Here is a 72,089-nt window from a genome sequence, read left to right on the forward strand (position 1 = left end):
TACTAATTAATTGCAGCTAATTGATGGTAGAAATTGTGTCAAAATGGAACCATGTGGCCTCCAACCGACACACTGAACTGGCAGACCAGTTCTTGCATTGGTCATATTTGCGTGGTTTTGAGGACTCTATTATTCACTTAAAGCTGTGTGCCTCAAAGAGAAAACCGTAAACAGAGTGTCTAGATGGCAACATGCTCCAAACAATAAATGAAACAAAATAATAGAGGTATTTCAAATTAAGTAAGGGGGGGGAGGAAACACAAGAAAAAAAGTTGGAAAAATAAAAAGTTAAGTGTGCCTGGTAATGTAATAAAGTGTTGTATTTTTTTAAGGCATATATTGAACTATAAAAGAAAAAGGCATTGGAATCGTCAGAGTTGTGCTGTAGTCCCCATCACAGGCGCTCCCCTCCTAGAAAGCTTTCTAGACCTCTCTGAAACAGACATTGTGGGGTGTGAAACTGTCAAATGGAGACAAAAGGCTTCCAGGGGGCTAGTGTTGCATTAGAAGGCACTTGCTTTCCATCTCAAACTCGAGCTTGCATGTGATGAAGTCTGTTTTTTCTAAAACTTGGCAGCAGCTGACCAGTAAAATTTGGTCTTTGCCGGAAGTCTTAGCTACAGCGGTGGCAAGGGTTAATATTAAACCCACCACACCATTTTGCACAATCTCCCAGGAGATCTCTCAATGGATTTCCACTGCCACTGGAAATAATGGCTCACAGCTGCAGCAAGCCGTGGTAACACTTGATATCCCCGTCGCAAGCAGGCCAGTGCTTTCAGTGGAAATGAGAAAATCACTGACGCTGTGCTGTACATTGTGCCCAGGGTCAAGGTTCCAAAGCTACAACCTGCACTGACCTCTCAGCCCAACACCCACCGCCCAGGCTGCCGCTGGCGGACTTCGCCATCTCCCCGTCTTATGAAAAGGACACGTTGGCAGACATGAACCAAGGTAAAAAGCCATGAATGAAGAGCCATGGGGAAACGGAGAGCCCCAGTGTAAAGGGAATGATTTCTGTTGTGCACAGAGAAATTGTCATCTACTTAAGGAGAATCTAGGGTTATTCTCTCAAAGTTGAGAAATAAGAAGCCAAAGGTGTTTGGGGATGTCAGTGCAATAAAACGTTCCTGCATGCCCCAGACCTTCAAATGTCTCCAATCTGTGGGTCCCAGTGCTACACGTCCTCATCGTGAGAGATATTACTCTCTTGGGATAAAACTAGTTGTTTTTTTTTGTTTGTTTGTTTTGTTATTTTTAAGATTGTATTTATTAAAGAAAGAGAGAGCACAAGGAGGGGGAGCAAGAGAGGAAGAAACAGACTCCCCGCCAACTGGACAGCCTCCCGTGGGGCTCGATCTCAGGACCCTGAGATCATGACCTGAGCCAAAATCAGGTGCTTAACCGACTGAACCACCCAGGCGCCCCAGGATTAAGACTTTGAACGGCAGAAATGGTTGATAAAAATGGGACCACCACCCCCAGAGACATATGATAAGCCGTCCCGTACAGCAGTCCTCAGGAAGGGCAGACACTCATGGTCTGTGTACATCCCCCAGGCTCCCCATCATCTGAGAAGTCAACATTTACTCAGTCAGGCATTCGTTCACGTATCCACGCTTGTGTGCCAAACTTTTGCCAGGCACCGGACAAAACATGTGGCTGGTATCATTTCTAGGCTCAAGTTCCTCATTCAGAGTCTCCTCTTAGCCTCTCCAGATACAGCAGTGACTTCAAACTCTCCCAACCTTCATCTCACTGCCCTGGGAATTACAAAGAAATAGGCACGTTTTATTTTTACATGTTGCATGTCGTCTTTTTAAATACTCTACCTCGTACACGTATGGACGTACGTGCACACACGTGTGTGTATGCGAGGGAGCTTTGGGAGCCTTCCCAGGAATCCCACAACCCTCTGCAATGCTGAAAATTGGCTGTGACAGTATTTAAAAGTATCAGGAAGCTCGGGGGCTACTCAGTGATGTCATGGAGGTCCCTTGAGAAAATGTGGTCATTAAGCGAGTTGCATGTGGTGATAAGAAGCCATTAAAATAAACAGAACTTCTCTATAATTACTAAATTTCCCAGAAAAACAATTAGAGTGCTTGAGACATTTTGTGTCTGTCTTCCGCTGTGTTCAAAGTTTCCGCTCCCCCCATTTTCCAAAAAGTGCTCGCTGAAATTGTGCAGCATAACCAGAAGAGAAAAGAATTGGAGGCCCCTCCAATTGGAGGGCTTGACAGAGACTTTTTTGCTGTGTTTAATTTTCTTTTAAACAATTGGGAGCTCTGAAAGAAAATGAAAGAAATGGGCTTTTTCCTATGTGAAAAGCAATCACTTTCAAGTCATTTTGCATGATGTTCGGCTCTGAGGGTTGTAATATTAAAACAGCAACCTTCTATTACAGTCAGTCATATATACCACTGTGTTAAATACCTTATAAAGGTATTACACCGCAGAATAGTTTCATCATGTGTGTGTGCACACGCGCAAACACAAACACTGATCGTAAGTAAATCATCATGACAATTTTTTTTTTATTAACAGATAATGTAATATTTGCCCCAGCGGTACAGTCCTCATGACAATTTATTCTCTTACTTCTTTCCTCAAAAGCCAAGTGAATAGCGCTTGGAAATCCAGGATTGGGACTACGTTCCCAGGCCATCCAATGCTTATGAAAATATTGAAGTAAGAAATGGGAAAATTCACTGGGGCAATATTTCCATGCCAACTAAATATAAAGGAAGATAGCTCTGTGGGTTGAATTTGCATCTTTACATGTAAGACTAAGATGGAAACAGAAGAAGGAGAAGGAGCACATTAGGAAGGAGAAAGAGACCGAAGGGGGTTGCATACTGCAGGCACACAAGCCAAGGACGCTCTCCGTGGACGGCACACGTTTGCGCTGGTCCTGCCTAAGTGACTGATGGCATCCTGTGTAAGGAAATAATGCATCCCTGGACTTTAAGCTAATGTGTGTGTGTGTGTGTGTGTGTGTGTGTGTGTGTGTGTGTGTGTGATTTCAATCTACTTCACAGAGGCTTTATTTTCCCTTTAAAGTATAACAAAATATTAAATTATGTCCACTTAGGTGGCAGGACAGGCTCTCACTTATCCAATGTCTTGGCTCTTTTATTTTAATTTTTTTAGGATTTATTTATTTATGAGAGGGAGAGAGGATCTCAAGCAGACTCCTGGCTGAGCGTCGAGGGCAGGTGGGACTCGATCTCACGGCCCCGAGATCACCACCTGAGCCGAAACCAGGAGTCAGAAGCTTAAGGGAGTGCACTACCCAGGCTTTCCTGGCCATTTCTTATTACTTCCGAAAGATCTCCTCAGGAACCCTCAGCAGACAACTGCAGCCCTCCCCACCTCCCTAAAACATTTAGCTTCTCTTTCTCTGCACTTGAATTGCTTCTTGTCCTTACTGTCATCACAGCAGACGTTTCCATGTATGTTAATTTTTATTGACATGAGTTTTGCCTTTGCCTCTCGAGTAGAGGCCTCTGGAAGACAGGGGTGAGGCCGTAGTCCTCAAAAGAGCATGAAGTTCCCCTGGCACAGTGAGGACACTCAATAAAATTTTGTGGCATGAATGAGCAAAAGAATGAATAAATGGGTCATTTTACTGTGATGTGTGGAATGCGTGGGTTTGCAGGACGCCTGGCTAGAAAGGAGATTTGCTCATGCTTTCCCCAGCGTACATGGCATTTAAGAGACACGCTTCTAGCACATTATACATCTCTTAGAATACAGAAGATGGAAGAGATGACCATTCTCCTAGGATGTCAGAGAGGAATGTCTATAAAACTCTCATTTTATAAATAATCTACCAAATTTAAACCTTGTTCAAATGTTTATAACAGAGAACATGTTTTTAGTGGTTGCAAGAGAGCAGTGACCTCCAGAATCCATTACTGTTCTGCCAACTTTTGGTTACTAAATTTATCATTAGGGATAAATGTTATTTTCTGCACCATATAGAATTTTCTGTTAGAACTGAAGCTAAATTTAGAGAAAGAACATACGGAATTATGTGTAGGCTTCCCTCATATGTGTGTAAAAATAAATAGCTTGCGTGCATATACTCACGTACTTAATGCTGGGTAGCTTTTCATGTGGCTAGACCTCTAATATCTTCACTGATGGAGCAGAAGCAGAGATAATTTTAAAACGGTCCATGATGTTCTTTGGAATGCCTTTGTAAGCCTTGGTTTTTAGATGTTTGTGTTACTTCTGAAACCAGCTTTACACAAAGTGATAAAGTCACGCTGAGGACCTAATTCCAAGTAGAGCCAATAATTGCGAAGGTCTCCACACCTTGCCTCTAAATATCTCAACCTGTTCTAAGTTGGGAACAGGGAGAATCTTTTTCCCCCTCAGAAATATTACACGGCACCCAATTAGGACTCAAATTCTTCTTAGGATTAGGAAGTTAATAAAAAGGTCTGTGTTTTATGGGAACGCCGTAGTTAGTTAAACTAGGACTAAGTGACATATAAAGAGATGTTGACAAAATCAAGTCAGAGAGAAGGTACATTATTACGTGTATTCTCTGTCCCTCGCTAATCTCCTTGGTCTGAAAGCAGCTGCGGACCTCCCCTGGGAACAAGCAAGGCTGACGGGCAGCTGGTAAGCACCTGTTGGGTTGTGCTGGCGGTTATGGCTGGTGTTCCTTTTGATTGGACAGGGCATCTGTTTCTGATTGGTCATTGCCTATGTTCTCCCCATCATTAAATATTTTCAACATCAGCCCTGGGAATAGGTCACCATGCTGTACTCTCGATAGTTACACATTTCGCTCATGTACCGAAGACGATTACCTTGGCCAGAATTGGATTGAGTAGAAGGTATGTTTAGTCAATTCAAGGATGGAGGGGAAAAGGGTTCAAAGCACTGCAGAATAGGTTAGAGGTGTAAGTTTCAGAAGACTTTAAAGGAAAATAGTTGGAGGGGCAAGCCCCCCAAATTACTGATTAACAATTTTATCTGTAGCTCAGGTAGGGAATCCATGCGTATGACTCATTGGCGGATTGATCCTGGTCATGACTCGGGCAAGTAATGATCCCAACAGGAGGCTAATATACTTATTTAACTATGGATGTTGATTTGTAAAATGCATCCTTTTTTCCACAGGTAGTGTAAGAGAAACTTTACTCTTGCCTATATTGTCAAAGAGTGAATGAATGCAGTAAGAATTCATGAGTCTTCATTCTATTTTCACTTCCTACTCTTGTTCAGAAATAGAAAATCAGGAAAAACAGAGAGGCATGAAGTTCCAGGGGAAAGCGTGGAGATAGCTCTCGCTAGAACTGAATCCACCTCTACCCAACGTTAGATATTCGCTTGAACAAATAAACGAATAATGGCACTTCACAACTATTTAAAAAAAAAAAAGAAAGTCAGACTGTGAAGGTACGCTTAGTGGCTAGACACAGCTGGAAATAATTGGGAAACAGAGTCCAGTGCAAAAGAGTTTAAAAACCACATGGTCTCAATGATATTTTCATAGTGCTCCAAGCAATTTTCTTCCACAAGTCAAATGGTTTCAAGACTCTCCAGCTCAAAATTACCTACAAAACATAAATGCCAAAAAAGGTAAACTGCAATGCATTAGGGACAAAACAACCGGTAACCCCTGAGGAAATTCCTTGTCAAAATTGTGAATGGGACACTTCGTGGCACAGACAGCCTTTGCACCGCCTTTAATCCAAACTGTCGGTGTCCCTCGTCCACTCTGGGGAAGAGAATAAGTCATGATTCCCACACGCTCCCGAAAATACCCCGGAGTCACCTGCGTCTGTTTATTTCGGTGGGTGGTGGTGAGGAAGGGTTCTGGAACGAGCCTACCGGAGTGTACGTGTAAGTAAGGAACTGTTTACTGTGAGAGCACTTCACCTCCGTAGGCAAAGCTTTCCTTTTGGGTGACTTTGTGAGTTAACTGACAGGTGACTCACAGCCGGGTTTGGAACACCTTCCCCAATATTACAGTCAAAGTCACCGTCAACAGAGAACGATCATGAACTACCTACAATACCAGAAGTCAAAAGTCTTATACTTCATTTGTGTCTCTAATTTTGCTCACAATTGATAGGGACTGAAGTTCTCTTTAATCAGATTCTTTAGCGGCACGAAGCCACAAATTTCTGACTTTTTAAATGTTCTAATCCCCAAACAGGATGCTGTCACATGATAATGTCACTCGATGAGATATCAACTTTTCTTTAGCCCATTAAACATATCAGTAGGGATGTATTTAATATGCTGCATGCAAAGAACTTTTCTAAGCACATTACATATAAAACTCATTTGTACTTTGTAAAAATAATTTGTTATCCTCATGGGCCAACTAAGAACACTGTTTAGAAACAATAAGCACATAGCACAACACAGTGAAATTTGTCATGGCTGGGCTAGGATTTCCATTCTCTTTTCCAATGAGTGAAAAACAGACACATCAGAGAAGAGTAAAACTAGTATAGAGTTAATTATTTCTCAAGTGAAAGCAACCGAAAAGTTGCATTGTTGCAAGCCCTTTTGAAGGCCAAATACAAAAAACCCTGAATATTACCCAAATTAAAATGTCTGCGGATTTTGCCACGATGGAAACAGGTTTGGGATTTGGAACTCGACCCAAAAATACCGATAACTGGTACTATCAGGGGAGATAAAAATCCAAGACACCCAGAAACTTCTAGCGGACATTTCAAATGTTTAAGATGGTGGCAAAGCTTAACAGCGGTACAAACACACACACCCAGGAAGATTTCCAACATTTCTTCTACTATGCAGATGCTACTTGAAGAACATTCTTAGGTCTCTTCTTATATGTTTCTATGTAGTCAAAATCCATTATTTTAGTTTTCAAAGATAATTAAAAGAGGTTTTAGGGGCACCTGGGTGGCTCAGTGGGTTAAGCCTCTGCCTTAGGCTCAGTTCATGATCTCGGGGTCCTGGGATCAAGTCCCACATCGGGTTCTCTGCTCAGCGGGGAACGGCTTCTCCCTCTCCTCCCTACCATTTCGCTCTGTTGCACACTATCTCTGTCTCTCTCTCAAATGAATAAATAAAATCTTTAAAAATTAATTAATTAATTAATTAATTAAAAGAAGTTTTTGACTTCACACAATGAAAGTTGTTTCTCGACATCCTCAATACTTCAGATAAGAATGACCTTGGACCAGGAATTGGCCACTGCAGACCGCAGGCCAGAATGGCGCTTTGCCTGTTTTTGTGAATAAAGTTTTATTGGAAAACAACTAGGCTCCTTCATTTAGCAATTACTCTGTGGCTGCTTTCACTCGGCAACAGCAGCATTGAGTAGTTTCAACAGAGACTGGCTGCAGAGCCAAAAATATTTACTGTCTGGCGCTATCCAGAAAACGTTTGCCACCTCCTGACCTAGACGATCATGGCATATGTTAAAAAAAAAAAAAAAAAAAGAAGGAGGAGGAGGAGGAGGAGGAAAGTCAAGACTACTGAGGCCTTAGCAGACAAAGGGAGACTGAGTTGAAATTTCATGCTCCTTTCCAGACAGTGCCTTCGGTCCCAGTGGTGTGCCATCTGTCATTGTACCTTTCTGATCATTATTGCAGAGGACACCTATTTGGCCTAATTGCAGTAATGCCACAGACAGAATTTGCAGAAAGAAAAGAAAAGTTGCCAGAGTCTGTTAGTTTGAGATAACATTTTATTGAATCCTCACCCTATTACAGAATTTCAGTCTCTCACTTCATCTCTGCCCCAAAGCCAAACTCCTCCAGTGTTTTTAATAAGAGGTAATTATTTTTGTAGGGTTTTAAACAAGTCTCGGTGGAATTCAAATATTTTCCAAAACTGTCATAGAAGGTATATTTTGGTGTAGAATCAGTGTTAACTATTTCGCACATGCACAAAAGATGTTGAACTGATTGAAATTGTGAGAGAAAAATCACTAGTAGACACATATAAGCAGTTCACGCAGGTACCGTCTTTCCCTAGAAATGCAGCGTAGAAGAGTTAAATGATATGAGGATTTGGGATGCTTTATCTCTAGCTGTAGATAACAGATTAGCACTCCATGATCTAGGAATTGAAATAGACTGGAAAGTGTTGAAATCAAAGTGAAAAGCATGATCCAGCATCCCATAGACTCTTCCTACTCAACCCCAGCACGTAGCTAGCTCAATGTTCTAATATTTTAACTACAACGCAGCTCAGAAAAATTCTTGGGGAATGGTAAAATTATATTGGTACCTAATGACGTAACCAATTTTGTTTCTACATACATTAAAACTTTGTATGGCTCAAATCACATTCCTCAAAGCAGAGACAATATAAATATTTGATATAACACAGCTTGGTCTATTAAAAAGGTATTAACCTGTCTCTAATAGAAGTAAGAGAAATCCTGCATCATACTGGTAAAATAATGGGTTGGTATACCTACCTTAAGGGCTTTCCCGTGAGTAATCACTGTCTTTATGTAACTTGGCTACAGCAAGGTTGACTTTTTTATTTTTTTTAACCAGGGGACTGCACTGAAAGTGATACATTGTATATCACTCAAGACATCCAGCAGAAAAATAACATACTTTCAGAATGTCTTCTGAACTATTAATTATTTCCTTCACATATTAGGCAATAAAGCTATCCAAGCATCTATAGAACACACCGAATAATTGTGGCCTATATTTTTTAAACTTAGTTTTACTAACATGAAATTGAACTCTTTATTTTTCTGATAATATTAAAATTATTCCATTCATTCTTAAGTATGAATTAACTAGTTTTGGGGGGGTGAGTGGGGGTGGGGGTCATAGAAAAAGAGATTCTGCCAACATTTTGTCGACATTTTGAAGACACACTTGAAAACTCAACAAAAAGTTTCAAATCTTGGTGTGAATGAGCACGATTTTTAAAGTATGTCCATTTTCCAGAAACAAATATGATGAGTTTTGTGAGTCTTGGGTTAAATGTTTCATTGACCACCCAGACCAAAGGCATTTATACAGATCTTCTGAGATACACCCATCCATTAAAAGGCCACAAAGCAAAATGCCAAACGGCACATCCCAGTCAGAGGACAGCCATGTCCTAGAAATTATTAGATGAATCGTCTATTTCTGGTTTTGTGAATGAGCTATTCTATGTCTCAGATGCTCTGATTCTTAAAATAGGGAGAGAATTTCCACACCCACAACCTGGTTACTGTGCTGGTTTTGCTCTCTGTGCCTAGATTCCGTTCTCTGTCCTTTCCTCCTTTTTGCTTTGGATACCTTTCCTGCAACACTGCTTTACCTGAGCTCCTTGGATCTTTAGTTTCCAGTTGGGTTTGGTCGATGGGTAGCAGCACAGACAGAAGAGAGGGCAGACAGGGAGACAGGGAGGTTTATTTCTCTGGCTCTTCACAGCTGGGCTGCAATATTGGCGGTGCCTCTGCCCTTTACGATGGCCGCAGCTTCTGAGAGGCGACCCTTCGCTATGGCTACAGCTCTCGAAGTATAGGTAAAGCCCTGCTCGAGTGTCTGGATGGCCACAGCTGCATAGTGTTGCTTGTCAATGAGCATTTAATCCATTCCTTGAGGACTCCTCTAAGTCTACCCACGTCTCTGTAAATAGATGCTTCTTTTTTCCCCCCAGATTTATTGAGGTGTAATTGACAAATTAAAATTGTACATATTTAAGATGGACAACATGACTATGTGATATATGTACCCTTTGTAAAATGGGGTTACCTCCATCAGTTCTATGAACACATTATCATCTCACATAACTACCTTTTTTTCCTTTAATGGTGAGAACTCAAAGCAAATTTCAAGTATATGATACCGTCATTAACTATGGTCACCATGGTATACATGAGGTCCCTAGAACATATGCATCTTATAACTGAAAATGTGCACCTTTTGAGCAACATGCCTCCATTTCCCTCACCTCTCAGCCCCTGACAACCACTGTCATACTCTCTGCCTAGGAGACTTTGATGTTTTTAGATCTTTGATCTTTTTAGATCTTTTTAGATATTTTTAGAACTTTGATGTTTTTAAATCTCACTTATAAAAGTGAGATTATACTGTATTTGTCTTTCTGTGTGTGGTTTATTTCATATATATATATATATATATATATATATATATTCCATTCATCCACTGATGGACACCTAGGTTTCTTTCCCAGATCTTAGCTATTATGAATACTGCAGCAGTGACTATGACAGTGAGGGCAGATGTCTTTTTGAGACACTGATGTCATTTCCTTTTTATACACACTCCGGAAGTGGGATCGCTGGATCCTATGGCAGTGTTGCTGAGGGTGTGGAGAAAAGATAATCCTTGTGTACTGTCGGTAGGAATGTAAATTGCTACAGCCACCATGGGGAACAGTATGGTGAATCCTCAAAAAAAACTAAAAAATACAAACACCCTCCCACCCAGTAATAGATATTTCTTCACTTCTTCACCTAATCATTTGACTGTCTTCCCTTCCTGTGAGGATCTGCCTGAAAGAGTCATCGCCCCTTGATAATATCTTACTTCTGATTTACAAATATACACAAAACAAATTTGTTTTCAACAATTTATCACCGGGGCACCTGGGTAGGCTCAGTTGGTTAAGCATCGGGCTCCTGGTTTCAGCTCAGGTCCCTATCTCAGGATCACAGGATTGAGGCCCACATCAGCATGGAGCCTGTTTAAGATTCTCTTCCTCCCCCTCTGCCCCTCCCCCTGATTCACACACAGGTGCTCTCTCTTTCTCTCTCTTAATAAAAACAAACAAAAAAAATATATAATTTATCACTAAGGAGTAAATGTAAAATAAATAAATAAACAGAAGAAATGTTTCAGGTAAGCTTTTATGGGAAATTAGTTAATAAAGGAAACTTATTAGTTAATAACAGAAATAATGGAAACAAATAATGGAAGTTGGTGGGCTCTTTGGTATAGGGTGGTGGAGACTGGAGCACGTCTTAAAGGCTTCCCCGGGGGTTTCAGTATCTCAATTTCTAGTAAATCTATTGAAAAGCGAAGAGCCACAAACAGTGGTACCACAACACTATAATCATGTTTTCGAGTACTACACACATGCAAGAATGAAAAGGAAGAACTGACAGTCAGTGACAGTTCCCACAGCTTCCCACATGACAACCACTGCAGGAGTCACGTAAGCATTATGTAATTTATGTAAATTTATGTAATTTTTCCTCAACTCGATCAAGTATTTATTATCAGGTTCACAGTACAAAGGAGAAAGTTGAACCTCACAAAAATGAAGCTATTGATGGCTGTTGCCCATCAGAGCACCAGCTGATTCCTTTGTCATCAGCTGGTACCAGCTGCCAATGTTCCAGATTACCTGTCACCTCAGGTGGTCAACATGTTTACTGTGTCCTCCTCATCCTAGCCTCACACACACTTTATTATTATTTTTTTTATTTTTTAAAAAGATTTTATTTATTTATTTGTCAGAGAGAGAGAGAGAGAGAGAGCTCAAGCAGGGCAAGTGGCAGACAGAGGGAGAAGCAGACGCTGTGCTGGGCAGGGAGCCCGATGTGGGACTCGATCCCAGGGCACTGGTATCATGACCTGAGAGGAAGGCAGACGTTTAACCGACTGATCCACCCAGTGGTCCCCCTCACACAACTTTTATATCTGTTGGCATTCTCAGATCTGTCTGTGATCCTTCAATCTGTAGGAATCTTAACGAGGAGTTTCCCTTACCACATCCACTAGATGTTCACTGTTCAACTCAGGCCAGATTACAAATTTTGCTCCACAGTAAAAGGTCTCTTCAGAAAGATCTTAGAATGCAAGGCCATTGTTCCATTTATTTTCAACCATAAAATTTCAATCTGGGTTTCAACCCAAGAAGATTGAGGGTGATGGGACACTTTTCAGAGCATCATTGCATGGAAACCAACCATATTCTCTTAGATCCTCTTCAAGGCATGATCGAAGAGTTTTCTTTTGTAGGGATATGCTGACATACTTTTTTTTTAATGTAAGGACAACACAAGCTTTTTTAATATTATTATTAAAGATTTTGTTCACTTATTTGAGAGAGAGAGAGAGAGAATGAGAGGGGAGAAGGTCATAGGGAGAAGCAGACTCCCCATGGAGCTGGGAGCCTAATGCAGGACTCAATCCTGGGACTCCAGGATCATGACCTGAGCAGTCGCTTAACCAACTGAGCCACCCAGGCACCCGACAACACTAGCTTTTGCTCTCAAAGTTTAGAGAATAACTAGAAGATGTTTTACTCTGTCAAGATCCATATAAGTCAATAGCTTTTTTTTTTTTTTTTTTTTTTTTTTTTTTTTTTTTTTTACCTTCTGGACACTGCTAAAATTATATGTTAAAATTTAAAACTGAGACAGAATTTTTATTCTGAGTATTATTTTCCTTTTTCTTAAAGCAATTAAAGTGAATCATGAGTAACTGAGAACCATTAAGAATTACCTGGAACAAATGCATTAGTTATTAATCAAGATATCTTCTCTATGCCTACGTAACTCTGTGACTGCGTCTACTTCACATATGTCTACACTTATGTTAACATAACATCCACATGTGCATAAATTACGTATGTGTATTTATCTAATATTGTACAACTAGTGAAGGGATTGTTAATTTATTAAGAGCAGTAGTATAATAATAGACTTGTTCTATTAAGAACAGTAGTATAATAATAAACTTGTTGGTGGAAATGTAGCCCATACAAGTACATCTGTGTTTTCAGCTTTAGAAGACCCTGGGAGAATCATGCAGTGATGCATGTCAATGTTTTAAATACTACAAATTTTCAGATGATAACCATACAAACTAGTTTCGCTAAAAACTATGTCATTTGGGTAGTTTAGTTATAAATCTATTCTTCCATTTGTGCATAAAATAAACATGGTGAAACACTGTTAGAGGTATTTTGCCAGCCAGAGGTACACATTGAATGTGATTTGAATTCTTAGAAATCAATGGAAATGAGATGCATAAAAACTAGAGGTTCAAGAGTTGATAGTTTGGTAGCATAACATTTGTCATCGTGGTAAGATTATAGAAAACCCATTCCTCTATTTTGCATTTATTACATTAGTCACCCATCCCACTGCTAAAACGAAATGGTTGCAAATGGGCTTCATCAAATATTATACCTCCTGTTACCCTTAGTCCCAACCTTATAAAAGACTGACTTAACCAATCAATTTGCAATTTTTGCATTATTAAGAACATATTCTCTTCATACCATTGAAAAAAAAGCATCTGTATATCATGTTCTCATTCCAGAACATTGCCTCTGGCCAAAGCTTTCTTCTTAACAACATAAAAAGTAAAAAATGCAGAAAACAGCTAGTCCCAGAAAATTCAGTTTAAATGCTCAGCATTCCTTTAACAGAAATTGCAGGTAGAATTTCATCTGTATTAGTCAGGGTTTTAGAATAGCAGGTAGTATGTGGATATAACTGTCAAATTTCTATGAGTAATTTAATTGGCATGGAATAAATTTGGTTATATTTTTCACTGCTTGGTATTTCAAGGGTTGGTTTTTTGGTTTTTTTTTTTTTTTTTTTTTTTTTTGTTTCCCTCCTCCTCCTATTGTGGAGATGGCTCTGCATCCAAGAACCATTTAGTGTGGCAGTTTTCCCCCACCGATGACCTAAGCCCCGTGTCTCCTTCAAGTCTTGCTTTTAAAACTACAACCTATTTCTGGTTACCTATGGTGAACTGAACACCCACATTTATGTTTTCTTCTCCAAAACTCCACAGATAAAATAAATGAATAAAAAAGACATAAACTGTGGAGGTCACCCTCTCTAGTTTACAATGATTGCTGCCTTTTGGTATTCATAATCTGGGTAATCTCCACATATAGTACCGAGGTCAGTCCGTTTGACCAATATCAGAGGGCAGAATTGTTACTTCTGGTATTAGGTTGTAAAAGAACAAGGGTTCTCTCTGTCCCTTTCTCTGTCTCATCGCTCACCACAGGGGAAACAAACTATCATATTACAAACATCCCAGTGGAAAGATCCATATCCACATGGTAGAATCTGAAACTTATGGGCAACAACCAGGGAAGAAAGAGGTCTGCCACCAACCATATGAGTGATTTTGGAACGGATTTTTCAGCCCTGTGTGAGCCTTTAGATGGTGGCAGCCCTAGTAGAAAGCTTGATAGCAATCCCATGAAAGCCCCTGACCTAATACCATCCAACGAATACACCCTAACACCACCCAACAAATACACCCTAATACCATCCACCTATACCCAGATTCCTGAGCCTCAGTTCCCTGTGAGGTATAATAAATGTTTCTTGTTTTCATCAGCTGATCATAGGGTCCTTTGTTACCCAGCACTAGGTAACTGACGCATACCTCTGTAATGAGAAAGAGATCAAGAGTATAGTCACCAGATGGTTGATTAAAAAAAAAAAATTAAGGAGAATGTGGATGTTTGTGGGATGAGATGCCAATGAAGATCAACCAATTCATGCCACGGGACTTCGTAAGACTTGGGAATTGGGCACAGGGTAGCAAAGCAACATTAGGGCAAGGGAGTAAAAACAGAAGAACTGGGGTACCTGGGTGGCTCAGTGGGTTAAAGCCTCTGCCTTCAGCTCAGGTCGTGATCTCAGGGTCCTGGGACCGAGCCCCACATTGGACTCTCTGCTCAGCGGGGAGCCTGCTTCCTCCCCTCTCTCTCTCTGCCTGCCTCTCTGCCTACTTGTGATCTCTTGTCAAATAAATAAATAAAATAAAATAAAAAAAAACTAACTAAAAACAGAAGGACTTGCACCTATACAAGTCTGTATAAGAAACAGATCCCAATATTATATCTGCTCCCTAAATGAGGGAAGGAAGATCTGTTCTTTGGAGATAGGAAACCAAGAAAGCTTCAGATTGGGGGAGCAGCCCTGGTAGATGGTCAGTGGGGGGTGCTGATCTGAAAACAGGGGGATTAGATGAAAATTCATGCATCAGCTCAGAAGACTATCAGCCTCTTTCTGACTCTCTACTCAAGCATATGTTGTTCAGGGCTATCTATTTGCAAACATAGGCAAGAGGCTCTTTGATTCTTTCCAGGAAAACACACACACACACACACACACACACACACACACACACACACACAGAAAAAGAGAAGGAGAAATACATAAGATTCTATTGTTTGGAGTCCTCCAACAAAACAGCAAAAACCATACCAGTTACCACAAAATAAAACCCACCAATTGATAAGGCCCTGTCAAACATTGAACTTCCAATCAGCTTTTTGATGTTTCACCCTTAAACATAATGGGAAGTCATCTTTCATCAGACACTGGAAGAAAGCCTGGACACCTGAGACAGAGAGATAATAGCTGGAAAAAGGGAAGTGAGAGTGGGGAGGGATGAAAGAGGTGATGGGGATGAAGGAGGGCACCTGTGATGAGCACCGGGTGATGTATGGAAGTGATGAATCACTGTACTGTACACCTGAAGCTAACATACACTGTATGTTAACTAACTGGAATTAAAGCAAACCCCAAAAAGGAAAAGAAATAACTGGAAAAGAACTCAAGGAGATTAGAAGAAAACTTGAAAACATAACTTAGGAACTTAAATTGATTAAGAGACTATAAAACACTGAATCTCTATACAAGAACAGGATGTAAGAAATAGAGAAAAACCAAGAGGTTTTGCAACTAAAAAGATGAGAACTACACTTCTTAAAAACATGTGGCCGGATGGGGAGATAATTTTGAGTCAAGTGTCAGTAGAACAAAATTAAAAATGATCGGCAATAACAGAGGAAAAATAAGGAAATTAGAGAGCGGGTACATGAGGCCCACCATCTAGCTAATGGGTCTTACGAAAAAAAGAAAGAAAGAAAGAAAGAAAGAGAGAAAGAAAGAAAGAAAGAAAGCAATTTCAGGGAAATAAATTATCAAAGATACATTACCAAAAATGTTTGCTAGGACAGAACTTTGAAATTTTATATTAAAAGTGACCATCCTGTGACAAGCACAAAATGAGGCAAAAGGTACAATAAAAAGTCAACGTGGTTGACAAATGCTTTCAAAAGGAAATTCAGATAAAGGGTTCATTGATACCTGATCATGTTCTTATTTTTTTTTTTCAAAATGGTAAACCTTCTATTTATAGTAAATTACCTATTTCCTTACATAATTATGTTTAATTATTATTTACATTTTCATTTTGTTTTAAATCATGTTCCTGACTTAGTCAACATGCCACTTTTCTTTAAAACTTAAGTGGCCACTATTTGTTTTGTTTCGTTTGCTTCTGGTTTTGCCACCCATGTGTTGAGTACAACTGTTCAGGGTCTAGCCATATTTACTTAGGTCCAGTTTTTCATCAGCCAAGTGGTAAAAGTTATTTTCATATTGGGGGAAAATCTTGGAATATACAACATTTGATGCAAAACATCCCTTCCCACGCATTTATGTATTTATGTATTTTTTTCTTCCCTAAAGTATAGTGCATGCCTAATTGCCTTCTCCCATGTATTAATTTAATGAAATGCCTCTTCATAAGAATTGCTTGCTAATGATAGGATTTGACTTGTGGCAAGCAATACGTAGGGTATTTATTTTTAAATAGGGACGATATGTGTATTTATGGGCAAATGGTCCCATTTCCCTTGGAGAGTCATAGATATTTTTTGAAGCTTTTTTTCTTACAAGTATAAACTTCTTCCTGGGTATAGAGCCATTAAAAGTGAATCTAATTTCAACTCATATTTAACATACCAAATATTTGTACTTATAGTAACCTATTTTTTGCCAAAGATTGGTAGTCAGTGTGGTCAGAATTCTATAAGCTGTGAATGAGGTAGAGGGGGAGAAAAAAAAATCTATGTATTTATTTATTTACATATATAAATTTTGATATGTTTATATGAAAAGTTTAATAATTTAAAAAGCCAACATAGTCAGTTTATACTTTTTTAAAATAGTATAAAGACCAGTGACAGTGACAAAGTGTCTGTTTCTGCCTTGCCTCAAAAGAAAGCACAATTAATCTTGCAGAAGACATTTATTAACCCAGATGATGATTTCACAATGTGGATTCCACCTGATGTACTTTTCAGTTAATATGTGTTTAATTCTAACCTTGGAGACACTACCTCATAAGAGGTAGACCAACAGCGTGAACATGACAAAAGACTCTCTGAATATTTTTACTGGGGATGACCGCCATGGGCAGGGCAAAGCCATAATGGTAAGGTCAGTGGTGAGACACTGACTTGGCCAAACTTCACCAACTTAACCAAGCGTGAAAGTGGGTCTCCAGCCAAGTCTGTCGTGGTGGGCAAAGGAAATTTGGAGAAGGCTTCACTCTACAGTTGGCTTTGACTGAGCAACAGTTGGTTAGCGCATTGTGTTTATGAGAATAAGACCATGGGCATAATCCCAGACCCATCCAGTTAACATCATTTATTTCCATGACCACCAACTGCACCATTAGCCCTGCCAACAATATTAGAAATGCTCACATTTGGTTACCAGGACAATTGGGCAAGAAGCAGTTCAGTACAACTGCACTACTGGATAAAGAGCCTTAGAAGACATGGTCAACACGAACATATTTGCGTTTATCTACTTATTTCCATTTTTTCACATGGACTAGATTTACTCATTTTAACTAGAATGTGGATGGGGATGGGCATATAAATGGACAAGGCAACATTAGAGGTCAATAAATTGATTTTACCGCAGGGACTCAGGGGGAGGGTTCCTGGAATTTAGCAGATGAAATCCCCACATTCTTCCTGCCTAGCTTTTCTAGTTAATGTACAGCTGAGCTAGGGTGTGGGGGAGGATCTAAGTTATCTAGTCAGAGTTAACATTTCCACAATCATGATTTTCAGAAGTGAAACAGTATGAGTTATGAGAGTAGATACTCCAAATATTTCTTTTACTCTATTTCCCTGATATTTAAACCATAAAAGAAAGGTAACTGGAGAAGCTTGATATTAGGCTCATTTCCTTTATTTTTTTAATTGAAATTCAATTAGCCAACATACAGTACATCATTAGTTTCAGATGTAGTATTCAATCATTTATCAGTTGCATATACATCCAGGGCTCATCACATCATGTGCCCTCCTTAATGCCCATCACCCAGTTACCCCATTCCCCCACTCACCTCTCCTCTGGCATCCCTCAGTTTGTTTCCTATAGTTAAGAGTCTCTCATGGCTTTTCTCTATCTTTGATGACTTCCCATTCAGCTTTCCCTCCCTTCCCCTATGATCTTCTGTGCTGTTTCCTATATTCCACACATGAGTGAAACCATATGATAATTGTCGTTCTCTGATTGACTTATTTCACTCAGCATAATACTCTCTATGTCTATCCATGTTGATGCAAATGGTAAATATTCATCCTTTCTGATGGCTGAGTAATATTCCATTGTGTACATGGACCACATCTTCTTTATCCACTCATCTGTTGATGGACATTTTGGCTCCTTCCACAGTTTGACTATTGTGGCCATCACTGCTGTGAACATGGAGGCTCCTTTGCAATCAAATTATAAAACAGCAACTTGCAAGCTATGAAATTATTTGGGGAGCCATGTGGAGGTGCACGTGAGTTGGGGACAAGAGCTCTTCTCCACTGAACCGTGGTGGTGGTAGAGGTGGTATGGAGGGAGTTGTTGCCATGGTGATTAGAGATGGCAGTGGAAATGAGGGTGGTAGGGGTGTTGGTGCTAGAATGGGTGGTGGAGGTGACAATAGAGATGAGGATGAGAGAGAGGATTTGGAGACTTATGTAAAGAAGAGGCAGAGGTGGTGAGTGCAATGATAGCGTGGACATCAACAGTCTCCTTAGTTCCAGTTACATGACAATAGAGTCATCAGTCTCCCCCAACTTTTATTCACCTGGTATTCCAGGCTTGTGACCGTAAACCCTCTCAATCCTTCTCTCTCCTCCTTCTCTGACTCCCTGAAAGACTTGTCTATCTCATTCATTTTGAGACAAGAATATACTTCTTTGTCTTAGTAATTATTTATCTCTCATATTTTTGTCACACTGTGTAGATTCTAATTTCCTAGAAATTAGTGTCACATATTAAATATTTAAATGCTGTTTTAAATATTTAAATATTGTTTTCACTAGAGAGGAGATGGGAGGAGCTATTGTCTTAATAGCATCCTAAATATGATATTAAGGGCACTGTATGTCATTGAAAATTCTGTTATTACAACAACCAGTGGTGATCATAAGATCTGTAGATGCTCTGGGAGAAAGAGACTGAGCAATAAATAAGACTGGGTTCACAGCAAGCAAACAAATAAAGCGATAACTGGGAAAAACAAAAACAAAAACCTAAAAGCCCTTCCAGTTCCCCTGTGTCTTGTCATGACTTCTCCATGGCTAGACTGCTGGGTTAAGGCTTTGCATCCTTAGGTCTTCTCCGTAGGGCCAATGCCCTTCAGACAAAGCCATCCAGAAACACAGCAGTAGTTCCACAAGGTGGGTTTATTGGAGGAAGGGAGAAGACAGAGCATGGGGAAACATGGGGGTGTTTCAGGAAAAGTCTGTTAGAAAGAACTTATTACAGGATTTAGTTGGGTGATTCACAGAAGGGCTGAAGAAGCAAAACTTTCTAGAAGGCAGGACAACTCCATGTGATTATTTCAATAAATCTACCTCTAAAGAGGGGAGACACGAGCAAAAATAAAGCCCTGGTTGGTGAGGGATTGCTCTATCATTTTAGCCAAGAGAGGGTGGTGTTTGGTATTTTGTGGGTATTTTGTGGGTGGCACCGGGAATTTTTAAAGATCTGCACTGATACAAAAATACGAGGTGTGATGTGGCCTTGTATTATCTCTCTTGTCAGGGCCTCGGCATGCCCTGGGCTAAGTCTGGCATTCTGTGAGATCGCAAGGTTCGATAGAACGATGTGGCCTAGGTGTGCGTGCCAGGCCAGCTTCTGAAGGTGAAGAAGGTTGCTCCTTTTCGTTCTTTCTCTACGACGCACTGGGATTCAGCAGCGGTTTGTATTTCTGCGCACAAGAAAAAGTTATTAATTGCCATCATGATCCATCTTCATTCCAAAGTACGATTTTTGACTCTAACGATGATACTGATGGTAATTGAAGGCAATAATACTAAAAATACCAACAAAAGAAAGGAGAGGGTTTGAGATCAAAGCAGAGGAGAGAGGCAGGAGAGCACCTCAGTGAGTGCTGACCGAGCCCCAGGAGTGGTCTTACCATGTCTCATAGGCAGGCTCGAAACCATTTGAGGTACCCAGTGATGGTGTTACCTGTATTCTCAGCTCAGAACCCCGGCACCAAAGGTGGAGTAATTTGAGGGGACAGCATACTATAATAAGCAAGTGTCTTCAGTTGGAGTCCCCAAAAGCAAAGGATTCCTATAAAAGTATTTTTTTTTAAATTGAGGTATGATTAACATATAACACTATACTAGTTTCATGGACCTTTTGGAGTTTTGTTTTTGTTTTTGTTTTTGTTGTGTACTTAAGGAGTATTCCCCTGGAAACACCAGTAGGGAACTAAGGAAGTGAGACGGGGAAAGAAAATACCTAAGGGTCAGGGGGCGCCTGGGTGGCTCAGTGGGTTAAGCCTCTGCCTTTGGCCCAGGTCATTGATCTCAGGGTCCTGAGATCGAGCCCCACATCGGGGTCTCCACTCAGCGGGGAGCCTGCTTCCCCCTCTCTCTCTGCCTGCCTCTCTGCCTACTTGTCATCTCTCTCTCTCAAATAAATAAATAAATAAATAAAATTAAAAAAAAAAAAAAAAGAAAATACCTAAGAGTCGGGTATTCGGTTAAGTCCCACAGAGACCCACCAATAAATAAGCAAGTAAGTAAGTAAGGGGGAGAGGGAGTAAATAAATAAACAAAATTCAAGATCATTAAAAAAAAAAAAAAAAAAGTTGTCAGGAGGACAAGAGGGTCCACGAAATCCTAAGTAAGGAGGCTCTCCTTGTCCACAGAGTAAGAGCATGTCTGTGTCCAGTGGCTCTCAGATGTCAGCAACAGCAGCAGAAGCACCATGAAGTCTTGTTCAACTGTGGTTTCTCATTCAGTAGGTGTGGGGTGGGACTCAAGACTTTTTATCATCTCTAACACGTTCCCAAGAAAGCTCCTACGCCAAGGGCACCGCACTTTATAAAAGGCTGACGGAGCCTGAGGACCGACCTTTGGCCAAGAGAGGCAGATGCTGGCTCCTGGGAGAGCAACAACGGTTGTTGGCACAGATGTAAACAGAGCGGCAAGCCCTGGGTGTGTGCGAGGAACTCTCCAGCGTCTGCTCTCGTCCGGGCCCAGGTCTGTCTGCATCCAGATCTGGTATTGTCAGCACTTGCAGTGTACCCCTTCTCGGTAGTGGGTGTCAGGAAGCCACAGGATAAACCCATAGGAACTTGTCAATGTTAACTGGAGATAGGCAGACTGAATGGACAGGGCATCAGAACGCAGAGCTCATTTACATGAGGAGTTGGAGGTATGTGTTAAGTAAAATTTAAAAAATTATCTCTTTGGCTGGTACTTTGTGTTTTGCTTTGTGTTAAAACCCTAGGACTGTAGCTGCACATTTTCACTCTAACCAACTAGTTTTAGCTGCGAAATGTCAAAAGTACTACAGATCACTATAGTATTCTCTATGCTATGGGTCTCATGCCTTAGTTTTAATTTCACATAATCTTCTTTATTCAGTCAAGGTGATTAATTTTCAAATAGATAACCAAACTTAATTTCCCATTTATGACTTTATAAGACGTATCCTATCACTAAATTCGCAATTCAGAGAAGATGAGTCTATGAATAATTTGTTCTACCTTTTGGGTTTAAGGAATAGGTCACTGTACTCTAGGACCATAAAAATCTCCATTTGTCCCATCCAGTTTTAAGCCAACAAGAGGGTTCCTTGTCACCCTGGGCAGAAGCACAGGTAAGCAGGAATGTTCTGGAAAGAGTTTAAGACGAAAGTGGATGCCAGTGCAAAGTTTATCTATGTTACCCTTTTTTCCTATGGGCAGTAAGAATAATTCTTGTTCTATGCTTGACTCAGACAGTACAAGGGCTTTCCATATGTTTACACACAAATCTTCACTGCACCCAGTGAGGCAAATACATGAGGGTTTGGCAAAAGTGGAGCCTTTTCCATGCATTTTTCATGAGAGAAATTTCAATAAAGTGAAATAACTCGGTGTCCCAAACACTATGCCAGCAAATGACAAGGAAGGCTGTTTACATTTGGATGGTGCAACCAGAACAGCTTGGTTTTCCTACATTCCAAGGCTTCCAGCCAGCCCTTTCAGTTAATCCATTAAAAAAAAAAAAAATAGGTCAATTAAAAAAAAAAAAAACCTGTTTCAGGAACTACCTGGAAAACACATACCATTAGAAATTTGTATTTAAATGGGATTCCTTGAGAAACAATTACCATCATACATTAAAATTTCAGTTTATACGTGCAAAGTTAGTTGGGACTTGGAGCCATATTATGTCATTTATTTATTATGTCTCGAACACCGGAACCATCCATAGAGTGAAAGCAAATTTTTTTGTTCTTGAATTTTCTGAACAACGTCTGTTCTTGCATACTTACTGAACATTCGTGTATCATCCCGTAAACCTCCAAATGTACTCAGTGGGCATGGTAAACACTTAAATATAACTGGAAATAGAAGAGATAAGAGGAGCGTACAGTATCTTCCAATGGCAGCTATTAATCTTCTGAAAAGAGTGGTGGTTCTCAAAACATGGCCCCAGTCAGCAATATCCACACCCCCATGAGAGCCTGTTAGAATGAAATGCTAGGGGTCCCGCCCCAGACCCACTACATCTGCAGCTCTGGGTTTGGAGCCCAGTATCATGTGCCTCTAACGAGGCCTCCAAGTGGTTGTAGGACGTGCCAGATTGGAGAACCAGAGACTTGGCAGCTAATAAGAAATGGCTGACGAACAATAGAACGGACAATGGTGTATAACACAGTATGACACCACAGCAGAGATCAGTTTATTTTTGTTTTGTTTTGTTTGTGAAGTGTATGAATAAATAGAAAAGAAAGGAGGGAGAGAGAGCGAGGTGGAGAGAGAGCGCGAGAAAAGGTAAGATGGTAACAGTGCGTTACAGGGGATTCATTTTTGCTACGCGCTTTTTAACATTTTCCAAGATTCATCACTGATTAGGTATTAGCTGTGATTAGAACTGTTATTGAAGAGGATAACTATGTTATGGAAGAGAGAAACAATTTTTCCTTATATTATTGTGGTGCCTTTAGAAACTGTGCCCAGCTCCATTGTAACAATGTACAAAGCGAAAATCATCCCCCATGCAACACATGGGCAGGAGCGGCTCTGCTCTCTTCACAAAGTAGGAAAAACTGTCAGCACAGAGCTTATAACCACATTTTCACCTGCTCTCGTGGTCGGCGCTTTCAACTGCTGGAACACAGGAGACTGAAACGTGGGGAAGCCTTGCCCGAAAGGTACCTCTGGTGCGGGACCTTTCACATTCATCTTCCAGATGGGAGTCCCAGGTCTCCTTTGCATTGGTTGCAAATGTGGGTATTCATGGCTTCTTTGTTATACCATTTGATCACTGAAACTGTCTTCTTTTTTTTTTTTTTTTTTTAATGACTGAAATGGTGAATGCTTACTTTTAGGGGACTTTGTGAAGCCACTCTTGGAGAGCGAAAGAGAAAGAAGCCAGAGAGGACTTTCTGAATGTCCGACCTGGTTTTACTCTGGAATTGCCAAGCAATTCAGCGGCAAATGCTGTCCTGCAAAGGGTAAGAGCTTCTTGTTGGTGCTCTAACAAGTAAGGGCCGTAAACTTAGTGACTTACAACAACACAAATTTATTCTCTGACATTTCTGGAGACCGAAAGTCCTCAAATCAGGAAGGTGGTAAGGCTGCATTCCTTTTGGAGGTTCCAGGGGAAAATCCGTTACCTTGTCTTTTCTAGCTTTGGAGGCTGTCTACAGTCTTTGGTTTATGGCCTCTTTCAGACATTCTGACCTCTGTCTCCATCGTCGTTACTCCTTCTTTGACTTCTTGCCTCCCTTCCAAGGATTCCTGTGATAACACGGCACCCACCCAGATAATCCAGGAGAGCCTCCCCATCCCATCCTTAATCACGTGTGTGAAATCCCTTTTACCACGGAAGGTAACATATTCACAGGCTCTAGGGGCAGGAGGAGGTATCATTCTGCCTATCATACAAAAGAAGAAGGTTTTCAATATTGACCTCTATTATTCTTCATCCAAATATCTCTATTTGCAAGAGATAGACAGAATTCAAGAGTCATGTAAATATTTATCCCTGACAATGACAGGGTCCATGCAATGTGCTGATGACGTAAACCAAGTTTATGTGGCAAGGTTAAGTTGAATTTCCAATTCACTATGTTTAAAGTAAAACAAACAAACAAAAAACACTTCTGTTTTAGTTATTAGAAAAGTTATGCATTGTGATTGAACATAATATTAAAATACAGATAAAAGGAAAACAAAACAAAGAAATTGGCAGTCTCTTGGATTTATATACGTATTCTTTCCTATTTTAACAAAATCGGACCACAACGCACAGTCCTGTTTTACAACTCCTATTTTATTACTCCCTCATGAAATCTTTTTTGATAGCATTATTCATTTACGAAGTTCTGCAAAATCATAAATTATTGCTCAATTTCTCTAATGTTCTTAGAGACATAGGTTGCCTTTAATCTGTTAATTTCATGAACAATTTTATGTTGAGCATTCTGGCAGGTCAATGTCTGTGCACTTGTCCATGGTTATTTCCACATGGCTGGATATTTTTAAATACTTACCTCCATAATTGATGATGCCAGGCCCTAAAATCACACAAAGGCAATAATATAAATACAACATTTGGGACATTCTACTTGTTTTTGAAAGACTTTTCTCCATTCCCTCTTTGGAGACAGAAAGCTCAGAGTCAAGTGTGTTAGGTATAGAACAGAACATCTAGACTTTATTTAAAGAAATGGCAAGTAAGCATATTTGGGATCTAGGTAATTAAACAACCTTCATTTAAAATGTATGGCATGTAATTCTATCTCTGCAGAGAGGGACTTACCTTGCCATGGGCAGAGACAGCTCTCAGTGGTGAATGTAATTGGACAAGGAAAGGTGGACAAATCCAGGGCAGTAACTGGAGAACTAGGGAAAAGAGTGGGCTGGCTGAAGGCCAAATGCAACTTTGTTAAAAGAAAATATCTGCAGGTTGATTTTTTCAAAATTGAAGTAGATGCTCATCAGTGTAGTCCAATCATCAGATGCTCCTACTGCCCTGCTGATTTTACATACGTGGAAGAAAGAACATGTTTTCTTTGACACCAGAGTTTGTTACCAAATGCTGAGACCTTAGAGACCCCGTGGATGACACTGAGAAGTTTTGCTATACAATCAGTAAGGGCTAATTTTATCGAATAACCACTGCATTCCAGATACGATGTTCAATGCTTGTATATAATATTACAAGGACTCCTCACAACATTTTAAAAAAGGAGATATCCCCGTTCTGCAAATGTGAAACTGAGGCTGGAAAATTCAGTCAAGATTTAGAACTTGACAATGATCATAGAGTTAATTAGAGATAGAGATCATACGGTTGGCTCAGGTCTGAAAAACACCAAAATCTATCATCTCAACATGCTCATTTGGCTTCAGGAAAATAAAAGGGAAAAGCGCCTAGAAGGGAGGATTTCAAAATTAAGTTAATGTTGAAGTAATTTTTAAAAAATGTTTAAGTAATGACAATATACTCATGATACAACATTAAAGGAAACAAGCCAATGTCTACATTTTTACATAATGTGAAATCAGTTTTTAAATCAAGATGAAATTCTGCTAAAGATAAATTCACGTGTGTGTATGTATGTGTGTGTGTGTGTGTGTATATATATATATATATAGTCTTAAATTTATTATAAAATAAAGTCTTAAATTACTTAAATTTAACTCATCATCCTATTTCTATTTTCTATAAAGAAGATAGTATATTTTATAAATTGTTTTTATGACAGAATGTATAAACATTTATTATTAAAAAAAAGAAGAAGAAGAGAAAGAAAATAGAAAGGATAGGCCCCCTCAAAGCTTTCTTGGCTCTTCCATAAAACAGGATATGCAAAAGAGAGTGATATTTTTTTCTTATCAATATTACAGGTATGGTGTTACACAAAAACGCATTCTGTGCTTTATTTCATTTGTGAGACCAATATAATTTGCAATCTGTTCTAAGGAAAAATTGTGAGAAGTTAGTCCAGGATACACGTTTTTCTCCTGAAAACCATAGTAAATACGCACATGCAAGAATTAACATATCCCGACATATCGCAGAAGTCAGACAAAGCTTTCGAATCCTGCTACCAGTGAGTTAAATGACCAAATATTTCACAATAGTAAACAGATATCAAGACCTGATTCTTCCCACTTTCATCATTATACATAGTGCAATTGCTAATGCCTGAAAACATGGTAGTTTGAATCAAACCATAACAGACTGTGGGGTCTAGAAAATGTCTGGGGGCACTAGAAATAGTACGATAATTTGAAGTCCTGGGCTTTCCTTGAGACGGAGACTGCCTCTGAACATTATATTGGTCTCAGCTTGGGGACTGAAAATCACCTGTAATGAATTCAATTACAATTAATCTGTGAACTCATAGAGTGAATGCAGGTGAGGTTATTTGTTTTCAATGAGCCATTTAATATAATGAAGGAGGGTTTTTGTAATCCCTAATTAATTCTTACCCCTCAGCCCACCAATTGATTAATAACCCAAGGGAGCCAACAGTCAGCCACCTCCCCTTCCACATAATTGCTACTCTAGTAGGAATGTCACATTCAAAATCACCATCATTAAAATAATAACAAATCTGAGTAGATGATGGTGGCATTCATGAGTCAAACGAGTTTCAATTCTTATTGATTAATGGGCGAAAGGACCATCATAAGGGCTGAAAATCTACCTGGAATAAATGCAGGAGTGGAGAAGGGAGCTGTGGTTTTTAGTGAGATTCCTTCAACGATCCAAACAAGTGTTTCTTTTTTTAGTGAACAGAATATAATACAGGACTGTGCAAGATGACTGCCTACTATATTTAACTCAGACAAATGCATAACAAATCACTATTCTATAGTGCGAAGGCACACCTCATAGACTCCTGTTTCTTTCTTTCCTTTTTTTTTTTTTTCTTTCCTTGGGGCCTGGATATAAGACCACAGTCATCTAAATAATCCTCCAGAAATAAACCAATGAAATTGTGAGTCTGACAACAGACAGAGCATTATACCTGCAGCTGGTAAATGTTTCCATAGTCCAACCACCTTTCCAGTAAAAATTTTATCCCGGGGGAAAGTCAGCAACTAAGATTTTAACTACTTTTCTGCAATAGAAAAGTTTGGAGCAATGGAGACTTCATAAATTTCATTATTTATGGCCTTTATTTTTCTTAGAGAACTACCCACCCATCAAGTATATTGTGAAAATACTACTACTGTATTACTCTATTCCCATATAAATAATTTTAAAAAAAATTTTTAGGTGATTAAACTATGAGACTACCTCATAAGAAGGTGCATAATTCCAAAACCATTTTATTGTTTTCTGTATTATTTGGTATGTTCGTAATTGTTGAATGAGCATTTCACTTACATGAATATCGGGAGACTAAGAACGTTCGTAAATGTCTTGGCCAATTACTTGGACTGTGACCCTCCACTGACTGGCCCGCTCTGTTTTTGTGGGGTTCCTTAAAGTTAGAATGCTTGACTCTCGCATCCTACCTGTTCTTTCCATAGAAATAGTATTTGTTTTTGCACAACCTTTGAACTCATGAACATGTTTCTAATAGATACTGGGCTAATACAAGGGTATGACCTAGTGAATTTAGTCTCTGCTACCAGGCGATCGGCCATGGTGTTGGAAAGAAAGGACATTTCCAATAAAGAGTGACTCCCAGAACTCTGGTGAGAAGGTAGTACCAATCATCAAAAGAAAATTTGCATTACTTATTAAAACTTGCAATATGTGAACCCTTTTACCTAACATACTGGTTCCAGGAATCCATCCGTATATATTTTTGTATGGTAAAGATAATGTGTATATTGATGCTTGCCACAGTATTAACAACATTATTGGAAATAAGAAGGGCAATATATGAAAGGATTAACAAAAGGAAAACATTTGTAATTTTTTTCTTACCCTGAATTCTTCCAAGAAACACAGCCCTGGAAATGGCTTGCCTGTAGGTTTGTTTGGGAAATCGATCCGAATGTATGGAAGGGGAAACACAGGAATAATGTGATGGAAAAGGAGAGGGGACATACCAATTGTAAAGCATGTTATTGATCCTGCATTTCCAGATGGCAATAATTTGCCACTGCGTATCAATCTTGTTTGTGGACCTTTGGAAGAAATGTGTCGGGTTTACCTTGCTGTTATTTCCTGAGGGTTAGAACCTGATATTTGTTGCTTCCAGACCTCGTGAGTCTCTCTGTGGAGTCCCAGCTTCCTTGCACCTTCACATTTTTCTCATCTTAAGAATTTCTGAGCAATTGCCACAGATATCCCAAATCGGGGCAGGGAAATCAAAGACCAGAAAGGGAAGGTCATACGGTGTGACTGAGCCAAAGGAATGCCAGATTCAGCCTGTGAACCACAAGGGGAGATGAAACACTGTATCAGCTGCATCGCAGAAATTGCATACGGCCATTCTCCTTAAGGTGGGCACATCATATGATGAGCACTTGGTGTTCTACGAAACTGATGAATTATGGAATGCTACCCGTGAAACTAGCGATGTACTCTATGTTGGCTAATTGGGTTTAAATTAAAAAAAAAAAATGTATTGGCCTTTCAATTTTGTCTTTGACCTTTCAGTTCCCCAGATGTGTATTATTTTATTTCCAAACATTTGGGATTTCCCAGATATCTTTCCGTTGTTGATGTTTAGTTTAATTGTGCTGTGGACAGAAAACATGATTCGCATGATTTTAACGCCTTGTTTAGTGGCCAAAAATATGGCCTGTCCTGGTGAAATATCCATATGCACTGGAATGTGTATTCTGTGTTGTATTGGGTGGAGTGGTCTCAGATGTCAGTGAGGTCAAGCTGGCTGATGCTGCTATTCAGGACCTCTATGTCCTAATAGGTCATCTGACTAATTTGTCATTAAATCCTGAAAGGGGACGCTAAAGTTTCCAACATAATTGTGGATATACCTCTTTCTCCTGTTCTATCAGTTTCTTGCGTTATGTGTTTTGAAAACCTGTTTTGAGAAATACACATGTTTAAATTATGTCCTTGATGAATAAACATCCTTACCAATTTGTAATGTTCCCTTATTATTTCTGGTAATGTTCCTTTTATGAAACCTGATTTATCTGATAGGAGGAGCCATTCCGGCTTTGTTTTGATTATGGTGTGATTCCTTTTACTTTAGACCATCCGTGATTTCTACTTACAGTGGATTTCTCATGGGCGATATAGGGTTGGGTCTTACTTTTTTCCCACTTAGATTATCTCTGCCTTTTAATCCATAATCTCTGAATAATTCTCGGTTGTTATCTCTTCACATCCTGCCTTCTCTCCCTGTGGATCTTTACTTGCGCGTGTGTTAGGCCATCTGATCGTGTCCCACAGTTCTTGAATGACCTACATAGCTTTTCCCTTTCTACGTTTTGCATTTCTGTTTGTTTAGTATCTATCTACCCATCTTCAGGTTCACTAATGCTTTCCCTGGAGGTGTCAGGTTGGTTATAAAGGAATGCGCAGCTATGACAATCCTGTAAATAAAACACGTCCTCAATGCTTTAAGGCAAAACAAGGTTTGGGTATCTTCCCTATTCACTTCTGTTAAGATCCCCGAAATATGGAATCACTAACACAGTCCTCGGAGGCATCTGGAGTGTCCCTGCAAATAGGAATTACTTTACAAGCAAAGATACTTTGTGAATTGTTAAGGGTATTTGCCAATAAATATTGTAAGCTTTGGTATTAAGATTTACTTTGCTTTTGTTATGGGAACACAGCCTCTGTTTGACATGTCCTAAATAAGAGCGGCCCACATCCTTATAAATGTTGATATGGCATAGATGAGAGGCAGCTGAAGACTTTCAGACTGCTTCCGTGAGGTTGAGCCATTAGTATGGATACACGAAAAGGAAAGTATTCAAAATGCTGCCCCAGAGGCTTATTTTTTTCACATGCCTTGATTGTATTATAACTTTGTTTCTACCTGTACCTCATAGTTACATATCTGTTGATGTTATTCATTTTTGACATTCTTTTCTTTTAATGAATTAAATATCACCAGTCTGATGGCTATTATTTTGGGGTAAAGTAAAAACACACCCATTATGAACACACTTGATTTATTATAGCCCACAAAACAATTATGATAAAAGATGGCCTTCGTTACCGTAATCCTCACCTTCAGCAGCTTCAAATGCCTTTTGGGGGGAAAAAATCCCCCCAAAACTAGGAGTAAATAAATAATGAAGTAATTTTCCTTTGGGTTTTGAAAAAAGATATGCTTTCATTAAGTTCACATTTCACACTTTCTCATGTTTCTTCTTATACCTGTTTACATGTTTGTGAGAAGGCAGTCTAGGGCTTTGGGGTAGAATACTTAGCTATGGAAAATTTTTCTCTGTGCAAATCCATATGGCCTAGTTAATATAATTATTGAGCTAAATCTGTGTACTTACTCTAGGAAATTCAAGGCTTTCTTAGGAATTCCATTTGCAAGGGTGTTTCTGTGTCCTGTGGACATAAAAGAATTTAGAAGTGTCACCAAGCCTGTTAAATAACCCAGTTTGGACACAACTATACCTTGAAACCTATGTGTTCTGAGCCAAGTAGATGTAGGTACGGACTCTGAGCTACGTTGGCAACAACTTGTGAAATCTAAAATTCCATTATAGGTAGAAAGATGTGAAAGGGCTTTCTTGAGTTATCTCAGAAAAGATAATGAAAATTATTCTGAGGGGATTATTTTTATGATATTAATATATCATCCTGATGGCACTGGGTGTTAGTGTAAGGACACTCAAATTGTTCTTTATAAACATGAGAGGAGAAAGGCTATACACAAAAATAAAATCTTCAGGATCCAGTGACATGGCTTTGTAACACCTGATGGTGCCCCAGGTAGGGCGCCATTTGCATTTGAAGCTTTGCAACATGATATTCTTCCTTTATTCTAGTTTTTGAGTAGCAAATAACTCCAAATGTTAGTGGCTGAAAACAATAATCATTTATTTGTACATGTGCTGGGGGAGAGAGGATGCTGGCATCTCTCTCTTTTTTAAATGACATCAGACCTCATGAACCAAACTTCATAACCCAATGAGCCTACATCTAATTACCTCTCAAATGCCCCATTTCGCCATGCAATCCCACGGGAGTTAGTGCTTCAGTGTGAATTTTGGGGTGACACAAGGAGGTCTGTCTATAAGAGATATTGATCTGTTATTTTCTTATAATTATCTTTATTTGGCTTGAGTATCAAGACAGCTGCCGGGCTCATAAAATGTGGTGAAGTCTCATAAAGTGTGAGGTATGGTCTCCCTTTTATTTATTTTCATGTATAATATATATTCTTTCTTTCTTTCTTTTTTAAAGATTTTATTTATTTATTTGAGAACGAGAGAGAGAGCACAAGCAGGGGAGAGGGCAGAAGGAGAGGGAGAAGCTGACTCCCCACTGAGCAGGGACCCAGGGGCAGGACTTGGCCCCAGGACCTTGGATCAGACCTGAGTGGAAGGCAAACACTTGACAAACTGAGCCACTCAGGTGCCCTATATTATTTCTTTCTTAAGGGTTCTGCAGAATTTACCAATTAACCCGTCTACGACTTTCTCTCCCTCTCCATATATATATAATTTTTGAATGTTTTAAACTACAAATTCCACTTGTCCTTTTCTGAAATTTGACCTTAGTTTTGGGCAATTCTAATTCAATAGACAGAGTTTTATGTTCCTGAGTTTCAACTGGGACCAGTTTCCAAAGTCCTCTTGCTTCCCATCCTCCACCATCTCTCACGCTAAATAGACCCTATGAAAATTGGTATTTGCAAACAATGTGTAAGACTCAATGGAATTCATTGATCAGGGCCATCTATACTGTAACCCAAACAATGCACATACACAGTGGAGAGGGAGTGACTGTTGTACTGGGATGACAGGACCTTCTCTCCATCACTTCCATCAGAAACAGGAATCAAGGACTCTTCCTGGGACTTGGCCCCACATTTGATGAGCAGAATACACTTAATGTCATCATTGTTTGCTGGATCCCTGAGAGATTTACTCAAAGGAGGCTCAGAGAAAGAAAGAATAGGGAATTTTCCGGAAGCTAATTAGCTTTAAGAACCTCAGCTTTCCCCTTCAATTGACCTTGCCACACGCGATCAGACCGGCAGAATATCTGCATAAACTTTATTTGCTGGGATGGATTCGAGACACATAGCATATTTTCTGCTGGAGTATGTGTGAGTATAGGTATAAATGGATGCACTTTTCCCTAACACTTTGTGTTCCAAGGCTTCAAAATGCCTGAATAAAATGTGGTCTTTCTTTCTAAAGAAATTGATTTATATGGATGCCGTTTACGATACCCTACAGGATTCGCAAAGTGAAATATGTTCTAAATCCTGCAGCTCTAACTGTGTGATCCCTCCTGCCATTATTTTAGTCTACAGAAATTAGACTGGTAATTAACTATTTGACTGCGCAGTCATGAGGCACGTACTTTCATACTTGACCCTGTATACATTTGTGTTGATTTTGTCTTTTGAAGATATATTTAAGGCTGACAGTAAGATTCTTCTAGACCATGTGAACACACATAGATAACAAATAAATTCTTTAACTGAATAGTTTCTATTTCTTTTGTCTTTATTATTCCCAATAACTAACTTAGCAGTTTTTCTGCTTTTCCTTCCCTGAATAGATGTGGTCTTTCCGTCTTATAAGATATGGTCATTCTGGTAACGTTCTGGGATGATGTAGAGAATGGGAAGGCATCCAAGTGTAGCTCTTAAGTTATTCGAATGCATAAAGACAACAATTTAATCATTTTGAACTAGATTTTGGAGTATTCTTAATTGAAAGGCTTTCCTCACCATTGGAAACTTCACGGTCAGTGGGGGGCGAAAATATGAAATAAAGAAAGGAAAAAAACAAGCAGCCAAACTATCTAGTTAAACATCAGATTGGTCCTTTTTCACACACTTTAATTGAAGACTTCTTATTGTTATAATTAATAAATACGTTCTTTTTATCTGTTTTAAATGGTAATTGAATGGGCTTTTTTATTTTGAGAAAGTAACACATTAGAATCTTGAGTAAAATTTAAGCAGAAATAAGCAGACATAATTTTATCTTTCCCAGCAGTATTCTAAGGACTGCATTAACTCCCAGAGAGTGTGAATACCTATAGTACACACAAAAAATTATGGATAATCAAAAGGTAATATTATAATGTAGCAGACACTTAGAGGGCTGAGTCTTCAAATTCCCTTTTCTCTCCCCTCTTCCTTAGTAATTTGAATATGGTTTCCAGGGCGGCTGGGTGGCTCAGTCGGTGAAGCATCTGCCTTCAGCTCATATCATGATCTCAGGGTCCTGGAATCAAGCCCCATATCAGGCTCCCTGCTCAGCTGGGGGTCTGCTTCTCCCTCTGCCCTTCCCCCTCACTCATGCTCTCTCTCTCTCTTTCTGTCTCTCAAAACAAATTTTAAAAAACCTTGAATTTGGTTTCCACAACAACAACAATAGTCATAATTACACCATTTATAAGAGACACAGGCTAGAATTCAATCCCTGCCTTCGGACTCTAAAGCTTTTTCAACACTCACGTATGATACTTATATGAACTGATAGTAATTTAAAGCCCCATATTTTACACATTGTCTCTGGCTTTTTATACATAGCAAAACAGTGTATTGTCCCAATAATTATTCAAATGTAAGTAGATATCTCAGTACCATATTTACACAGAGAAATATAAATTATATAAACCCACATGCCCTTTAAAATATGCTTTCACTTTAAAATTACATTTGGGGGTTGCTTTGTGAAAATAAAATAACTGTTGATTTATGGGTCTTAATAAGGGTCCGATCCTTTCTTATAATAGAAGTGTTATTTATGTTGTTCCAGTTAAGACAGGAAAGTTTCTCCATGGGGGAGGAAGCCATTGATTTCCCTTTGGGGGTCCTAAAAGTGATTTTCTATTTCACAAGCTAGAAAGGAGACCCCTGTGTACTCTGCTTTATGCAGCCAAAGCTTATCTTTTCTTCAAAACCCACTCAATCCCTTTATGATTTGTGCCCATGAATCTTTCCCTGACCTCTTCAACTCGTGATCTCATGCTGCTCTAAGCTAACAGCACCAATTCTCCTTTCTACAATGGTATCGGGGAACACATGATGGAAGCAGGTAGACATTCTCCCAAAACAGGGAAACTGAGGCACATGCAGTGAAAGAATTGAGAAAGTCTTAAAGGTTAAGCATTGCTTGCTCACAGATTTAGAGTGTTTTTTTTTTTAAAGGGGACAAGAACTGATTCAAGCAAAAGACGCTGTCTCGTGGATAAGTCTAGACTCTTGGAGGACAGTGATCCAACATGGAACTCATGCTAAGTCAGTTGTGCTTCTTGAGAATAGAAAAATAGATTTTAGGGCTATCATCATGGAGTAAACAGGTAGGCATATGATGACATTAGCAGACAAAGAGGAATTCCAGTGTATGTTATCTGAACTTTCCACTGAGTTCCTCTTTGTTATTACTTTTGTTTTTAATTAGTTTAAAAAATGTTTTTTTTTAAATTTATTCGAGTGTACGTACTATTAATGTTGAGAATTCGTTAACTTTTGATAACTCAGCAACCTCAAAGTTCGAGGTGACGTATACCACTAATTGCATTTCTTCGGGGCTTGGACAGAATACCACCCATCTCCCTGCTCATGGGTTGGCTGTGGGTCCGCAGAACCTGACCTAGAGCAGCTGGACTTGCCTTCATGGTTCGAGTTGTGTTCAAGTTGACCCCACAGGTTTCTTTCCTGTTCTATTCCTGGTGGACTTCGGGCACGCTTGGGAAAACCAAATCACAGACGTGTGTTCTAAGTGTCTGTGTGTGTTTGATGTTGGCTGCGGCTCCATCGCCAAAAGCAAGTCAGACAGTCATAGGTCCAAGCCCCATAGCAGAGGCTGAGGTAAGTGTCTCTGTGGGAGGCTTTGCAGTCCTAGCTGTGGTTACTCTAGAGAAGTGAAGAACTGACAACAAGAATCGAATCCATCACACAAAGTTAACCATCGCTCTCCTTCTGAGCACCTAATTCTGCTTTCCAAAAGATAAATATTTTCTATTGTTTTTGGTGTTCACCTTTATCCCTCTACCCTATCTATCTATCTGTTGATCTACCATCCAACCAGTACATTCAGTAAATGATTTTAAGTTTATGTGTAGTTTAATTTGGTATTAGTAGATAGTTATCAATGTGAAACATTCTCCAATTCCTGTAACAGTAAATAAGAGCTTGGCCTTGTTGGACACTCATCCGTGTTTTCCCTTCTCCCATGATATCAATATAATTCATCATAATTTGGGGGTTTAATCCATTACCAGTGTTCATGTGATGCTATTGATGTAATTCGCTGCTTACATAATACTTTTTTATTTCCTATGGTCCCTTTGTACCTATTTCTATTTTTTAATGTTCCAGAAGACATTGACAAGTGTTTTGACCCCATCACTAATTTTTCCTGGTGTTCAAGCAAAGATCCCAGCACTCTACTATTTACACCCCCTGCCCCCAACAAAGCACCTCAGAGTCATCCTCCCTTCCTCTCCCCCAGAAAACCACAGTTTTGTATCCTTCTTTCTAGACTGATGCTCTCTACTCCTCATGCAAACCTGTTAACCTTTCTTTACTTCTCCACTTGAAATACTACTAGTAATCAATATTCTATTCATATTCACAGTTTCTGTTGAAAAATCAAATTTTAGATTCTTAGCCAGTGGTCTGGTTTATTTCTCATGCAAGTGTTTAGTGTATCCATTTTATTCTTTTATATTTGAATCTCACAACAATATATCTATTGCTGATCACTGTTTTAATTAGTGCCTTTTTCAAAGTGAAGACTAATTTTCAAGTCTGGGAAATTGTCTTTTTATTATTATTATTACTATTCATTTATTTTATCCCTGCCCTGAATCTTCCAGAGTTCCTTATTTTCATTACCTCTTCTCTCCTACTTTTCATCTTTTTTCTTTCTTTGCTCTCTGGACAAAATGCTCTGTATTACTCTGGCTGAAGTCACCATCACCTCTTGCCTAAATTAATATAATGCTCTCTCAACAAATTTTCCTGCCTTTACCCTTGTTTCATTGTTGTCCCAGGCTCAACATAGCAACCTTTTAAAAATTGTCAGGATATTCTCCACCCCAGACTTTGCAGTGCTTTTTATTCTGAATTTCAGAGGTAGGAGTTAACATCTTTACAACACCTATAGAGCCCTTCTTGCTCTAGAACGTCATTAACCCTCTGTCTGGCTTTCTTACTTTTCTCTCTTGCGCTCATTCCATCCTAGACATACCAATTGCTTTGCTAGTTCTCTGACCGAGAGCTTGTCTTAATGGAAAGAAAAAATGAGCTCCCCCCTCAAAAAAAAAAAAAAAAAGTGAGCCACAGATGAAAGCCACATGTGTGGCTTTAAATTTTTTAGTACCCAATTAAAAAAATAATAATGAAAAGTAAGTGACATGAATTTTAATAATATATTTAACTGAGCCTAATGTGTTTAGAATTTATCATTTTAATATGGGGTCAAACATTTTTAAATTATTAATGAGAAAATTTTACATTCGGTCCCCCAGGACGGATGCATATTTTACATTTATAGCACCATTCAATCAGATCAGCACTTGATCTATAACTGTCCTTCAGAGATGTCCCAAACGGAGGCAAGAGGTCAGGTTCCGCATTAGGCCAGTCCTTGGACCACCCCTGAAGGAAGTCTAGAGGAGCTCCCTTCCACGGAGGACAATGCCCGAGAGAGAGAGAGACCTAGCTGTGAGTTTTCAGCAGACAACAGCACTGAACCATTAAAGTCCTTGAGTCTGGAGGGAGCGTCTGAGCCACACACCAGAGGATATAAAATAAAAAGTAAGATGTACTAAAAATTAAAAATAAAGATGCAGCAGGCAGGCCTTTTAAAAACACACATTTATTTGCAAGTGTCTCTCTCTTTTTTTTTTCAAGATTTTTTATTTATTTATTTGACAGAGATCACAAGTAGGCAGAGAGGCGAGCAGAGAGAGAAGGAGAAGCAGATTCCCTGCCAAGCAGAGAGCCCAATGTGGGGCTCCATCCCAGGACCCTGAGATCCTGACCTGAGCTGAAGGCAGAGGCTTTAACCCACTGAGCCACCCAGGCGCCCCACAAGTGTCTCTTTTTAAAAAAATCTCAGACACATTATTAATTGAAAAACAAGGATTGCTCATTACTATTAGGGGTCAAGAGTTTTAGTAGGTCGGTAATTTGAGCACAAGTATCTAAATAATTCCAAGTTAAAACCTAGATCAAAACATCCAAAGAAAGAAATATATATAAAGTTATATTACTATATATGGGACAACACCAATTTATGGTAAGAGATAAATTCTATCCATATGCTAAAAATCTCCTCCAACATTTTTTATTAAGTTATGATGAGATTAAAGGAACGTCCTAGCTCTTCTTTCTGATAGAGCTGTTTAGGAGAAATTAAATTGAAGAAGTATTGCTAAAATTCCTGCTAATGTACCAAAGTCAGGAAGAATGAGTCTGAGACTTACAGCCAAGATATGACTCAGGATTGATACTGAATGCTTCAAATGGGTTTCCTTTTGTGTCCTGGACCAGAAGCATTTGCAACAATCTGTGAAAGAGATACACCAGGCAGAAAGTCCAGTGGACAGTGAGGTTTTTTCTTGATCAGGCAGAGGTTGTCAGTGATATTTCAGGCAGCGGCCCCAGAAAGGGTATCAGGCATAGACATATTGTGCCCAGGGACTGAAGGCAGGCAGAACAGAACAGACCTTATTGATAGCTGTCCCCAGCAAGGCAGCTTCCCCAAGCACACAGAGATAAAATGGCACTGCTGGAAATGCTAACTTGTCCACACTTTGTATTGCTGAAGTGGTAATGAAAATGCCTATCTCTTCTATCTGTTCCTATTAGCTTTGGCTGCCCAGCAGAAGATCCAAGTAAGTGTGGCTTAAAGGAGGTGTGCTAAGGAAAAATTACTGAAAGTCAAGAAGGAGAGATAGAATTAGACTTGACTTGATTTTGAGAAGACACTGGGGAATCGGGAGCACAAATAATAATCAAAATAGAATAATATCCTTGAGTAATGAAACTGGGTCTGCAGAATGCATTGGTGAACTCAACACCAGGGAAAATCAATAGAAATAGACCAGTATATGCCAACCACCTTAAAAAAAATAAAGAACTTGAAAGTGTCAAGTAAGCAATAGAAATAAAACAAAATTTGTTACCAGCAAAGGAAGAAGAAATCAGACTGCCTTCAGATGCCTCCTCAGCATTAAACACAAGAATGCAATGGGAGATTTGAAGGAAATGAATTATTATTAATGATTTCCATTTCCAAAGAGGTATTTTAATCATGAAGTAGGAGTCAAACACGAAGAGAAAGAATGCTCATGTCCTTTCTCTAAAAGTGTTCATTGAGGTGTTCTTCAGCTAACTGGATCCAAAAAAAAAAAAAAAAAAAAAAAAACCCAAAATACAAAAAACAAAACAAAACAAAAAGCTCAAAAGTGAGCGTTTCTAAAATAACTTAGTAGAAAACACAAAAAAACATGTAAACTAGTTATGAGAAATCAAGTACAAAAAGTATGATTATTTTTAAAAAGGCAACTAGTTGGGGAGCCCAGGTGGCTCAGTCAATTCGGTGTTTGACACTTGATCTCAGCTCAGGTCTTGATCTGAGGGTGATGTCCTGTGTTGGGCTCGTCCCTGGACATGGAGCCAATTAAAAAAAGTGCAACTAATTATCATAAGAACAGATATATGATGTTAAATGGTGATCATAAGCAGGTTCTAAGAACCCAGATCATATCCCCAAAAGTGAGGGTCTGAGATTTATAGAAGTAAATAAAATATGCTAATTTGTAAAATATGCTAAATATGCTAGTATTAAATAGGGCGGGGCCAACAAATACAATTTTATCACTGACATTGGTAAAGAGAAAATACTAAGTTCGTGTGTGTGTGTGTGTGTGTGTGTGTGTGTTTCCCAAAAAATAAAAGGTGAGCATTTTTAACATTAAGGAAAAGGTTACTTGTTCAAAAATTTGAGATAAATACCTATGCTGAAAAATTTTAAAAAAACACACATAAGAGTGAAATTAATAAAACTTGATATCCAACTAACAAAATTATTGGTGATGACAATAAATATAAATGAGTTAAAACTCCTCTATTAAAAGATAAAAACTCTTATAAATCAAAAATGCAATCCAGAAACTTGCAAGAAATGAGGTAGTAAGGAAATTTGGATTTGTAAAAATCTCCTCTACAAAAATAATAAAATAAGATTTATGAAGTAATGGTAGCAAAGAAGATATCGTGAATGGTGAAACAAACTAAAGGCCTCTAGCTAAACATAAATAATAAAAATCAGTTTTTGCTATTTTTTATATTCGACATAAAGGTGTAGAACAAATTGGACCAAATCAAAAGATGTCCCACTTAAGAAGGAGCAGAAAAGAGCCAAGTGAGATATTTTTTAAAATTGTACTGATAGGGGTGCCTGGGTGGCTGAGTGGGTTAAGCCTCTGCCTTAAGCTCAGGTCATGATCTCGGGTCCTGGGATCGAGCCCCGCATCAGGCTCTCTGCTCAGCAGGGAGCCTGCTTCACCCTCTCTCTCTGCCTGCCTCTCTGCCTACTCATGATCTCTCTCTCTGTCAAATAAATAAATAAAATCTTTTAAAAAATTGTACTGCTATCTTTCTAAATTAGTGGAACTAGAGTGGAAGTATGAGCAGTAATTTGGACAAAGAATAGAAAGATATTCTCCTTTGAGTTTGCTCTTTGCTCTCTTTTCTCTTTGGAAAGCTATCAACTACATAAAAGCACATTCACAAAAGCTGCAATAATAGTCCACATTAACCTCCCCACTCTAACCCCATTACTCTCTGGCAAAATGGTAACCTTGGAGAGACCAGAGTGTAATCCCCTAGCTCTAATTCTTTAGCAGAAAACAAAAATTGTAAGAAAAAGAGAAAAAATTGTTCAGCTACTCCAAGTGACAAATTTCAATCCATAAGACCTCCTAATTGCTGAAGCAAGAAAGTGGAAGTCTCATCCTTATGGGATTGGACAGGACATCGGTTCAGAAGAGTGGACCTCAATGCAGGACACTAACTTCAGTTCAAGGCAAGGCGCATGGTGGTGTCTCCCACAAAGCCAGTGCACTGGCCTTTCTCTCTTTTGTTTTCCCTTCAGCTGACTAAGCATATAAATCTTAACACTCATACTTCAACTTGATGTTATGCTGAAAGCATTTGATCTGTATGTAGGTTAAAGGGATTACAAAAGAGAAAATAATTCAAATAAAATCTAAAACACAGTTTGAAAAGTAAACAGGTAAAAAGAGTAAAGCTCAGAGAGAGGGATGATTAATGTAGAGCTATAGTAAGTGAAAGTTTGATTCTATGGAAAAAAGCATATTTATTAATAAAATGCAAAATGAGGTTCCCAAGAAAGATTATGAATAGAAAAGATTCTAGAATAGATTCTAGAATAGAAAAGATTATGAATATACAAAAATCATTTTGGATAAGGATGGCTTTTCAAATCCTTTGGAAAAACAATTTACTCAACAGTCACAATTAGTGCTTACTTATGGGAAACAAATCGTTTGATTCTCATTTCACATTATATATCAAAATAAATTTCAAGTTTATTAAAGAATACATTAGGTTTTTTTTTTAAGATTTAGAATAAACTATTTGTGAATATCTATCTGGTCATGGTGAGGGAAGTCTTTCCATACAAAAGCAGAGGAAGGAAGGAATCATCATAGAAATGATAAAATCTTTTGGATATATAAGGTTTAAAAAGTTGATATCTTAAAAATATCATAAACAAAAATAAATGGTGAGCAATAAACTGGGAAACATATTTAGGAGAGAAAAAAACTTGTGTGTATTCTTTTGTACACATGACAATTTTCATTTAAAATAGCACATTTGAACTGAATTCTGTGAACTGTTCTGAGTCCTGAACAAAATGTTTAAGTAGGCATGCTTAATTACTTCCTGATTTGTTTATTAGATTTGGGGCAATGACTTAAAGAGAGTAACAGGATGAATTTATGAAAGAGTAGATTTTGGAGTTTTACAAGTCATGTTAGAATCCTTCAAATATCCACTAGCTCTTTTTCCATGTGTATGTGATTCAATTTCTTTGAGTCTCAGTTTGAAATTGTGAAATTTGACTACTTGGTTTTGTCAGTATGTAATGAATACTAGTTTTTCCCCCCTCCTTTGATCCTAAAGTTTCATGGATTCCAAGTCTCTAAATAATATATTATAAAGGTAATTCCCTAGACCAGGATAGTTGGCAAGCCATCTTATGTGGGTGAATTTGGCCTGAATCATTTTGTAAATAAAGTTTTATCAGAACACAACCATGTTCTTTTTTTTTTTTTTTAACCTGTTGTCCATGGCTGCTTTCACCCTATAACAGCAAAGTTGAATCATCATGATAGAGATTTTTCTGTACTGCAAATCCTAAAATAACATACAGCCCTGCAGGGAAAGTGTGCCTACTCCTGGAGTAAACCATATTGTTACTTATTAGTTGTTAGAAGACAACAATGCACTTGTGAAATACCTGTATCTTAAAAAAGCAAGATTTTAATCTGAAAGTGTTAAAATGAAGATTCTGTGTAATAAAGAGAGGAAATGTCAAGCTTATAGGAGTGGAAAAGTGATTGCCAGGGGCTGAGGGCAGGGGAAACAGGGAGAAGTTGGTAAAAGGGGACACATTTTCAGCGATAAGATGAATAAGGTCTGAGCACCAAATGCAAAACATGGTGACTATAGTTGATTCCACTCTATTGTATCATTGAATTTGTTAAGAGAATAGAACTGAAATGTTCTCACCATACACATACAAGGATAAATACAGAAGATGATGGATGTGTTAATTAACCAGGTGAGGGGAATCCTTTTACAATGTATACTTATATCAGATCATCATGATGCACACTTCAGATGGCTTACAATTTTATACATCAATTGGACCCCAGTAAAGCTAAAATTAATATATATATGTATATATATATATTATTAAGATTCTGTATTTAGTATAATTTCCATGTGTTCTAAATCATTTTAGCTGAGTTATGTTTTTATCTGCATTATGTACCTTATGCCTTTTTTCCCCCTCTTCTTTCTCTCCTTTTCTTTATTAGCAAATGTAATGAGAGTTGTATCTAACCTGGAACTTCATTGAATGTGATCTCTGCCTCCATTATATCCCCTTTGATTTTGCAACAATACAAAATATACTTGAGCAGATGTTCTACTCATTAGAAGCCCTGGCGAATGAAATGGGCAGACTGCCAGAAATTAGGCGGAGGAGTCTAGACCTGGTATCTTCACTCCAATTCAATCATGACTTGTGCTAATCCTTTCTTAGATGAATCTAAGTTTATCTGCATGTCTTTGGCCTTAGAGGTGAAATGGAGCATTTGTTGGTATATCGTCCTTCTCAAACTTAGGAGCATTTCCTCTTTTCATCAACAGAAAAACAACCCCAGTTAGGATCTTTGTGGACTCTGGCCCTGCCATTTTAGAAATGAAGAGATGTTTGGCTGGCTGGTACATCAATTTGGCAGGTTTAGACATTCTCCAACATCCACATGTTCAAATCTAAAAATTATGAAACCGTAGTTTTATCTAATTTCTATTTATAAAACAGAAAAAAAACAAGAAAACATATCATCAAGATACACCCCTAATTCTATTCAGACCATATTTTTAAATTTTATTTTGTGTCACATTAATTTCCTCTCTTTTAACATTTTTTTCTATTCATCTAGTGTTTATATAATTCAAATAGTTGCAGATAGTCATCATGTCTACTTTTGAGTCACTGCTTGGACCAGAAAAGTATGTGGGCTGGCTTCTTCTTCTTCTTCTGTTTTATGTTCCCTTTTCCTTCAGAATTCAGTTGGTCAATATTATTGCTTTGTTTTTTTAAATACATTCCTTATACCATTTTTTCTAAATGACTCTTAACCGGAGTGCTTTCTTTTTCTGGATATGTGCATCTAGAAATTGACATTTCCGGTACCAGAGAGACATATGAGACATGGTAGCCAGTGTCTGATATTTAACTTAGTAAGATCTGAGTTTAAAACTTGTTTCTGCTTTTTACCAATTTTATGCTCATAGGCAACCATAACTTCTCTAAATTTCCTCATATAAAAATACCTATCCCAAAGTCTCACTGGCATAGATAATTGAAGCATACAGATCTTATAAAAGTGATATTTTTTCAAGTTTCATTTATCTATTTTCCATATAGATGTTATTTTCACATTATTTACGCCTATATGACTCGCTTCTTTTTTAGAAGCAAGAACAACCATGAAAAAAATTAAAAAGGAAATTTCAGACTACTAAATACATTACAATGCTATGAGGAGTCAAATACTTTGCCACTGGTTCTGGGAAAAGAGCTCAGTGGAAGATAATAGGGTCTGCAAATAGACTTTCTGGTAATGTTCATATTTTACAAATGATAAAAATGCAATTCCTATTCACTTGGGGAAAATTAGATTATTTCAGCAAAAATTTTGGAAACATTGTCAAAAATGAATCCCTATCTTATAAAAATCCAAGTTTTTAACATTTTAAAATAATAAGAAATGGTAAAAAGAAATAAATCAGCAATGTGAACAATTTCTCTTTGTATATATATTTGAATTACGAAGACATTACCGAGAAAATATGTCATAATTGTTCAGATCTTTCAGAAGGTAAATCTAAGAGTGCTTATGGAAATTTAAAAACCAAACATAGATATTATTTAACCCAGCAGTCCTTTTAAAAAACTTACAGTCAAAAGGTAATTGGGGGCATCTGGGTGGCTCAATCAGTTAAGCGTCTGACTCTTGATTTCAGCTCATGTCATGATCTCAGGGGATCTCAGTGTGGGATCAAGCCCCACACTGGGATCTGTGCTGAGCAGGAAACCTGCTTAAGATTCTCTCTCCTGGGGTGCCTGGGTGACTCAGTAGGTTAAAGCCTCTGCATTCGTCTCAGGTCATGATCCCAGGGTCCTGGGATCAAGCGCTGCATCGGGCTCTCTGCTCAGCAGGGAGCCTGCTTCCTCCTCTCTCCTGCCTGCTTCTCTGCCTACTTGTGATCTCCATCTGTCAAAAAAATAAATAAAATCTTAAAAAAAAAAAAAGATTCTCTCTCCTTCCTTCTATGACTCCCAACCTCCCTGCTTGCTCACACTCTCTCTCCCCTAAATAATAATGATAATAATAATAATAATAATAATAAAATTAAAATTAAAAAGGTAACTGGTCATATGGACAAAAATGAAGCTCAGAATAGCTCATCAAAGTTTTATTTCTCATGTTAAGATTACAGAAGCAAAAAAAAAAAAAGATTACAGAAGCAACACAATATGTAACAAAAATAGATTGAATAAATTAAATTACAGTTAATTTCATACAACAGAATGCTTCTTAACTATTACTATTTTTTTTTGTATTTGTGTGTTTGTATCTTTAAATTGTTTTGAAGTAGTAACACAGAGTTAACATTTTTAAACTGCTGATTTCAAAGTAGTATTTATACTTTGTTCTCACTGCTTAAAAAAAGACTTTAAGGGATGCCTGGGTGGCCCAGTTGGTTACACAACTGTCTGTCTTCAGCTCAGGTCATGATCCTGGGGTCCTGGGATGGAGCCCTACATCGGGCTCCCTGCTCAGCTAGGAGTCTGCTTCTCCCTTTCCCTCTGCCTCTTCCTCTACCTGCTTGTGTGTGCTCTTGCTCTCTCTCTCTCTGCCAAATAAATAAATAGAATCTCTAAAAAAAAGAAGACTTTAAAAACAGAAAGAGAAAATGAGTGTATTAGCACACACACACACACACACACACACCCTTTAGAACCTAGAGAAGGCTCTGCATTAATATTAAAAGTAGCTCCATCTAGGCAGTAAGATTTCTCATTATTCCTGATTGTTTATTTTTTAGATTATTAGTACTAATTATTTTCTTCTGGAATCATCATGTATTACTTAAATAATCTGAAAGTTCTAATATAACATTCAACCCATCCTTGCTCAGGATACAAAACTTGGCAAAATACAACTTTTAAATTTTAGAAATTATCTTCTCTGGGCTGATATTTCAGAATATGTGAACATGTAGGGTTCATTCTCTGTGTACAGTGGAAAATTTCTGAATCGAATTTCGAATTTAGGTTAATCCTATGGAATATTTGGAAGCATTGATATTTCTAATTTCTTACATATTTTCTGAGAATGAAATGAGGGGGTTGTGTTGGGAGTCTGTATGAGAGATTATAGGGGCAATGGTAGAACTGTACTGATAAATTTGGGCAATATTCCATAGTTAAGAGTATAAATGATTTACACTCAGGTAACAGTGCTCTAATTTGAAGTACAGTTATATAATTTTGTCTTCTACCAATTGTTCTTGACCTTTGAAAAAGGAATTTCAAGGGAATGATGAAGTTACAAATGAAACTTAAATCAATTAATACAATAATTGGGGACCTAGGAAAAAGAGGTGCTTTGTTTATGTTTTATAGAAATTCAAACTCAATCCTTACTTAGATTTCTTCCTTATCTGTCACTGTTTCAATTCTGTAAAGTCATCCCAGGTATAAATATGCTTTTTACATTTCTGTTTGCAGGAAATTTTTGGCTACTCTGTAGCCTTTATTGAAAATAAATCTGTCTTGTTCATTTCTCAGTAAAGGAAGTCATCCATGCCTTTTGTTTTCTGAATCTCTTATATCAGGTTTATTGAGAGCACCCAACTATAATAAGGACCTAATGTGTGCCTGGTTCCTTGGGGAGTGCTGAGGATATAGTGTCAGACAACCTAGAGACATCCCAGTGTTCTGACAGCAATCACAAGAAGTTATGGGGGACAGACGACATGCTATGAGATCACTGCAGGTGGTGGAGGGAGTGTATTGTAGAACAGGAAATTGTACAGAATTTTACAGAGAACGTTATCATATTGAAAAATGGAATATCTAGAAATCAAGGAGCAGACTAAGACAGTTTTTTTGTTTGTTTCTTGAAAAGAACGGTTTATTGATTTTTGAACTGCAAACAGTTGTTACAAAAAGGGTTTTTTATTTCTTTTAAATAAATTCAAATGAAGAATGACAAGTAGGAGGTGACAGTAGTGACCAGCAAGAGGAAATGACTAGATTCATCTTAGTGTATGTCAGCTCTGTTTACACTGACATTGGAAATTCCAAACCTGGGATGCAGAACCTCCAACCTGGGATCAGGATATCTTGAAATGAGCACATGGAAGTCAAAGCGTTTCTTCCTCTTTCTCTTTTTCTTTTTTTATCTTTTGTCCCTTTCTGAAGCTACACATTAAAGTTGCTTTCCTGGGGCACAGGGTGCCTCAGTCAGCTAAACATCTGACAGCCGCTCAGGGTCCTGGGATCGAAACCCCCCCCCACCCCCACCACACGTTGAGTCCCCATTGCATTGTATAGGGCTCTGTGCTCAGCAGGGAGTCTACTTGGTCCTCTCCCTCTGCTTCCCCACACCCCCTGCATATTCTCTCTCTCTCAATTTATTTATTTATTTATCTATCTATCTATCTATTTATTTATTTTAAAGAGAGAGACAGCACTTGGCTGACTCAGTTGGCTAAGTATCTGACTCTTGATTTTGGCTCAGGTCAAGATCTCAGGGTTGTGAGATAGAGCCCTGCCCCAGAGTCTGCTTCTCTCCTTCTCCCTCTCCCCCCCATCCCTCCCCCAGTGCATGGTCTCTCTCTCTCTCTCTCTCTCAAATAAATAAATAAATATATATTTTATTAAGTTGCTTTTCGCGATGCCTGTGTAGCTAGGTTGGTTGCCATCTGTCTTCAGCTAGGTCATGGAATCAAGTCCCACATTGGGCTCCTTGCTTAGTAGAAGCCTGCTTCTCTCTCTGCTTGATGCTCCCCCTACTTGTCCTCACTCTCTCTCTGACAAATAAATAAATAAAATCTTCTAAAAAATAGTAAAAAAATATGGTTTCCCTCTGTACTGTGACAAAACTTTTATTTACCTTCTTGGTCCCACCTGTGAAAGGTCTGAAGAGAAAGAAACTCTATTTGCAGCCCAACATAAAGGAGGGACAGTACTAAAATAGATAATCCAACAGGTTTTGCATTGTTTAAAATTATTTTTCAATAAAAGAACCCCCAAACGTGTTAAGTTGTAAAAAATGTTGAAGAATGATACATTAAAATTGTGGGGGAAGTGGAAAAAGGACACATCTCCAAATTTTAATATTCACATGAAGAGCATAATTTAATATAAAAGAATATATTGCCTGGAGTTGTTTTCTCAGTAAATATAAACCAAATTATCCCCAGCAAAGCCTAGTTTGGCAATAAACAGATTTTGATGAGCTAAAAGAGCTTTTTTAATAGGTTGATGTACAGTGACAGGCAAAATTTTTGCTTTCCAATTTCTAAAAGTTTGTTGAGTCTTAAAAACCAGTGGAAAAGGCATGTGTGAGAGCTCTGAGGATAAACTGAGAGTATTTGCAAGGAAAAAGATGAGGGGAAGTTACACTGGTAGGCTTGGAGAATGTGTCCTACGTAGGAAATCCTAAAATTAATCTCACTCCATCGGCTGAGTGAGAGATCCGTCCCATTTCATCTGGCCACTTTGCTCTAATTTTCTCTCTACAAGCAAATACTAAAAATCAACGCTTCAAACCACATTCTAACAAGAAGCTTTCTCCAAAGGACCGAGCACATGACAATGAGTTTTAGTTATGACAGAAATTTTATAGACTCATTCCGTTGGCAGCTCTGTGATTACCGGGTGGCCTCGGTTACGGTATTTTTTTGTATAAAATCTTTTCAGTGCACTTGACACAGGGAGACCCAATATCCGTTTGTCAAATGCTCTGCTTTCTGGTGCCAAACAGATATCTACATGGTCAGACTGCTGATCTGTTGATAATTTTACATCCTTGAAGTCAGGTTTTACGATCTCACCATCTGAAGACATCAAAACATTGAAGGCACCAGACGACGGCCGTCACTTGATATCTCCCCTCTCTCATTTTTGTTTTTTGTTCAGGTTGATGGAAAAATGTAAATGTAGGTTTGGATATCAGGATGTTAGCACAACCCTAGGGGGAAAGGGTAGTTTTCTTTGTAACTTGGCAGGCCTGGAATGGCCGCTTCTGACATCATGGGTATTTTTAATGAAATATTAATGACTCTGATTTTAATAGGAATTTCAGCACAACCTAAATTAAGCCATTGGAAAAGGGATATGGTCCCGTTAAGAACAGTAAAACCGTAAGCCCCCTTCCTGAAGAGTAGCTGTGGGTAGTTAAAGTGACAATCAATTTAAACAGGCCATATTGCTTCGTAAGTCTCTGAAGTGTGAAGTCCCAGCATGCCTGATGTATTTCATTTTAATTTCCTTTTGGACAGAGCTATGGTTAGTAGGGAACCTCACACACAAAAAGAAAAAAAAAATGTGCCAAAGAGGAGGAAATTATTTAACCCTTTCAGAAAGCTATGCAATGCATTTAGCAAAGCAAAGAAAAATAAGCATGATTCGATTTCTCCTTTTGTTTTTAAAGAAAAATAAGACTGAAGCAGGAGTCAGTCATGTTGACCCACCCTACTGATGATTTCTGTAAAAAAGCCCTAAAATGCTCTCTTAACACTTACTTTGAGTTGTTGTTGTTGTTGTTGTTGTGTGTGTGTGTGTGTTTTAAGAAACTAGTGGTTCAAAAATAAATCTCTCTTTGCTCTTTCTATACAAGAAGGTAAAAAAAAATCATATCATCTCACATTATTATTTTTTTTTCCATCTCTCCTTGGAATGCCATGTCTAACTGGTCAATTGCCGATCTGTTGATAATTTTACAACCTAGAACTCACGTCTCAAGATACAGCTTTGGGAGGCAAATCAACTTTGATGTTTTCAAGATGGTGGCCTTGTCAATTTTCACGAGAATTCCAGATAAATCTGAAGGACTTTTTAAAAACTGTAAATGTTTCCTACGCACAGAAGGCTCAGCTACCTACAGAAGTTTCTGTGAGACTGTTTTGCTCCAGCAAAGCCAGGAGAGAAGACAGCAATTACGTGGTGAATGCGGAAGGCAGAGCTGGAGTCAGAGTCCGGAGAGCTAACTTTGACTTTTATTATCTTTGACACGACTTTATAATTTGACATTGTTAAAGTCATTTGTTCTGCCTTGGTTTCATTTTTTATCCTCTCAGTAACTACTGGGATGTGCATTAAACACAAAGCACCTTTTGAGATTTTTATATGTTCAAAATATCAATTTTAATGTACCTAAAATATTAGCTGTTGAGAAGAAAGGAAATTTTGCCATATGTGGGATATTTTCGCCTTAATACAAATTTAAAGGTGGCTGTCTGTATTAAAATCATCTACAGGAATATTTTTATCCAAGGATTATTTTAATACCCAAAATAATGGACCCTGTTATGTGTCCTTGTATAAAGAATGGAAAACATGACTGTATTCTCTTGATAAGAATAGCATATATCAACTCGTAATGGAATGAAATTTCATCAAATTAATGTTCCTGAAATACAGTTGTGGCAATAGTACACATTCTGGTAAGAAAAAAAAAAAAAATCTAATGCTCCCAAGACTAAAGACGGAATTTCTTTCCTAGACTGACCTTCAAAGCATTCCAAGATTTCATTTGCTTCACCTTAATGCCTGTCCAATATCTTTTCCCATTATTGCCAAACTGCACTCCTTTCTCTAATCTTGCTTACTATTATTCCCTCTCTCAGGGATTGTCTTTGACATCAACAGTAGATGTCAAAACGTACCCAGCATTCAAGGTCTAAAACAAATGCCATCTGTTTCACTGATCTACTGATTGCACATGATTTCTTCTTCCTGGATTCTCATAGTAGCTGAATTTTGTGGTCATGAAGAGTTAGCTTAAACACTGGCCCTACTAATTTAGGTTACTGACCTCACTTATTCCCCTGAATTATGAGGCTATCTGAAAGGTATTAAAAATGTCTTCCCTGTAAAGTTAAGAGATGTGAAGTGCACGGCAGACTTTGCCCATAGCACATGTATAGTTCCTTCTTTTTCTCCTGTTGTCTTCTACTACAGTACATATCGCTTACTTATTTATAAATAAATAACATGTTAACATTATATATTATTGATATAAACATTTATAGATATTCCATTACTAAATTGCACAGTAACACACTGACCTTTCTATCCTGGAGTAAGGAACTTCCTTCCCCATTCCAGAGAGACAGGAGGGGCCAGAGCCTCCCTCTACTTTCTCCCGCAGCCTCCAGGAGCAACATATGGCTACATGACCTCAAAGCTTAACCAATCGGATACTCGTCAGGATTTGGATTCTGAGCAAGTAAGACAAAGATGAAGAACAGGTTACAATTCATATGCAGAAGTATCAGGAACAGTGTCTTATAGCCATTGCCTGGCCAAAATATCTCTCCTACGAGGTATGGCCTCCTGCTTCTTGGCTGCCTCTGTCTGGTATAGTTTCCTAGCCTGTGCACATCAATTGGGTCAGCCCCTGATCTACTTGATTTCTCTTTGCTTAAGGGGTATTCATCCCAAAGATACAGATGTAATGAAAAGAAGGGGCCCATGCACCCCAATGTTCATAGCAGCAGTGTCCGCAACAGCCAAACTGTGGAAGGAGCTGAGATGTCCTCGACAGATGAATGGATAAAGAGGAATGGAATACTACTCAGCCATCAGAAAGGACGAATACCTACCATTTACATCAACGTGGATGGAACTGGAGGGGATTATGCTAAGTGAAATAAGCCAATCACAGAAAGACAATTATCATATGGTCTCACTCAAATGTGGAACATAAAGAATAGTGAAGAGGAACATAGGGGAAGGGAGGAAAACTTAATGAGAAGAAATCAGAGAGGGAGACAAACCATGAGAGGCTTTGGACTCTGAGAAACAAACTGAGGGTTGCTGGAGGGGAAGTGGGTGGGGGGATGGAGTAACTGGGCGATGGACATGAAGGAGGGCACGTGTTGTGATGATCACTGGGTGGTATAAGCAACTGATAAACCACTGAACACTACATCTGAAGCTAATGATGTACTGTATGTTGACTAATTGAATTTAAATTAAATAAAAGAATAAAGCTACTGTAGGTTCTGTTTTTTTTTGCAACTGAGAGCAATATAGGTCTTAAATTTAGCTAATATCGACCTCAGAGTTCTTGAATACAGCACAAGTGCCTGATGGATTTCCTGGTTTCCTGGATTACTTCTAGATGAAAATTTGTCCACTATTACCCCAAGTACTATTTGTATAGAAGTGTCAGGACAAATACTGGAGACTTTTTCCTTATTTGTCAGTTTTTATTTCTCTAGCTTTTTTCCAAAGACAACTTATATTTTTAGTATCCCTGTAAACTTATGGATATAAACATATCTGAAATGTTTCTATTACTTGAAGTTATGGTTTGATTTCTGAGTCCTTTTTCCAAAAACCTGCTAGTTTTGGAGAGCATCCTTGATTTCTGTTAAGACAAATTTTTATTTTGTTTTGTTTTAGAGCTTATCTTCTATATTTCTTTCTCAGACCTTGGGTCAAACTTTTCTCCACAGAGGCAGATTTTCTTTGAGACAATAGGTACAACCTTTTAGTGGTATTCTATCCAAATGCATTAGTTCTTCTGTTTTTTGTTTTTTTTTTTTTTTTACTTCCCTTGAAAATGAAAATCTTTATATTGTCATTCTAAATATTAAAAACAACAAAAAACTAAATGTCCTCCCATAGGCTACTTGCTTTGTAGTAAGAGTTTGTAGATAAAACAGCCATTTTTTGGAGGGGGGGGTTCGATAGCTAAAAAAAAAAAAAGAAAGAAAGAAATTAATATTAATTGTTAATTCAGGCAAGTGAGCTATAAAAGTACTGGAGTGATACATGCTGGGTAAGGGGCACAATTAACCAAATGATCTATTATGTGGTCCAAAGAACTTTAGAAAAAATTGAGAACAGATTATATAAAGTCACATTGCTTTTCTGTAAAAAAAAAACAAAAACAAAAACAAAAGACAACAACAAACAAAAAACAATCTATGCTTGAATCAGTTAAGAAATTCCAACTTAAACCTGACTTTTAAAAAATAGGAAACAACTTTGATAGCTCAAATAAAAAACAGAGACGTCAATCCCCCAGCATTCCAGGCACTGGAAGGCCAGTAATATCACCAAGAACTCACATTCTTCAACTGCTCGGTCTTCCAGTTTCTGGCTTTATCCTAAAACCAGTTCCTTTGGCCTTAGGAGAGTAGGTAATCCCAACCGCTCAGCATTACAGTTGACCTGACAGCTTCCAGAAGTTAAGGGAGACTGTGGAGGAACCTGTGGCTCTTCCCCCTAGTACGCACGTCCTCTTCTTACAAAGTAACAGACGGTGAGAAACTCCACCGGGCAACCTCAGCCCCTAGTTTTCTTTGCAACTGAGTGACCAGGTTCTGGGTAATGGGATGAGAACATAAGCTATGTTATGGGAAAGACATACAGTGCTATGTTTCTAAGTCACAGTCTTTTGAGGTTTGTTTGTTGTTTGTTGTTTTGGTTTTGCTTTTATACCCACCTAGTGTGGCTAGTTACTGTCATCACCAATACACAGATTATCTCTATAGGCATCATTTTTAAATTAAGAAATCTTACCACGGAAGTCCCCTAAAACACCCCACTAAAACTCAGAAGACTTTTTTTTTTTTTTTTTATGGCCAGGACTAGGCCACATGCCCACCACCGAGCCAATTAAATGCAGGAAGTACTGGAAGTATCATAATACTGATTACCATGAATTCTTAGAATAATCAGGGTCTGTGCCCTGGAGCTGGGGATGCAGAAAGTTTCCAAACAGCACATGAGGATGGGGAACGCTCAACAAAATGACCGTTTGAAGGAAGAAAGTCAAAATTGAACTAACATCCCTAATGTAACTGCTGTATTTAAAAATGTATTGTGTTTTATCCTCATGTACAGGTGAGAATACAAGCGTGCAATTATATACAATGTTGCCTCAATCCCAGTGTGTGCATAGTGCGATGTGTGGGTGTGCGTGAGAAGACGACAGATAGACACACACCCAGAGCCCCTGCACCTCACTGTGTCATTCACAGTCCATGTATCCTTTTCATTCTAGTTTTTCACTTAAATTATGCCCTCATTTCCATGTGACTAAGGCTTTTCGTGATTATTCCATTAGTACTCACATAAAAATTCACGGAGTAGGGGCACCTGGGTGGCTCAGTGGGTTAGGCCTCTGCCTTTGGCTCAGGTCATGATCCCAGGGTCCTGGGATCGAGCCCCGCATCGGGCTCTCTGCTCAGCGGGGAGCCTGCTTCTCCCTTCCTATTGGCCTGCCTCTCTGCCTACTTGTGATTTCTCTCTCTGTCAAATAAAAAATTAAATAATTAAAAAAAATTCATGGAGTAAAAAGCTCTGCACTGTATTTTAATTACATCACCTTACCTTACCTTAGTGTCACTCGACCTTTGCAAACTTGATTCTCATTTGTTTCCAAGGGATGTCATAATCAATGCCTTCATGTGTATGACTTCTTATCCCTTTTAGATTATTTCATCAGGGGGGCACCTGGGTGGCTCCGTTGTTAAGTATCTGCCTTGGGCTCAGGTCATGATCCCAGGGTCCTGGGATGGAGCCTCATGTTGGCATCCCTGCTTGGCAGGAAGCCTGCTTCTCCCTCTGCCTGCTGCTCCCCTTGCTTGTGTTCCTTCTCTCACTGTGTCTCTCTCTGTCAAATAAATAAATAAAATATTTTTTTAAAAAATATGATTTCATCAGGGAACACTCCTGGAATGTTCAAATCACAGTGATCATTACTGTTACCGATACCGCATCCTGGCAGATTACTTTCCAAAAGGCTATACCAAGTTACACTTTTCAAATAATATAGGAACATGCCATATAAATGTAACCTTGCTTGGTTGGAATTTACTTTTTTAATTTGTCACTTTAATGGGGCTAGAGTGTCACATCATTATTAAGGCCATTTACCATTACTGGTAAGTGAGACAAAATTTGCAATGTATATCTTTTTCTTGATCTCTTATTTGATTTCTCCCCCTACCCAGGATTTTAATATTTTCTTACCAAAGTTTTAAGTTATTTTTAAACAATAGAGTCACTTTTGAATATATTTATTTCAAAGGCAATCTGAAAGCTTAGAGAGCCATTCATAAATATTTGGCAAATGGTCATTTTTTATTTCTTATGTATAGGAACACACATTAATCATTTATCCTTTTAGAATCAACTTTGATATTTCAAATTACTTATTTCTTCCACATGCAATTTAGTAAAAATATATAAAGTTATAAGTAAAATTCCTCTGAGTTTCAAATAAGATTTCATCTAATACACAACTTATCAGGAGAAGTGGCACAATTATCCTATTTTATCTTCGTTTCCAAGGATATTTTATATATACAAGTCTTATTTTTTTGTCTCTCAGTTACCAAAAAACCCCCAAAATTGTAATAAATTTTCTGAAGGACATGCTTTTTTCCTTATCCTGGAAGAAAAGTCATCATCTTTATGCTTACAGACTTTGAGTGATCAAGGAAGGACACAACAGATATGAACATGTTTTGGAGTTTTGGGAGTTAGCCTTTTTTAACCTTCTCCACAAACCAGATTTAAATTTCTCCATAGAAATCTTAATCTTTTGCTGTATCATTTTCCAACAAATGGGTCATTGGTGAGTATTTGAATAATTTTCACATTAACTCATTTATTTTTGGAACCATCTGAAGTTGGCAATAAAAACTATTTTCATCATTTTTGTGTCATCCGGTGTGCTGGAATGAGAGGCATAGCTGATGGGTCAAATTAAGAATATTCAGATTGGGGTAGTTGGGTGGCTCAGTCGGTAAAGCATCTGCCTTCAGCTCAGGTCATGATCCCAGGTTCCTGGTATCAAGCCCTACATCAGGCTCCCTGCTCAGTGGGAAGCCTGCTTCTCCCTCTCCCATGCCCCCTGCTTGTGTTCCCTCTCTTGCTGTGTCTCTGTCAAATAAATAAATAAAATTAAAAAAAAAAAAAGTGTGAATCTCTTCCAATACCATCCTTTCGTGCCTACACTCCCTAAGGCTGCACTGATGTTCTCAAGATCCTTCCTCCGGAACCAGAACTCAGGTCTTTGGACCCCCCACTCTGGTTCTTTTTACCTGTGTGAGAGAATATTGTCAAGGATACAGGAAATCGCCGCATCCCTTGCTTTGCAGTGACACATGAGCCCCGAAGTAGGTGTACATCATCTGTTCAATCTGTCCAAGTCTATCGTTTTCAGTGCTTTCTTCAAATTGTCCCCTCTGCCAGGAAGCCCCCCTGGCCCACGCCTCACTTGCTCAATGTCTGCTCCCAGCATGGTGAACTCCATATATAAATTTCCATCACTGCTAGTATCTTACTTCCTCAACTAAGTTTTAGGCTCACTAGGTTTAGACAGTGACCGTGCCTATCTCGTTTATCATGGAATGCCTAACCTTCAGCCTAGAGCCTGACACACAGTAGGTGATAAGGAGAAAAAGAAAATGACAAGCTGAATCTTTTAAAAAGATTCCAACTGAGCATCCTTTTTTTTTTTTTTTTGAAAGACTTCCCTTACCTATTACGTGTCAAAGTCTGTCATGACAACACACAAAGAACCCTATCTCTTTAATTATGGCTTCCCCAGTTGACTAAGAATTACTTGACTCACCTGTTTTTTTCCCCTTTGCAAAGATAATAACTGATACCGTGCCTGGTATATAGTAAGTGCTCTGTGTCTCTCCAAATATATATAATGCAACACACACACACACACACACACACACACAAACACAGCCTCAGTCAGTGTGATAGGTCATTATTTCCTGACAAATTTTTGGAGCTGAGGAGTTGACACACTCATTCTGTTGGAAGACATGTCTCCCCTCGCCCCAGTCTATGATGTCACGGGAGAGAACAAGTCAGAAGTATTTGGACATTTGAGTTGTAACTGCTTATCTTTACTTTTCTTGGGTAACATAAATACTTTAACTTGTAATATACAAAACTTTGATTTTATTTTAGAAAAGGTGTATGTCAAACACACCGCAAGGGGAATCACTCATTCCAGGATTTGGGTTATTGTGATATTGACCTTGATCCTGGAAGGAAAGATACATGCACGTGTTAGGGTAGAACAGGAAGCAATGGGAAACACTGAAACGCATGCAAACTCCATGGGAACTCCAGCCTGAATCGGTTCTACTCTCTGCCATCTCTCCAATGTTTCCAAGTTGTGTCTAGGACATAATAAGTGCTTCATAAGCATTTGTTAAGTTCCAAAACAACACAATGGAAAAAGGTCTTATGAGCACTTCATTTCTTTGGGAAAAAGTTTTGAGTATGTTGAAAAAGAATTACTCAGTTTCACACACTCTACATGTCTGTCTAATATATCTCTTTACAGCACAACATAATGAATTTGAAATAAAATATACAACGAGAAGCTAATTTTCTTAGTGTGTTTTCCTTTATGACTTAGAGCAAATAATTATGAAATGAACGATCCCTAATAATGACCACACAATCAGGGTTTGTATTTTTCTTCTTTGTTAACCCTAGACCCTGTTATTGAAATGGAAAGTTAAGCTGACATTTTTGCAAGTTTTTTTTTTCTTTTTTATAGTCTAAAGGTTAATGAGCTGTCGTGTGGTTTAGTGCTGTGTGTGCTAAGCTAGCACCTAATATGTTAAGTTGGGCGTGATTCAAGCCTCCCAGAGAAAAGTGGCCTCTGACAGTATGGGTGGGGGAGGGGAGGACAGAAGGGAAGAAGCCAGTGCCATTGTGCTTGTGTTATTGCTCAAGAAAGGTGGTCCTGGTCAGCGCACACTGCTGTTTGGGACTTTATATGCAAGCTGTTCTCAGGGGGAACATAAATATCCCACATTCCATTTCGAGAGGCGCTGGGTTATAGGTTATTGACCAGTTTAGGGATTTATAGCCGGAGTCAGTAATTGTTAAGGAAAAATGGCTTGACGATTTTATTATAGTGGAAGCCTGCTGGAAAAGTTACATATAGATTTACTTGGGAACTAACCTGATTTTAGTAATAATAGGTATGTCTGCGTGTGTGTGCGCATGCATAGTCATATTCTTATACTTTAATACAGACTATGTTTTCCTTTTCACAGACAAGTGTTATGGTACTAATTCAGGTGCACGGATCACATGAACACGTATACCATACATTGTTTCATAAGAATATATCGATTATTGCCTATAACTGAAATGCTGACAAACAAATCCTTTCTGAACAATGAGAAGTGGTTCATTTGTTTCAGATTTGAGGGTAATCGAGGAAGAAAAAAGAAAAGAACAACTACTATTTTGCTAGTTGGTTTCATATCTCACCACCACATTGCCCCCCCCAAAATATATGCCCACACAATTTAAAATCTGAACAAATTAATCAACTAATTATTTTTTGAATCCACAGATTTTAAAGAGTAGAACTAGAGATTTAATTATCACCCCAATTCTTTTTGATGTTTTATCCTGAAAGAAGACACAGATCAAGATTTAGTGCTAAAAATTAGTTTGATGTTTTTATGTTGACATAGAATATTATGAAGAACTTCCTCTAAAAGGCATTCAGCAAGCAGGTGCTACTGCAAAGGTCTGGGGCAAGTTTTAAGTCAGAACTGTGGGTTTCTGTTTGATTGAATTTTGTAAGCAACAACTGAACACCCAGGGTTTGCCCGCCAGATGAGTTGTAGGGGAACAGCTTCAACATATAAGCCTACGTCCCCTTTCAGACACGCAAAGATGAAACTGACAGAAGAGAAACATAGGGAGGACATTTTTCAGGGTGATAAGCTAGGAGAGAGGACCACACCCACGGTGGACACCTCAAAGGATTTTTGGCAACACCTAACTCTTCATCCACAAAGAAACAACCCAAAAAAGATCCCATCAAAACTCCACTGTATACTCTGCCTGCCCACATCTCATCCTCATCACCAACACAGAAGAAGAACCAGAATTAAGAACAAAGTGTGTTGATGTCAGTTACCGACCTTCGGGAACAATGTGGTTATAGAGAAGTCTGAGGAGAGTAAGAATCTGGGAGGATTTCTGCCTAACAAACACCTTCACTGGGCAAAGAGATATGCTTTCCACTGCAAAGTATGTTATACTAAATTTCACCCCGAAAACGGGCTTGGGATGCCTCCCATGAGCCCAGCTTTATTTTGCAAGGCTTCAGTGGTGAACCAACACAAGCAAGGTTGGTGTGTCCACAGAACTTGTAGCCTCCTGAGGGAAGACCAAAAGTAAGCAGTTGACAAATGATCAGGGTTGTTTCTTAATGTCATAGTTAAAATGAAGAAAATGAGGTGATGATAAAATAAAAAAATAACTGGAGATGGCCAACCTAAGAGGTTCTGAAAGATCGTTCATAAAAAGTGACCTCTGAGCAGAGACTTGAAGGTTGAGGACCAGCCAGTGGGGTTGGGGCTAGTCTCAGAGATGGAACCTCCATCCTGTGTTGAGAGAACAAAAGACACAAGGCCTGACCTAGAGGCACAGTAATCACACTCTAATTTTGCACATTATACTTTGAGAAATAATAACCGTGACTTATTTAGATAGATATTGACCTCCAGAGTGTTAAGGAAATGTGTGAGATTTTGGACTCTTGGAAACAGGATCTGTCCTACATAAAGAAGAATGCATACAAAGAAAAGGATAATAATGAAGAAATGAGGTAAAAGAGACATAGTTAGATGATAAAGCAGATCACATTCCGATGGTCAAGTTTGTAGATACGTGGATGACAGTTAAATGAGTCGATGACTGGGAAAATGAATGGATAAAGTATTCACAGCTTCCATTTTCTTATGTGTCTTACCAGTGAGGAGCCCTGGTGCTAGCAGGGGCTCTCCAAATAAGGTCCAGAACTAGGTCATATTTCCTCTCCTCTTCCTTAATGTTTATTTGTTGATACTGAAGTCAAAGAAAGCATCCTTTAGCACACGAGGAGGCAAGCCTTCTATCCTAGCCTGTCTGGGCTGCTAAAATAAATTCCCATAAACTGTGTGGCTAATCAACAACAGAAACTTATTTTCTATTATTCTGGAGGCTGGAAGTCTAAGATTAAGGTGCTGGTGGATTCCCTGTCTGGCAAGAGCCTGCTTCCTGGCTCTTAGAACGACCTTTATTTCGCCATGTCCTCATACGCTGCAAGCGATTTCTCTGGAATTTCTTTCATTAAGGGCACCCATCTCATTCATGAGACTCATGACCTAACCACCTCTATAAAGTCCCATCCCCAGATACCATCACATTGGGGATTCATTTCAATATATGAATTTCATGTTCAGCCCCTTGAGGCCTTGCTTGTACATCCTTGTGGCTTGTGGAACCATGTGAGGGAACAGATGATGGCCCAAGACAAATGTGGACCATCTCCCGGGGAGCATGTCCTTAACTAGAAATTTATAATGGCGCTCCGCTCAAAAGGAGTTCCAAGGATGCTATTGCACTGAATTCAGCAACCTAATACAATAAGAGGTAAGTAGCATTAAAAACAGCCCAAATTAACTACCTTTTTTTCTAATTTATTGTGTCTCTATTTATTCATAGTGTATTCTTTTCAAAATTGTGTCACCAGCAAGGTATATGTAATAGTCCCAACGTCGAGTGTTTGCCCATAAGCCAGAAGCCACCAAAGAGTCACAACAGAATGTGCCATTTAGGAAACTATTGTCTTTCAGCTTCAAATTTGCTCTTTTCTGATTGATTGCACGAGGTGGGGCCAGGAGTCTACCATCCACATGCCTGCTCTGCCAGCACCCTGTTGAGTGACAGAAAAAGTGAACTGGGAGGTGAGTTCACTTGCATCCCAAACAGGATGAACTGAAAAAAATAAGAGAAAGAAAAAAAAAATAATCCACTCCCAGACACATCACAACCAAAGTGCTAAAAACTATAAGCCAAGGGAAAAAAAAAAAAAAAAAGTAACAGCAGGAAGGAAAAAACGAAATGAAAAATTCATGTAAGGAAGGAACCATTTGAAAGACTCTGATTTCTCATCAGAAGACAAACATAAACATACAAAAAAGTAGAGAAAATTTATTTTATATTTATTTTACGAATACTTCCTAAAATAATGGATCAATATATATTCGGGTGATGAAAGCTAGTTTTTTTGTTGTTGTTGAGAAGTAAAGCAACCAAAGCAAAATCCCCTCCGTAGTCTTTGCTGTTCTTTGAGATCAGCACTTAGATGGAAAGAAGCATAGATAATATGAAACTTTTATTTTTTTCAACTTAATGTAAAGTCTTATCTCTGAATGAACTGTGTAGACATATTTTTCCTCTCTAAAACTGCACGACTTGGTATTGCACACAACAGTGATATTTTCAATGACCACCAAACTTTTAATGGGATTTTTATCTTAAATGTGGTGACTTTACTGGGGAGAGACACTTTTCTATGTATTTGTATTCTATAATAGTTTTCAGCCAGGAAATACGTGTATTGTAGAAATTTGTTAAATCCCAGAAAGAATAAAAGATCCTATCTTTTATTTTATTTTATTTTTTTCCCAAAGAGAGAGAGAGCATGTGATTGGGGGGTAGGCACAGACGCAGAAGTAAAGAGATGGCACGGCATGGATCGCATGCAGCCAACCTGGGCTCAGTCTCACAACCCTGAAATCATGACCTGAGCCAAAATCAAGAGCAGGACACTTAACTGACTGAACCACCAAGGAGCCCCAAGAATGAGAGATCCTAATAAATAAACATGTGATGCAAATTATATTGTTTTTCAGTATTCTCAGCATTTACTCTGTTACCAGTTAACAAAGATTAATATTTAACAAAAAAGAAAGGGAAAAAATGATCAGGGATAAGAAAAAAGATCAAAATCGGTATAGGAAAGAATAGTTTGACTTAATGTGACCTTGAACCTCGTAACCACATGATGTAAAAATCTCCTAATAATAGATAAGCCGGCAGAACCTTCCTTCAATAGTTTCCTCCAAAAGGGTGTAAACCAATCTCCTCTTCATGGCCCAGACTGATACTTTTGTTTCATGATAGACACAAAGAATTGAAATAATTCCATTAGAAGAGAGTTTCAAACTACGTTTTTAAAAAAGTGACAGGCCAATATTTTAAAAATCCGTGTCTTTAATTATTTCCTTACAAAAATAAATGGAGAGATGGGCACTAATATTGGAAGGAAACAACAGAGGAAGTAGCATGTTTTTAAAAGCCTCCCAGCCATGCGACTGCTGCTATGGGCCTTTTGTCTCAGTGGTTTCCTGCACTTAGGTGGAAAACGCTACTCTCATAATATTACTTGAGCCCTCTCTCTTCTTGGTCCTCTTTTAGGCTGGTCATTGGGGGACTCTCCAGATGGGAAGAAAGCTTTCAAATCCATTACTCCTTTCCTATCCCTTCAACACCTTCTGATGCCCAGTGGGGTTTTCACAGGTTCTAATATTACTTCAGTGATTCAGCAAGCCTTTGAATTGTGTTCAGGAAGGGAATACTATTCTCTTTCTAATTCTCCCAGGCATTCACCTTTCCTTCCTAAGAATACAGGCAAAGGCTAAAATATTACTCCTGGTGAATTAAATAAAATAATCATTACGGAGTTAAGAAACCCTACATTTACAATGTCCGGTTTGCAACAATAAAATAGGAGTGGGGAAGGAGATCACCAACCAATATTGACTTATGGGGGTAAAACACTACCTAAAAGTCTTTGGTGCACAGCCATATAAATGTAGAGAAAACAGAAACTAATAATAGATAAAAGCATTCCCAATTTTGACAGTAATCTGATGTGGGGAGGGGGCAGTCTTATAAGACTGAGTCCTTAACTTGTGGGATCTAACAGTCACTCCAGGGAGATAGAGTCAGAGTTGGATTGAATGTGATACACCTGACTAGAGTTAGAGAAGGGTTCGATGGGTGCAAACCCCACACATCTGGTGCCTGAAGCAAGTTGTAGTGTGAGAGTAGAGGAAACACTGAGTTTTCCCTAGATAAAGGAGCATCACCATTATGAGACACTTAGTGGTGACCGTCCTTTGTAGAGAGGTCGCTGTCCTCTGGTAAAAGGAGATATTGTTAGAAAATTTGACTGTTGATGGCAATGGGACTGGTGGAATGTCAAAATAAAAGGGGTGGGAAGTTGTTCAATCACCAGAGGCAAGAGGGGTGCAATTATTATAATGAGAGCAAAGTGAAAGTGATATCTAGGGAGCTTTGTTCTACAGAGGATTGTGCAGATGGGAATCACTATCTCCAATAAGAATAGGAAGATGGGGAACCAAAAGAGGTATTGTTCAGACTTCGCAATAAAAAAAAAAATAAAGGATGGATGGATGACCAGGAACCTGGTAGGGAAATATGTTGCCCAGTCACTCTGAGGATCCAGGAGCTATTGGCAGAAGAAGAATTTGGGCCCTCACCAGGACATTAAAACACTTTTGTCAATTGTATTATCGGGCATTTCAAGGATTTCGAGGATTTTTGGACAGAGGGTCTAAGACGACATTAACACCCAGTAAGTTGAAGCTTCATCATGGCTTCCCACGGAATTCTCACAGAGGTCCACCTCACAATGAGCCCAAAATATCCATGGACCTACCCAATACCAAGCCACAGCTCCCAAAGGTATAATTAAATAGACATACTTGGTATTTGACAAATTATCTACATTGGTTTTGTAGATAATTTTTTTGTACATTGATTTATTACCACGGGGGACACCAAATGGGAAGCTTGGCCAAGATGGTAAGTCCAACGCAATTCTGTATCTCAAGGAGGAAGAAGGAGGATATTGGCACTACCCTTAATGACCAAAAGGGGTCAAAAAACATCAGACAGTCCTTCTGGGTGACAGTGAAATGCCATTACTTAACCAAATAAGAACTCTAGTTGTAACAAATGCTCCCTCTATAATACCAAAGCTCGAGCAGATTAGAATGGACTTAAGTACATGCAGCAACCTTTTGTTTTGGTAGATGTGTTCTCTTTCATCCTTATCAAGCAGAAAGCTCAGAAACAGTTCAAATGCACATGGGATGGGGAACAGGAAGCACCTCAGTCTTGTTTCACCACCACCTTACCTCTCTTAACCTGTTTTAGAACACAGTTCGAAGAGAACTGAATTCTCTGGTCTTCCTTTAGAACTGTATCATCCACTCAGTGGCACCATATTGATTGGAGCAGATGTATAAGGATTGGGATATTCCATGGACCAGAGGAACAAAGGCTATACTTTGTTCATAAACTTGTCAGCTCAGGACGAGGGCACAAGACAAAAACAGATGGTGCTACACCACAGCCCTACTGAAGAATGGCCCCGCAAGGCTGTGATGAGAGGAAACCAACGGTGGAACTTCAGGCATGAACGTGGCCATCCACTTCGTGAGGGAAAGAAAAAGTTACTCAACACACAGCTGGTGGTTCACCGTAGCTGGTTAATCATGAGTTTGGAAGGAGAAGGGACCGTATCCCCTCTAAATTCGTGTCTGCACACACCCTCAGATGTGACTTTGATTGGAAACGGGATCTTTGTAGATATAGTTAGCTAAGAGGAGGTCGTACTGGATTAGAGTAGGTCCTTTTCCGATGACTAGGAGTCCTTATAAGAAGAAGGGAGGACACACAGAGACAGACAGAAAGGATAAATCTATGAGATGACAGACAGACATTGAGGGAAGAACTGAAAAGACAGCAGAGGCAGAGATTGGGATGATAAACCCACAAGCCCAGGAACACCAAGCCCTGACAGCAGCCACCAGAAGCCAGGAGAAAGGCCTGGAACCTTTCCTCCCACTCAACCGTCCCAAGAAGCCAATTCTCCCAACACCTTGATTTCAGACTTCTGGCTTTTGGAGCTGTGTGAGAATAAATTTCTGTAGTTTTAAGTACCCCCCTCCTCTGCACCCCAGGTCATGGTGATTTGTTACAGTAGCCCTAAGAAACTAATACACCTGAGGACAAGAAAATCTGGGGGAAAAGACATATGGAAAGACCGAGGGGAGAGAGCATTTAAACAATTTGTGTTTTATGTTAACACCCATGAGAGAATGTCTACAATACAAGAGGCCTTCAACGTCCAAGTGCGTGGTGATTTGATGTCAGCCTGGCCCATGATACTCCATTAGCACAGCATCTCTCTGACTGACTACCTCCATTTGTTTCTTACATTTAGTATTTTTATTATTCTCAAATTAGAGAACATAAATACTCACTTTAAGGAGACTATTAAAATGGCAAGTGTGAAACAAACTTAAGGATTTAATGTGAAATAGAAAACCCAAAGCCTTTAGGAAGGGAAAGATATATTGTATTATTATTCATGTCACACACACATACACGTGCTTATACATTGATGGGCCCGACTATGGTCTGGAGAATGAGGCAACACTGCGCAGATTTGAATTGTTGGTTATTTTGCTTTGGGTTTGGCTGCATCAGTGTGGGTTAAAAAACAAAGTTCAAATCTATGTAGTGCCCATTCCTCATGAAATCAACCAAGGTATGGAAGGCTCATGGCTGGAGCCCAGATGTATCACCATTGTTTGGTCTGCTGAGTTTCAGGTAAAAATCAGTTCCCTTTTCCTTCCCATATACGAGCATGCTATTATTGCCTAAAAACATAGCATTATAATTTCTTAAGTAGAAATAGACAGATAGATAGATAGATTTATAAAACCATATTGAAGAATGAGGAAAAACATGCATGAATAACATCTAAAGGAATCACTATGGCTACATCAATTCTACGAAGATTAAGATTGAGCAAGGTGGATGTAGATGTAGAACAATTAAGAAGACATGGTGTGAGGAATACAATGACTATTATGCTTAATATTTTCTGGTTGGGAAAATACAATGTTTGTAAAGCCACACAGAGCCTATGGAGCTTTGTCCCAAAGCAGTGTCACAGTTAGAAGGACTCAGTCTAAGCAACCAAAAGTAATTTCAAAATAGATAAATTTTTCATGACAATCCCCTAACTCACCCATCATGAGGACCATACATGATCTGAGGTTTAAGCCCTACATTGTAATATGCATTTCTGAAGAAATGAGTATATCATACCCTCAGTGTAATTGCCTAGCATCAGATGTGTTCTTGCTTCAATAGTCAATTCCCTTCTACACCATGGCTGTGACTTCACTTCACTCTTCCACTCTACTGAAATAAGACTTCTAACCTTTACACACAGAGTGCTTTGCTGTTTTGAGCCTCTCACTCCCCTCCTAGCTCTCCACCACTGAAGTCCAGACCCTTATCAAGAAGAAATAGCAGTCTAGACAGTTCTCTGTCATCAGAAGGAGAAGGGAAAATCTAGGAACTCTCAAAGATGAATACATTTTATCCTGTAATAGTAACAGTGACAAGGAAACATGAAGAACCAAGTAAGAAGGCACCACACCTACCTTACAGGCTTACTTTGTGCCTCTATTGTTTTAAACCGCACAAACAGCCATCGCAGTTAGTCGAAAATGATCAAATATTGGCTCTTTCATGTGATTCAGCCCAATACAACAAGGTACAGAAAGGAACCAACTATTCACATCTTTGGTCTTCTACAGCAAGAGGAGAAAAATAATGTGTAAATTGGCATCAAATAATCCAGCCCCCTGTCTTACAGCCATCACTTTACAATCCTCTGTTGTTGCAAGTGCATCACCCGGGCTTCTCCAGAAATATGGAGGCTATTTAGCTCCATTATTAAATGATTTCGTATCACCCAAGTGTTCTAGTGACTCTCCACTTAAGAAAGAGTCCTCTCCTTTTGCCTGTCCTATCCAGATATCCTATCAGAACATCTTTTTTTTTTTAATTGAATTATTTGTTTCAGATGTACAACATAGTGATTCAAAAATTACATACATTACGGGGCGCCTGGGTGGCTCAGTGGGTTAAAGCCTCTGCCTTCGGCTCAGGTCATGATCCCAGGGTCCTGGGATCAAGCCCCGCATCGGGCTCTCTGCTCAGCGGGGAGCCTGCTTCCTCCCTTCTCTCTCTGCCTGCCTCTCTGCCTACTTGTGATCTGTCAAATAAATAAATGAAATCTTTAAAAAAAAAAGAAAATTAAAAAAAATTACATACATTACATACTGGTCACCATGAGAGGTGAGAGTTACCATCTGTTACCACACAGATTCTCACCATATTATTGATTTTATTCCCTATCCTGTACTTTTCATTCCTATGACTTATTGATTGTGTAATGGGAAGTATGTAGCTCCTAAACCCCTTCACCTCTTTTCCCCATCCCCCGACTCCCCCTCCTATCTGGCATCCACCAGCTTGTTCTCTATTAATAATAAGTCTTTTTCTGGTTTTGTTTGTTTTGTTTTTAGATTCCACATGTAAGTGAAATCATGTGGTATTTGTCTTTTTCTGCCCACTTATTTCACTTAGCATTATGCCTTCTAGACTCATCCATGTTGTTGCAAGATTTCATTCTTTTTTATAGCTATAATATATACACACATGTATATATCTGTGTTTCCATATGTGCGTATACATATTATAGCTATAAAAACGTATATATATACCATGTCTTTATCCATTCCTCTAACCATGAACACTTACATTCCTTCCATATCTTAGCTATTATAAAAAAAAAGTTGCAATAAACATAAGGGTGTCTATGTTTTTTGAGTTAGTGTTTTTGTTTTCTTCAGGTAGATACCCAGAGGTAGAATTACTGGGTCACATGGTATTTCTATTTTTAAATTTTTGAGGAACCTCCATACCGTTTCCTGTCAGAACATCTCAACTGTTCTGTACACCCACACAGGCACCCACCCAACACCCAAACAGTACCATGCTCCTTCTAACATTTTCTACTACATACTCTGGAGCCTTTACTTGTACTATTTTCCACAAACCCTTCATCATTTTTGGAAATAAAAACTGTGCATGCTTCACTGTCTAAGTCAAATAGTTGCTCATTTCTTATTGTGTTTTTATTTCATTTATTCCAGAACCAAATATTATGATAAATGTTTTAATGCCCATGAATGATGTCAATGCCTAGGCTGAAAAATGAAACCAAATGATGTCATGAACTTTATCAGTTGGAATAAAACAGGTTGATTGTGGTTTGCAGATTAAAATTGGTTAATCATAACAAGTGTAGTCCTTGGAAATGTGTGTAAAACTCCTTTCACACGTGCCTAATAATTCTAGAGAGATTATTCCAAAGGGGGAAAAATTACCTTCATCACTGGGCTTCCAAAAAAATAAGCAGAAGTGGATTAACGTAATTGCTTAATCGACAACATTCACCGAAAGCCTCTGAGTGTATAGAATTAATCATCTTATTGTAAGATTCATTAAAAAGTAATGGGTGTACTGAGAACATTGCACAGCTGGGAATAATTTTGTTCCATTAAAAATAAAAATAAATACACCTTGGAAAACACTATTTTGACAATATTTTTGCTCCCTGATTTTGTCTTAAAAACAAAGGCTCCGTTCACTCACAGGTGTATATACAACACCATAATCATATTTCTAGGAATCTGAAGTATGTGAATGACAAGAGTCACAAGATAATCAATTTGGGTAGCATCCTCTTCCCTGAAAAGAACCACTTAGCCCTGACTAATGGTGAGTAAAAGTGTGAAAATTTTTATTATTCTTTGCTCTATGAGGATTATATTCTTCAATGTACTAGTTTATGGTTTTTGGAACTTAAAATCTAGTTAGCAGTTTAGGGATTGGAGGTTTAAAAACTGCAGAGAATTTATTTCCCAAATATAACTAAATGGTTAAAAATGAAGTAGCTTTCACTTGGGATTAAAAAGAAAGGAAATTAGTAATATCAGAAGGGGGGCAGTTGTTCTATCCTTTGACATTCACATAACTTTTATTAAACTACCATTAACTCTAGGTTCCCGGAGACAATCAAGCATGAAATCGTTCCTTGTAAAATGTCTTCTGCCATTTTCAAAGATTCATTATTGTTTTCGAGTACCTTGGGTAGTTGTGATTCAAGTTTGAATTGAGAAAGACATCTGACTGTTGGAACAAACTACCTAGAGGAAACGCTTCTATTTTATTCTATCTTTGCCTCGTATGTACGGGGTCAATGACCACTGGAATTGAGGATCATTGAGTTTTGCTCATCATTAGAGTTGATCCCCTTGAAGACTGTAGTTTTAATTAATGTAAACGCCAATGTTAACTTCCAAACTAGACCTTTAGGCCTTTATATATTACTGGCGTGGCTTATCCATACACGACGTTAGAGATAATAGTAATAACTCCAATGGTTACCTAGTTTAGTAAATACTTAGGTACCAGATGCTGAATTAGCTTAGCTCTACCTTTACCCCTATTTGCCTCCTGTATAAAACCCTTAAAAATTCCCCTCTTTCTTCCATAATAATTCATCTCATACCCTTAGTCTATGTACCCCATTTGGCAAGACGAAAGCTTGGAAGGTAGCCAGGAACCATCTTTTGTTCCTTAAACATTTCCCTTGAGCATTTATTCCACTCATGCCAAGTGGTTTATCAAATATTCTTGTAACATAAAAGAGTAAAAAAAAAAAAAATTCTCCTGCTAAAGAAATAACATTTTTTCCATATTGTTACATTATTAATAAGTCTAGAAAGTTCATTTGAATTGTATGGCGGCAGTCTCCAGTTCTAATTAGAATCACCTGAGAAACTTTAAAAACACATTTTCCTGGGACCCTCCCAGACCTCCTGCTCTGAATATTCCAGGGTAGACCAGAAACTCTGGCTAGATTTCATCGGTCTCAGGTGATTCTGGGGAGGAGCCAAGTTTGGAAACCCCTGATCTATGGAAATAGTTTTCTTATATACCCATGGCCTCCCGTTTACCAATATGTGACCAAAAGATTTTGGCAAGAGACCAGAATTTGGTCACGCAAACAAGATATTGATGGACTGTTTCTTCGACTGTCACTTCCAATCATTTCCTTATATCCCATAGAAGGACAGAGACAAAACTTAAGATAAAAGAAGCATTTTTCAGCCTGTTCTATGCCCTGGAGAGATAGTTAAGGAAGCACCTATCTAGGGTTTCCTCCTCCAAACCCATGCTGTCTGCTTGCTGGGGGGTGTTAAATATTACAGAAAGCCTGTGCTGATTCTCAAGCTACTGAGAAGGAACCCATTTTATTCGTAAAGCTGTAAAAGTAGCCGTTAAGATGACCAGTCCTCTAACATCAGTGTCATTTTTTGATTCCTGGAGAAATGGCTAACAGTACAAAACCTTGACAACTCTGAGGTTTGTTACAGAATTTGCATCATTTGTGTGAATCCTTGTTCATGCAAATTTGGAGAGACAATTTGCTTAATCTACAGTTAAAAAGCAAAAACTAGATAATTCGGCCAAGAGAATAACCAACATCACAGTCAATCACACAGTGTCACCGAATTACTTTCTTTTGATACTGAGAATTTGAAAACATATAGTGCACTCATAAATATAAACTCTGTGCTTGTCAGAAGCAAGGAATGAATATGATAGCATGAGTTCTATAATTTATCTGCAAGATGTGTTTGTCTGTTTTGGTGAAATTGAAGTCAGATTGAAATTTTTTGGAGGTATCTGCTAAACTGATGTTTTCTTACATTCAGATGAAATAAAGCTCATCAGGGATGTCTTTTTCATTATTTTCTCTGTTAGTATATGCAAATTCAAGTTCAATTTGAGTGTGTGAAGACCTTTTGTTCTTCAAAGCTACTACCCCTATAACAAGCAGGATATTAATAATGTCGTATCCTTAACATGTTTTCATTATGACCTAATTGTCGGTAATACATCTTTCCAGCACGGTATGGCTTATAAAATGTTTTCATGTGTATCGCGTTTCCTTGATTGCAACATGTACCTTCTATTTACATTTTGATATTTCTCAAATAATTGGATGACTCCGAAAATCAATGTGCTTCCTTAATATGCTAAACAGCATTCTTTATTAGAAAGCTGTCTACAAGCATTGTCAGCATCCATGGCATGTTAAAATCAAGGAAATATGCTATTATGGCCGCTGATTCTAAAGACAATACTGTAGAGTGGACAGGATTTCTATTTTCCTCATTTAAGCAACAAGGGAATTGTGCAGTAATTAGGACAGCAAGTCTTTGGATCCAAGCATACTTCTCGACGGACTGGACGCAGCTAACGTGATTGTATGTCAAAATGCACATTTATTTTAACACGGAAAAGTATTTCGTTGGAAAACAAACACCCAGACAAAAGCATATGGTGGTGTGCGGTATGGTTTTCTCATCTCTGTGAGGCGTGTGGCGCAGGCAAAGCCAACGGCATCCTTTCCATTTCTTTGTTTGCTGAAGAATGCTACCTACCTAATACCCCATGATAATCTTTGGCCCGTGAAACACGCCAAGCTCTGCCTGTTTCTCTCAACTCGGTGGTGACAGCTTCCAGCCGGACACCTGATCAATCATACCTGTCATTGGCCTCCGCGTCCAGGGCGTGATTGCCTTTGTTTGTTTGTTTTCTTAGCTCGCTCGCTGCTTTCCTGGCAGGCTCCCTTACTTGTCCATTAAAAGCCAAATGTGAAAGTAGCAAACTTCACCATCTGGGAAAAGGGGAAAGGGTCTGGCACATCTCACTGGCCTTGATTGTATCAAAGCTCCTGGAGGTTGCAGATACGTTCCTCGGCACAGACATGTTTTGGCTGCAGTCGTTCGTGAGGAAGGGGGGAGAAGTGGGTTTGGGTGGTGTTTGGGTTTGGGTTTTTTTGGTTTTCTTTTCTTTTCTTTCTTTCTTCCCCCCCCCCACCCCCGATCTCTTTATATGTTGAGCATGGATCGGATAATAGGATAGAATGCGGGGTATCTTTGAGAAGCTTCCTTCTGTAATGAAATGATTTATCTACTTTGACCGTTCAAAGGAATACTTCAATCTCCACAGACATGTGACTGTGAACAAGGCTTTTCCAAAGTATCAGGGCCTTTCTTTGGCTCCTGGAAGGAAAGTATTACGGTTTAGATTTATTTATTCAATGATCTATGGGAGCAGGACATAAAACACTCCTCTATTAACCTTTTCTTTTTTAAGCCTCAAAATGTGAAGTTTGACAGCAAGCAGGAACGACTAGAGCTTATCAGTTAGGACTCTGGGTGAAAATGGCGTGTGTACACAGCTACCCACCCTGGAGCCTAGAATTTTCCATCCTTAGAGCATCTCCAGCAAAGCTTCCCGAACAAGTCCTTCACAGGTACACCTTTTCGGTGTGTTTCTTTCTTTTCTCACCTGCTTCTCTGTCAAAACATGTTACCAACTAAGGAATGTGTTTCCGTTCTCCCGGGCTACTACAACCTGCTTCGTGACCTGACTTCTGCAGAAACGAGGAAGACAGATCTGTGTCCATGCAGCGCCCCTTACGTTTTGAAGACTGAAAGGCCCATGCCATGTGAGTGGAAACACGTGGAAATTAGGAAATAGCAGCTAAGGAGTTTAGTAATGCACACCTTCACCGATTTGCAATGGGATTAAGTCCCAGTAAACCCATCCTGAGTTGAAAGTATCATGAGTCAAAAATGTGCTTGACACACCTAACCTAGTCAACGTCAGGGTCTCTTCTACCTTAAACACGTTCTGAACACTTACATGAGTCTACAATTAGGCAAAACCATCTGACACAAAACCTACCTCATAACAAAATGTTAAGGATCTCATGAAGTGGAACCCTAGACC

The 72,089-nt window shown here is 38.7% G+C and overlaps 1 long non-coding RNA gene across 1 annotated transcript; it reads left to right on the forward strand.

Moving 5' to 3' along the window:
* Positions 1–21,211: 21,211 nt before the first annotated feature.
* LOC308357307 lies at positions 21,212–49,914 on the forward strand. Its single transcript, XR_013968182.1, has 3 exons — positions 21,212–21,454; positions 23,621–23,746; positions 49,198–49,914. It is a non-coding gene; the product is annotated as an uncharacterized lncRNA (long non-coding RNA).
* Positions 49,915–72,089: the final 22,175 nt, after the last annotated feature.

Source organism: Martes martes (genome assembly GCF_963455335.1).
Source record: "Martes martes genome assembly, chromosome: 16".
Lineage (NCBI taxonomy): Eukaryota > Metazoa > Chordata > Mammalia > Carnivora > Mustelidae > Martes > Martes martes.